Source organism: Melopsittacus undulatus, chromosome 14 (assembly GCF_012275295.1).
Source record: "Melopsittacus undulatus isolate bMelUnd1 chromosome 14, bMelUnd1.mat.Z, whole genome shotgun sequence".
NCBI lineage: Eukaryota > Metazoa > Chordata > Aves > Psittaciformes > Psittaculidae > Melopsittacus > Melopsittacus undulatus.
This window is the reverse complement of record NC_047540.1, coordinates 4,249,877-4,321,685: the sequence shown is the minus strand read 5'-3', so window position 1 is coordinate 4,321,685 and position 71,809 is coordinate 4,249,877. Positions and strand designations below refer to the sequence as shown.

At 45.2% G+C, this 71,809-nt stretch overlaps 1 protein-coding gene across 1 annotated transcript; it reads left to right on the top strand.

Annotated features, from left to right (window-relative positions):
• Window positions 1-50,631: 50,631 nt before the first annotated feature.
• On the top strand, window positions 50,632-70,510 carry LAPTM5 (lysosomal protein transmembrane 5). Its single transcript, XM_005143171.3, has 8 exons — window positions 50,632-50,797; window positions 57,656-57,749; window positions 64,526-64,602; window positions 65,286-65,414; window positions 65,923-66,048; window positions 66,594-66,689; window positions 69,318-69,410; window positions 69,722-70,510. The coding sequence occupies exons 1-8, from the start codon at window positions 50,711-50,713 to the stop codon at window positions 69,794-69,796; spliced, it is 777 nt and encodes a 258-aa protein (XP_005143228.2). The 5' UTR covers window positions 50,632-50,710; the 3' UTR covers window positions 69,797-70,510.
• Window positions 70,511-71,809: the final 1,299 nt, after the last annotated feature.

Sequence of the window (71,809 nt, the reverse complement as noted above, 5' to 3'; positions counted from 1 at the left end):
CTCTGGACGGCCTTGTCTGCTTGTTTGCCATAGATTTATGACTGTTTGTATTTTGTGTGATTAATAAATTCTGCTGTGATTTATGCTTCGGGAGGCTTTCATGATCCTGCTTCATTTCCCGTTGCACAGGCTCTCTGGGATCAGCAGTTTTGCACTATTGGAAGTGATTAGGTGTCTAACTGTCACTCCATGAGAGTTCATCAGCTTTAATCCTTCAGTTAGGCACATTTTGCTTTTGCATGATTTATTGCTTAAAAGAAAGGAACTGATGTGTTTTGTGTGTGCATGTGCATGAAGGTGGCTTTCTGCAGGGGTCATTGGAGTCTATGGAAAACCAAGAAAACCCTTTCCCACCCAGAACCTGATCCTCAACCCGGGTACTGATTTATTTGATGCTTGCTAAGGGCTGGAGTGCTTTGGTAGGCAGCAAGATCCCTCCTGCCTCTGTCTGTGCTATATGCGGGCAGGCATAAGGGCTCTCCAAGGTGACTACCAGTGGTGTGCAGTCATGCTGCAGCCCAGCCTGCATCTGCCAGGATTTTCAGGAACATCTTGCACTGAAAAGGTCTGATTTTCCCACTGTCCAACACGTTGTGCAGTTATTTATATCCCCCCATAAAGGGGCAGTGCTGCATCCCAGCTGCAGGTCCGACTGGTGACATCTTCCCATCCACTTTGCCTTGCTACAGACGATGGCACAAAGGTCCAGGCAAAGGCAATTCAGGCACAATTGAATTACGTCTGTATTCTAATATCTTGTTGTTGCTTGGCAAGTCAGACCTGAGAGAAGATCTTTGCAGCTTTGTGGCTCTCACAGTTGTTAATCAACAAGCCACTCACTTGCCACAGAGCCACTGTCCTCCAAATTGCATATGAACATACATGAGAAAAGCATCTCCCTTGCTTCCCCCCCACCCATGACAGCCACATAGCTTTGACTAAAAAGCAAACAGCAGGATGAAACCTCATTTCCTGGGTTACCCAATTAATGCCTATAGCAAGACTATTATCATGTCAGGTTTTCTGTCTCCATGGTGGAGATGTTGCAGTCCCCAGAGGAGGTGGCTTAGATCAGATCCTAGGATGTGGGAGAGAAAGGAAGGGATGGGTAGGGAAGGGAAAGGTAAGGAAGGGAAGGGAAGGGAAGGGAAGGGAAGGGAAGGGAAGGGAAGGGAAAGGAAGGGAAGGTATCCTTAATGTGATGACGTAGGTTTACACCATGTAAGAGCATACAGCTACTGCTGCCTCAGAAAATGTCTTTAGTACATTAAAGAAAGGTAGAAAGTTGTTTGCAGAACATAAAGTTTTAGACCAAAACACATTTTTTGTCGTATCTAAAGCAATTTCAGCCCTGGAAGCAATGGTGGGCTTCCCATTGATTGGCAGCCTTCTGCTTACCTTGAAGTCATTTCCCACCTCTGTGAAACAAATGTACTGAACACAGTGTGGGGTTGCTATTTCCTTTACTCCGGTGTAAATCCCATCCCCTTGAGAGCAACGCAGTTATTGTTTTTCACAGCACACCAGGGCTATTCAACCTTGATTTCTTCCCCCAAAACAAAGCTCAATTCAGATGAGCACACAGATCTGGCGCTGATATTGGATTTCCTGAGCTGTAAGGATGCTTTGAGTGGCCTCAGCTGAGATCCAGGACCAGACTGTACAAGGCTTGGCACTAAACCTGTAAGAAGAGCCTGTTGACCATTATTCCTCCTTCCAGCTTGTTTTTCACTCCAGAACAGAGGCACAAATAGGGTTACTGGGTGTCAGGCTGCTTAGTTCTTATGGCCTTCCCTGGAAACACTTGGCATAATTTAGGGGGTAGCAAGGGCCAGAGACTGCTCCAGGTAGATGGAGGCTCTCTGGGGAGCATGGAAGAAGGTTTTTACCTGCACACTTCAGTTAGAGAGATGAACACAAGTGAGACCAGGCTGTGCCCTGGTTACCAAGCTGTGCTCATATTGCCTGGGCAGACACAGTCACAGAATGGTCTAGTTCCCATAAAAGGGACTTTAAAGATCATCTAGTTCCAACCCACTGCCATGGTCCATTCATCAAATCCATGCCTCTTCAATTTAGAGACAAGGATGTCATGCAGGACAGTGTCCAATGCCTTGCACAGTTCCTGGTTTCTCTCACAGGGATAGGGAAGGGACCTGAGGATGAGCTGCTCCAGCATCACCAGGAGGTAGATACCAATGTTTTTTGTTCCCTAATGGATGCAGCTACTGAAATTGAGATGCTGAAGCTGGTGGGCACCTGGCACCCAGCCTGGGAAGCATAGACATACCAGGCTACACGTTAACCAGGCCTCTAAAGCTCTGTTAAAGGTTGGTTTCACCTCAGTTGTCTGAAGGCTGGTAAAGTTATGAGCAATTGAAAGCAATGGGTAGCAATACAGAAGAGAGGCGTGCCCCAGCTGAGGTTGTTTTATGACATTTTCAGGTCTTCCAAGCTTCCCCTCAGTAAAGATGTATAACAACATTGATGCTTGTCCTGCTGGCAATCATTTTTCCCACTCGGAGCTGTGGCCATGGCAGCGAGGAAGGGCTATGATTGAGCTGGGCAGGGGAATTGCAGCTAATCTGAGGGAGTGTTTCTACCACAGCAGGAATGGGTAAGTTCTGTAAATCATGCAAATGTCATCTCCCTGCTTAGCAATCATCCCTGTAACCTGGCCAAGCAAGGAAGTCTAGCAGTCTCCATTACCCTGCTCCGAGAGCTTAAGGTTATGTGATATTCATGGGAAAACCTGCTTAAAACACTAACAAGCCAGTTAGTTATCTGCTACAGCATCAGGTGCAATGAACAGAGGGAAGGGGGAAATGGGGAGAAGGCTCCACAGGGATAGATGAAGTCTTCATTTTTCATCTCTTTTGTTTTAGTAAAGCTTTTGCCTGTGGAGCATCAGTACACACAGCCTGGGTTCATTGCAGAGGTACTTGCTTTGTGGGGTTGCAGTTTGCCTGAACCAGGGAGGACAAGTTTCCCTTTGCTGTATGGCAGATGCAGCCCATACTATGCACCAGCACCTTGTGAGTTTGGAGAGCTGGTTTGGGACTAGCTCCTTGGCAATGCCAGGGCTGTTTGCTTAAGTGTGTGGGGATGTGACTGTGGCTCTGCACAGTGCCTGCCTCAGTAGGACCCTGATGCTGGCTCTGAGCTGCCCACTGCGCTGCGATGGAAACAGTAATCACATCATTACAGCCTGAAAACACATCGGGGCTTGGAAAACTGAGAGTTTCAGGCACCTCCTGCTGTGTGTATCTGCCCTCAAAGGCAGGGTGACGTTAACAAGGGTTAAAGTAAAAGGGGCTGTGATTAATGCATTTGTTTGCACACACACAGCATAGCAATTCATTTGGTTTAGGAGCTGATGAGCCCTTGGGGCGTGAGCAAGCAAAGGGTAGACACCTGTATCACTGGGGCTTTATGGCTAAGTGAGGGCTGCGGGAAGCCCCTCTCTTGTCAGCCAAATCCATTGGTTAATATAATTTGTAGGCATCACCTTGGGGCAGTGTCAAGTGCATTGGAATTACTGCTGTGATTGGTGTTGCTGACTTCAGGTTCCAAATGTTAATGCAACATAGTAAGATATATTTGCCTACAGGCAAAGTCCTGCTTAACCGGTATCTCATTGACTTTGCTCTCTGGAATCTTGGGTTTTAAACCTATTTAGTGACTTGGAGCTCTGGAGGATTTGGAGATGGTATCAGCTGTGCTGGGGAACAACTAAATGGCAAGAGAAGAAGCAGTGTGGTAATAGCTCTTGTCTCCTCTCAAATCCCAGGCAAAGATGCATTGGTCCTGTGCAGGACCAATTTTCCTCCTGCTTCAGTGCCTTTTGGGGTGAAAGCAAATGCTCCTTTTAATTAACTTCCTTCTTCCCTGTCTTTAGAATTCATAGCCCTTTGTGTGCTGCAGGTTGAGAAGCAGTGAAGAGCCATTTAATTCTGCCAGTCTGTGTTCAAGTGGCTAAAACAGCAGCCAGAGAGGCCAAGACTATTGCAGGAACACACTGTGTCTCTACTCCTCCTGGTTTTCCAGGGCTGCTGAATTCTCTGCTGGGATCTGTGAGCAGAGTATGGAATGTCCTGAGCAAGCCCCAGTGGAAATATGCTCAAAAGCCTCTTGAGATGATGCTGGCCACAGCAGTGTGGCCAAAGGACATCAGTAGGCTGTCATCCGGGAATGTAGTGATAGGACAAGGAGTGATGGGTTCAAACTGAAACAGGGGAAGTTCAGTGTACTGCAACTTGAAGCTGAGAAAGCCTCCTTGCTGGAGAAACCCGGTGCTTGACTGCACCAGCAAACACCACAGGAGCAATTTTCCCTTCTCCTTTCTGAATATGTTGAAAGCAGGAAGGCAAAGGGCATGAATTTAAATGAAGGCAAGGAAAATGAACCCACCACTCACTCCGGAGCCTGCCTGGTTCCCGGTTCCTCATCCATCCTGAGCTGTCTGACCAACAGGTACCCAATCTCTTAAATTGCCTAATTTTATCCCAGCAGACACAACACAGCTAAATAAATACAGCAGTGGGATGGTGATAGCTCTTCTGCAGCTTAGCAGTGCTCCAATGCAATTTTAGAGGCTGGCATGTACGGCTTGAACACAGCTTTGATGGGAAGAGGAGGCAAAATCCATTATACAGTGCCTTGTATATATTCCTCAGACTGGAAAGACCTTGATTGTATAGACAGAAAGGCTCTGCTCCTGCAGAGAATGACATGCAGGGGGATTTCTTCCTTCATTGCAGCTCTAAATGTTATCTGTGCTGGCTGGATGATCTATCTAGATAAACTATCACTTTTTCTTCTATAGCTTCAGCATTGTAGCATATGAACATCCATTAACAATGACAATAATCCTTTAATTTTCAATTCTAACAAGCCTACGGTTATGTCAGAGATTGGTGTTTCCAGCACTGTAAGAGGATGGCTGGATAGGCAGATGCAGTGATGGATATTCAATTATGATCAAATCAAGCTGATATGTAATACTTATTTCTCACTGAGCAATTTTATCAGAAGTTGATTGGAAAAGGAAGGAGAGTTTTGGTGCCTGGAAATCACATTCCCTTGCCTTGAAATGCGGAAAGCATTTCTCTTTCTCCCTGCTCAGAAGCAGCCCATCTCATGCCTTTTGGAAGTTGAGTGCACCAAGGTTTGAAAGCTCTGAACCTTTAGGGAAATAGTGCATGTCCTGAAGACGGGAACCCTTAGCTCTAACATCAGCCATGTAGAAGTTAAGCATTTGATCAAAGCCGAGTATTGCTGGAGAAGGAAAAACCACATCCTCAGGACAGATGTGTTCCATACCCCACCTGAACCCCACATCCTTCCATCCTCAGAACAGACTGAACCCCTTGCTGTAGATGCTGGTTGCTCCATGGGTGCGAAGAGAAGTCCAGAGAGGCAATTTGAATAGATGTTTTGAAGACTTCATTAATGTAAAAGCCTGTTGAAAACCTGGCTAATGGAAAAGCTGTGTGTGATGGATCTCCCATCTGTGACAACCTCAAGTGCTGCAGCACAGGGAGGTTTGTGGAGGGGTTAGGGGGCTGCTGCCCCATGTCCTCTGCTGTTCTGCACAGGGATCACAGCTCTGCAGCAGCTCCATCACCTCCTCCTTTGATCCACTCCCCCTCACTGCCACCTGGGCACCAGGAGTGCTCTGCTGAGATTGCGGAGATGGGGTTTGGGTGAGGTTACAAGGACTTCGCTTTTTCACTGTGACATTTAGGAGCTCTCCTTCCTTTTTGTCTGCTGCTCCTTCCCCCTCTGCTGGTGACTGCGCTGTGGACAAACCCTCACCCTACAGGCAGGACCATTCTCCCTAAAGGATGGAAAAGTGCATTCAGCAGAGATCAGACCTTCAGAGGAGTGAACCTGCCCTAAGGAAACCCTCTGTGACCATATCAGCCCTCGGGGGAGGAGGTTGTGGTCCAAGTCAAAGCAAGCACAGTGAAGGAACCTGTTGCTTGCTGGAGCCAAATAGAAGCTGATGGAAATACGTGGTTGGCATCTTTGTCGTTGAATTAACCATCACTTTTAATGGGCTTTTTGTGCCACCACTTGACTTACACAAATTGTTTCATTGACATTACTGTGACTAGCTACAGGGTGTGCTGCTCCTTTTGCAGATCCGGCCTGATCAAATGTGGCTCCAGGCTGTAATTCTTCTTCTGCCTTACAAATACAGGTCCCTGCAGGATTGCCAAGGCTCATTAAGGCCTGTGGATAATGTGGGTATTTTTATCCATGATAATTAAGTAATTATTACATCTAATAGAGAGAGGGGTCAGTTGGACCCAGCCTGCTTCCATTTACATTATAGCAAGGAAAAAGAAACACTTCCATACGGTTTTCTTTTTCTGAGTGACAGATCCATTTAAATCTCATATATTATTTATTGGTCTCTTTGTTGCTTTGGTGCAAAATTCACCTCATTAATATCAAGGTCTCAGCAAAGAAAAACCAAAATCTTGAATGCAATTTTGTTCCTAGGTTGAAGTAAACGCTCTCCTCTCATCAGGAGTGGAGAATTCCCCTCTAACCTTCACCAGAGTGAGTCCTGATGCTCTCCTTTAACTGGGACCGGGATGATGCCCGGAGCTGGGATGCTGTGGAGCGCTGGAGCGTGGCTTCCACCTGCGGGTTCCCACTCCCATCCAAACCTCAGGAGCCTCCAGGGTGCTTTTGGTAGCTTCGATCTCCCTCTTGTGGCTGAACATCGTGGTCATCGGATGTGTGATCCGGACTTGAACCTCAGAGCCTTCGGGGGCCATCGTCAGCTGCTTCCAGCCTAAGCCGCTGGGGGGGAAGCCCTTTAAACCTCAATTATTCCCCTTTTCACCAGTGAAATGAAGCTTAAACAACCATTTTTTTCTCTGTCATCCTCCTGTTGTCAGTTCTGAACCCAGCTGCGTATGACAGCTAGCAGCAAGGATGCAAGGTTTCCATGGATTCAGGTGTGACATTTTAATGAACTTCATGGATTTGGGGAATTCCTGCTTGGGAAAGGCTGTGTTACCCATGTCAGCCCTGGCTGGGCTGATCCAGGGCTGGTCTGCACCCACAGCTTGAAGCTGCTCTTGATGGGTGTTGTATCTCCTCATGCTGGTGCTTAGGAGACCCATACAGGATGGGGATGCTCAAAGGAGGAGTGAAGGAACATGAAGGTGCTGTGGCTGCAAGGGCTGGAGCTGTGCGAGACAGAAGGGGGAATAAAGTCCTTCCAGCATCAGGGTATGCTCCCAAAACACCACATCTCTCTAGTTTGGGATCACAATAAGCAAATGCAATTAGAGATGGAGGATCAGCACTGCCAAAGGATGCCAGGGGTGAGGGTTCGTTTTTTGGTGAAGCAGCATATGTTTTTCCTTGTTAATAACTGTCTCTCTGGGTTTATTGCTAGATATTAGTATAAGCTTTGAGATGCAGAGGGTCTGTGAGCAAGCTTGGGGTTAAAGTCCCCAAAAGGTTCCTATCCTTCCCTTGATAACCTTGCAGCATGGGCACACGCCCCAGGAGGGACAGCTGGACACGTTCTGTGAGACACATCATTGTACAACATCTGCTCACACATTGCTGCCTATACATCCACAAAAGGACTTGTGTGAGGGTTGCATCGTGCACCAGGGAAAAGGGGCTTTCTGCAGGCTCCAGCACATAGAGACATGGGAGTCTTAAGAGAGCTCCTTGACCCATCTCCTTGGAAGCTGTTTAGTGCCTCCTTGCATTGATCAGGCTGAATCTGGGGCTGAAATTCCTAAACCTTCAGTGCTGCAAAGCCCAAATGCCTTAGGATATGCTGTCATTCCCTCCTTGCTCCCCAGGAGCCATCCTTGTCCTGCCTCTTTGCATGGGCTGCTCTCCAGTGGCTCTGGGGAAGATTTCAGTTCCCAGCACCCCATACAAAGCATCCAGGGTCCCAAACGGGGCCTTTTTTGCACGGCTGTGATACAAATGGCCATTTAAGACCCCATTTCCAGGGTCATTCTTGGCAGAATAAAGGTCTGCTGGGGATCATCAAAGAGCAGAGCTGGGAGGGAAAGTTTCCACTGCAGAGAAATGAAGAACACAGCAAAGAGAAAGGGAAAAGAAAGAAAACCAAAGCAGCAAAAAACCCCAGGGAATGGGAAAGAACTCCTAAGTTTGAGGTGTTAAAACATCAATCCATGTCCACTAAGAAGGATTGGATAAATGCCTGAAGACATCTGAAGCAGCCCCATTACACACACCCCGTTTGAAATCTTTGCCTTTTGCAAAGAAATGGCCTATGTGGGCTGTGTTTGTAGAGATACAGAGTTAGTGGAATATAACTGGAGTTTTCCAGGAGCATCTCTGGGTGTTTCATCTTTGTAGGCTTGGCTTTGGCTAAGAGAAAAAGAGATGTTGAAGCTAGAAATGGGATGGAAAATCAGTGAAAACCATCCTTTCTTCCTTGAGTTCTGTCACTCATTCAGTTATTTATGGTTGTGCCTTGCTCTTTTGGACCACTCGAGCTGACCTGCCCAGCTTGTTTCATAAAGCACACAATCACTTGATGAAATGGCATTTCTGGGAAGGGAAAGTGTAGTCCTTCAGCTGATCTATATGAACTGGATTAAATCACTGATAGTCTTCAACATGAAGGGAAGAAAACATAACTTACAAATTCCTTCACCCCACTGAGAGCATGTGGGGAAGTATTTCACTGGGATTTGTGAATGCGAAGCCCCACTTCATCGCAAGCTGTTTGTATTTATGCATGAAAGCTTTCAGACATGCTATAAGAAGTAAATAACTTCCCTGGCATTATGTGCTCTTTTCATAGACACAAAGAGAAAAAATAGGTTCTTGCAAACCATCTCTTTACTGCCTAGGAGAGCTTTTATTTCAGTTACAGGAAACACACAGAAGTGAAATGTCCATGGAGGGAGCAAGTCTGTATGACAGTAAGCCTGAGAGGGGATGTGCCTGGCTTGTCATGGGGCTTGGGGTGTAACATCCTCACCCGAAGGGTAGGATTTTCAATGCTTAACTTAGGAAAAAGACATTTCAGTGTCTGTATCATCTGAGCTTTATCTCCCTCAGCTCCTTGAATAGGGAGCAGAGAGAAACAGGCAGCTCCAGAGAGTGATTCATCACATCCCAAGGCAGGTGTTCTTGCAGCGCCTTTTTCATGCTTATTGACAAGATGACACTGAGAGCCATGTAAGATGCCCACATTAGGGTGAATGAATCCTATGGGTAGCAAAGGCAGAGGGTTTTAGTGCAAACAAAACAACCACTATGCACGTTTGGGGCTGCAGGATACAGAAATGAGGATGGCAACTTCAGCTTTCCATTCAGTACAGTCACTGCTTTTGGGTTCACTCAGTATTAAGCGGCCGACAGAGCTCTTTCTTTTAGCCTTTTCCAGCAGTTGCAGACCCCAGCACTTTGTTCAGCAGAATAGGGGTCTGTTATAATGAACTTACACCTTCTGCTAACAGGCTTTTTATCTCCTCATTGCAGAGCATTGTGTCATTTTTCACAGTAGAGCTTAAGTGCCAAACCTACCCCAAGCACAAGCAAATATCCAGGCTCCCATGCAATTCTTTCCCCATAAATGAAACAAAGAGATTGTAAATAGGTGTTAGCCCTAGCCAGTGAGCTATTTCCACACCTCCTGTTGTTTGGATTCTGGTGGCTACTGGGAAGTCCAGCAGGGTTTGCTGCAGATGATGCACAGTCAGGACTGGTTTGTCCTTTAGCTGCAAAGACACCTCCTCACTCAGACAGACTGTTCCTGTCTCCAGGGGTGTTTAGCAGCTTGGCTCTGCTGGGTTCTCTGCAAACATTCAATGAGACAGCTCTTGCCCCAGAAAGCTTCCATTTGACATGGAAACACAGACACAAAGCCTTGTTCTTGAGCTTGCAGCATGGGTTTATACCAGGGTGGGCACCAGCCCCCCATGAGTACTGCCAGGAGGACAGAAGCACAGGATCACCCTACATTCCTGTCTTTCCATCTGGTACATGAATCAACTCCTTCCCATCAACAACCTCAACACTGCATCCTTGAGAAGCCTTTTGGCCTCTTTGCTGGCAGAGCTGGGGTCCCCTGACCCCCCATCCTCAGAGCTGCTTTCCACCTCTGTTGGGATGCAGATCCTGGTGCTTTCAGGTCTAATGTGTGTCATTTCAGCACCTGACTTCATTTTAGGGTGTTCCAAGATGCTTGAGTTGCCCTGCAGTTAATGAATACCCTTACACCAAAGGAGCCCTGTTCTGATTTAGGCACAGCTGCTGCTCTGCTCATCAGCAGTGCTGGCTGCAGAGGCACTCAGGGCATTAGCAGCAGCTTAATGCCCTCAGTGTGGGCTCTTGGAGCTCTCTCTAGCACAGCCTAAACTTGACAGCTCCCAGGGGAAGGTAAACAAGTGCTATATAACAAAGATCAGCTGAGTCTTGCTGAGATTGAATGAGTATATAAGAAGCCCAGAAGGAGCCAAGGACTGTGGCTGTAACCCCTCCTGTTGGGTATGGGCTCTCTGGCTTACCTGCAGCAGGACCATGCTCAGTGGTGGTGTAAAGGCCTTACTGGGAGGACTTGGGCAGCTGTGCTTGCATCTGCAAGAGCTGAATTTGCCCCATGGGCAGCAATTTCCTGCGATGAGTGAGTCTTGGTGCTTTTGTTTCCTCTGTGCCACTGCTGACCTCTGCCTCTCTGCAGGAAACAATGCTCCAGAGACACAGGTACAGTCATCATTCTGCCATCTCTCTCTATAACAGCCTTGAACAGGTCTCATGCTGCTTCCTCTCTGCCTGCCTGGTGCCATTTCCACCTAAGTTGTAAATACAACCTCCCTTATGCACGTTCCTAAGTTCTTGGTGAGTTTTGCCAGCTAGCTGTGCTGCATGTACCTGAAATGATCATGCTAGTTATAAAGCCTTTACAATGTTATAATGGAGATAGAGCAGTGAAATGAGCTCGCTGTGCTCCTGGAGTGCATGCATAGGCTTGTTGCAAGTCACTCCTTGCTCTGAGCATAAGGATAAACAGCAAAGACAGAGATGAGGAGAGTAAACAAGAAGGCAGAGGGATGGATTATCTCATGCAGAGAGCACAGTGTCTGCCCTCCTTTGCAGTCTGGGAGAGGACTGGATGCCTCCAGAGTGCAATTCCTCCTCTAAAAGAGGTCTGGAGTTTGGTCATATGAATATGCAGGAGGCATTGGAGGGATGTGGAACTGACCTGTCTTTGGAGAAGAGATTTCAGAGGAAAGGTGGGAGGTCTCATGGAAGATGCCCTGCCTGTGGAACTGGAGGAGCTTAAACACAACCCATTCTGTGATCTTTCCTCTTTTCCACAGTTTATTTGATTCCCAAAGGCAGGGAATGGGGGAAGAGAGAGGCCAGAAAAAGGCAAATTCTCCAAGGTGACCTCTCATGAGTAAACTTTAGCAGATGAAGAGGGATAAAGCTAATTGAGCGACTGTTTAAGAAGCTTCTGTTGTCCCTCATGCTTGTAAAGAAACTGCATTAAATTGCTAAAGCATCTTTGCCACACAAGATGCTATTAAGATGCATTTTGTTCTGCTGCCTAATCTGCTGCAGAGGCACATGAATGACAATGGGCCCTGCAGCTGCAGTCCTAGGGGGATACAAAGGTGCCAGTGTCAAAGTCCTATCGAGGTGCAGTGGAGAGGGCTCTGAAATGAATCCCATGTGACATTGAAATGCTCTGTGTCCTTTTGATGCTGTCAGGGCTTGCACTTGCTCCCCTGTCAATGGCGTGTGCCAAAACTGACTCATTCCTTTGGGTCCTGTGCTACAGTGATCCTGGGTTTCTTCTCTTTAGACTGTTATTTCAAGCACCATGGTACTATGGGCACAGAGCTATGTATTTCCTTGTAAAGGATGCACAGCTCTTATAGATTCAGAGTATCCAGACGGTCTGAACTCAAATAATTGGTCTCTTTTGATGGGCTCAATTAGAAATGCTGCCTCCTGCTCAGTGATGGAAATCTCATCAGCCTGCACAGATGAAGATGGTGGTGCTTGTAGACAGCCCTGCTTGGTGAGATGATGCCCAGCTTGTCATCTCTTGGCTCAGGCTCTGTACGTGCTCTCTGACAGCAGTGGGTCTTTGCTGTGTCCCAGCTACAAGGAATATCTCCAGATCTCTCCCTTTCTGATTCCCAGGCAGAGGCATGTGTTGGTCCATTTTAATTTCTACGTGTAATTTGCACCTCGAGGGTTTCCATCACACTTGTTTCCAGGTGATGCTTTTCATTATTTCAGTCATGTGCAAGTTATTAGTTTTGAGCAGGTCAGAAATCTGACAGAAGTGAAAATGCCTTTATTTGTGAGCGTGGTGCATGCTATACAACACAAACCCTTCCTTTGATTCCTTTCCCATAGCTGTTGTGGGGCTGCTCAGGAGCTCGGAGGATTAGAAGATGGCATCAGAACTCATTCAGATATAAATGACTTTAATATGCTTTGACACGCACCTCGGTAAATAAGCCTGGTGTGTTGCCAAGGTGATGCTCCTTTGTTGCTATGACTATATCAAATAGCCATGGTTACTTCTTACCGGTTCCACTTGGAGAGACCTATTTCTGAAATGTCCTTTTAATAACTTGTGACACTAATGGGGTGATAGGAATTCTGGACATGAATAGGATTTGCGAGACATACACTGGGAGCAGTTGCCATTAACATATGCTGAAGGCTTTGCAGTAGGAGAAACTACTCCAGACTCAGCATTGCTCTGCCTGTTACCTCTGCTGACTGCTCTTGAGTCCCACCGGTGATGGATTTGGCCTATCTACTGCTTCTTTTCAACCATATCCAGACAAGACATATCTTGGTTATTCTTTTACTTAATTCTAAACCTAGTTGTACAATGGGAGGGGACTTTATTTCTCAGAGCTATAAGCATGCAGAGAAATCAAAGCAATTATTTTGCATTTAAAGGCACTCCTTTTCCTATGTCAGCAGGCAGAGGTGTGATATCCCCAGGATTTGGAAGCTGATAAAGCTTTATTGACTTCAAAATGTGGTTTTATCTCTGACTCTTTTTGCCTGAACTTTGCAGCTCTGAAATGTGTGGTCAGAAAGCAGTTGACATGATTTATTTCTCTACAGTTGTGCCTAGCACATGATTGTAACTTAATTATCTTGTTCAAGTTAGCCCTGACTTCTATATTCTAATGCTGATGGGGTATTGATATGGTACACCAGAACATACAATGAGAAGCTGTTCCACATGCTTGCATTAAGCTGACAGTTCTGAGCTTGGGAATAGCATTTTCCCAGGAAACCCTGATGCTGTGGCTCTGGATTGCCCTCAGAATGGGATTTAGTTTAGAAATGTTGGAATTTTCTGGAACAAATCCCATTTTTTTATAACTAGCCTCTCTAATCAGCAAACAGATCAGAGATCAGGACTTGTGTTACCAACCCTGCTGTTGATTTGCTGTGCAAAGAGCAATTTATCATCTGGGCATATTACCTTCCCATCTGTGAAACAGGTAACGAGTCGATGCCATCCAGTGATGTCCCCAGACGTAGTTACTTGGCCATAATCAAGCTATTTGTGACTGTGGATGCAGGATGTTGAAGAATTCATTCATCATTCCCCAGACTGAACAACCCTCCACCCCACACCAAATGCATTGTTTTCCTGAGGAGGTCTGGCCATGGCCTCAAATCTGTACAGCTTTTACTCATATTCCCTTATCCATCCTAGAATCACACCAGCATTTCTCATTACCTTTTCCAAACCAGTATCTCAGAGCCACCTCTGGGATTTTCCTCCTTGCTCAGCTCTAGCCTAGGGTAGAAATTCCAGTTCTCAGCCTCCTGAATGCATGGACTTTATGCTATGGAATTTCACCTTATTTCTATTACTGTATTTTTCAAAGCCATCCAATGCATTTGTAATTCCAAGAAGTGGCAGTGGGATTCACTTTCTTGCTGTCCAGGGGTCTGAATTAGACCTATTGATGGAACCAGTTCTGTAACACAGCTGGATAAGATCAGTTGAATCTGGTGCTGTCACCGTGATCTCTTTACAGCATAAATGATGACACATGCATGTTGGAATCAGGGCATGTGAATCTGTCTATGCTCCACAGCATTATGGCATATGGCTATGCTGGAATAAGCCAGTTTCTGTCTGTAAAAGATTGATTTAGAATTGATTCACTTCTATCACAATACTGTTTTTCTCTTTCAAATGTAGAAGAGCCCTTGTGTGTCTAACAGTCCCTGAGCTGCAATGGCTACAGGGATTGTGTTCAAATCAGCCCTAAAAGCAATCTCCTGGCAGAGCCCAACCATGAAAAATTCAGTCCAAAAGATGAAAGGTTCAGGAAATGTTAGGAGTTCATGGAAAGAAGGGATTTATAAGGGTTTGCAACCTATACTAGAGCTGCCATAAGCAATATGCACCTTAACACATATAGGGCCAAAGCTCCCATCAGCTTTAAAGGAAACTGGATTAAAGCTTTAAGCCTAAAGCCTCATGACTAATCATCCATGCAAGTAACCCAAACTGCTACAGGATCCTTCAAGTGGCTGTTTTACTTCAGAGATAGCTGGAAATTCACTGGGTTAATTCCTTAGCTCGGGTGACAGAAATGGGAGTCCTGAATGGGAAACTTGATATTCAATCCTCACTGAAAATCCAGATGGAAGAGCGATGCCTTTCTCCCTTCATGGGAGTGAGCAGTGCTCTGGAAGATGCTGTACATGACTTTAAGCCGCATCCGTAGTGCAGAGGTGCTTATGGATGGCAGGAACAAGGGTGGAGAGCTGCCATCATGAAACAAAAGGAGGTTACAACAATTAATGAGTGTTATTTATAAAGCACTTCCTGCACCAAGAGCCTTTTGGGAGCAGCAGGAGCCATTAGAATAAAATCCAATTATAAAACCCAATCACAATTAAGTTGTTCCTATCCCTCCGCGGGAGCCCTGTCTCACTCAGCTACTCCGTCTCTCCTATGGCCACGCTGCAGAGGAGCTTCAACCCATTTGTTTGTGGCACCAACAAGAGAACCCTCATTATCTGCTTATTATTAAGCTGTATGGGCTAAAGCATTGAGATTAATACGAAATAATTAGCTCTGATGGAAGTTGCACCTCACTCAGAACAGCTGGGACTTGAATAGGATGCAACTGAGACTTGATTACTGTGTCATTACAGTATTAGTGCTGTGTACAGTCATTGTCATACAACTCCAAAACGCCTTTGATATGATTATGTTTTAATTGAACACTAGCCACACTAGGGTTTGATGGCACTGCAGCACTGGGGGTGGTAACTTCAGTGTGTAATGACTTTTAGTTCGGGTTTTTGAGGAAAGCAAGCTCCTTAGCATTTTAAAAGCAATCCTCCAAGGGTATTTTCCTCCTAGGAAAGCTCTAAAATGTGTATCAGTGGTGTTTCTGCTTGCATTTACACCAGAATATGGCAAAATCAGGACTATCAAGGGTTTGTACCCCATGAGGACTTCATACCTGTCATTGGGCTGTTTGCTGTAGTCACATGGAAAGTCACAGTGATGGGTAGGACAGAGACAAGGTCCTCCTGTGGCCATTCCAGAATCTTGGAGGCTTGTCCCAAAGGGGAATCTCCATCAGACCCAGGCTGTTCCCATGCACCCCACAGACAGCAGAGATGTACATACCCCAATCCCTTCTGTGTTATGGGGATGCTTTGCTGTACCATCCACAGGTCAAAATACTTTCAGAGTTACTAACAGAAAAGGAGACCTTAAAGTCATTAAAATCAGATTTCCATTTTATAACAATTAATGTCACATGGTTGGAAAAATACCTTAATTAGGAATTACCCTTCTTAACATCTGACTGACCAAGGCCTGAAGGTTTAAGGTTAACTCTGAGTTGCATATATTTCATCCCCTAGTGCTGTTTGGAGGACAATGGTTAAGGTTATGTTCTCACTGATGTATGCACTGAGCTGTGATTTGCATATAGAAGTCAAATATAACTTTCTGTTTTCATAGCATTTTCTAGCAGAAGGGAATTGTAGACACATCACTTAAAGACTTGGGGAGGGGGAGAGAAAAGTTAAAAGCAGAACTGAGGGAGGTGGACCTACTTCAGTATCTCCCATCATTATTAACTCTCCAACGCACACATATCCAGAGTTAGGGGGTGTGTGGATTTACAAGGGTATGTTAAGAACTGATGGGCTGCCTTAACAAATGAAGTGCAAACTTGCCTTGTTGTATGATAGAAGCTGACTGTGGCTGTAGCTCTGGAGCTAACTGCCCTAGAACCTGGGGGCTTTTGGTTCTGGATCTGAATTTGGATTAGAGAGCTGGCCCTATGTAATAAATCAGCCTGAACTCCTGTTTCAGACCCCCATAAAAGGTGGGGGTGTTTTACACAGTGCTCCAAAGATTTAACTTCGCTTGTTCTTTCAATATGAGTCATCAGAAAGCATAACTACCGTGTAAAATGACATTGTTTTGTTCCAAGTGGAGCCAGGAATAGAGCTGTTCCTGTAAGAATGGCTGGGCCTTTCCACAGAGGGAGCAAACCATGACATAACCAACCCAATTTTCTAGATCAAATAATTTAATTTGAGCTCAAATTAATCTTAAAACAGGCATAGCTGCTTCTGCCAAAGAGCTGGATAATGTAATCCAGCCACAGCCCTGTTCTCCTGCCTCTCGCTTGCCCAGAATGTGAGAGCATGACCCCATTTTACATGGTCTAAACTCACTCATGCAGCAAAGGTCCATACATGTATGTGTGCCCCATAACACACGTGATGGAAAGAATCACATCATGAGGCTCTGCTATTAAACCACCTCATCCCTTGGTCACAGTAAAGCTGCTCTCAAACCTCATTGCTTTGAGGGTTTTATTGCTTTCCATTCTGCATTTCCATTTCCTTTTCGTTGCTGCTTTCCCCCCATTTCTTGTACCAGTGTTGGCCTTTCATTTGAGCAGCTTCTCCTTCCCTGGAATCCAACCTCCATCAGTCTTCATTTATCCAACTCAAGCAAAGCCCATGCTCCTCCTTGGTAAGGAGTTCTCTCCCCATTGCCACCTCTCCCTGTCCCAGTTTGATGCTACCTCAGGGTGAGCAAGACTTTAGACCTTTCCTGGAGGTTTAGGGCTTTCTTAACTCCATTCTTTTGCCAGATAAACACGTGAGGTATAACAATGCTAGAGTGAGGGCATAGTGAATTTTAAACCATCCTTATCCCTCATGCAGACAGGTCCCCTCACCTTCTCTTGTGCAGTTATTGATACGTGGGGCAGGCATTGCTTTTATCTTCAACATTTGGGTGATGGAGAAGTAAATCTTACTTAAAACACAATGAAGAATACCCTTCCCCTTCAAAAATCCAAAGCAGCTTGCTCATAGTGCCTTATTCAAGAATTCAGTTGGTCAATAGCATTACTAGTTTTGGAACTTAGTCAAAATATGGATTGTATATGTATGTAGACAGATAACAACTCGGGAATGAACAATTGGGTCTTCCAGAAGCAAACACGAGTTATGAGTAAAATGTACTGCTTTGCTGGTACACTTCTGAATGCCAACAGTACTACACAGCCAGACCAGGCAGTCCACATATGCTGCTTTATTAGCTTAAAAATGAATATCTAGGTTTTCTGCACTCATTAAACACAGCCCAGAGGAAGATCAAGCTCTTAAGCTTTCTAAACATAACTCCATTGGTAGCTGGGTACAAGCCCATAGGAATAACTTGCCCCACACTTTATTTAGCTCATCTGTCCCTAGGTATATTGGCTTTGGTGATTTGACTGCAGACTTAGCAAATGATTCTTTATCTTACCAGAAATAAAGAGAATGATTCTCTGGCGCATCAATAAAGAGTTCCTTGGTACAGTCAGCAGAGGGAATACTTTACTCAGCAGTAATAAAGCACAGAGGCCAGTAGGAGAGAGGGATGATGGGCTCATGGAAAGGGAGGGAGAGCGACAGGCCTGAGTTAGCTCTTGCAGCTCTGAAGCTTTCCTCTTTGAGCTCTGTCATTGGGTGCACTGGAGACCACTGGGCCTGGAGGAGGCAGTTTCAAAGGCTGGGAGCAAGGCTGGCAGGGCTTCTAATAGATTTCCTGCTCATAAATGGCTCTAGAAATCATCCACAGGGATTTATCCTCCCTCCTGCATATGAGCAAAGGATGCTCACTCCTATGGTTAAACCCATCTGGTGGAGCTGGGCTGTGCTCTTTAGGAAACAGAAGTTTGGGGGGATTATAGTTACTATTTTGTCTATTTCTCTTGGCTTTTCCAAAGTCAGTCCCATTTAACGAACACAAGTTCTGCAAGATCCGGCTTCAAAGGCAGATGAATGGAAAGGGAAGGGGAAAGGAACTGAGTAAAGTAAAAGTTGCAGGCTCCAAGGTTTCTGCATTGATTGCAAGGTGTTAACCATTGCCTGGCCAGCAGCAGTCTTTGCAAGGGAGCAAACCAGCCTGGAATAATAGGGCAAGTACCGAGTTCAGCTTCACATTTGACAACAGAACTGGAAACCTGCAGCTGTAGAACTGAAACTGTGTTTTCTGTGAGACTTTGAATGGTTTTATATGGAGTCCAAAAGAAATTATACAACAAAAAATGTTTATCCCATAAGAGAAAGACACACTCATTCTCTGCTTAGTTAACACACTCATTAATCATTTTTGCATAGCATTTTAGGGAAACATATGCGCTACTTCTCTTAGGATACATGGGATGCCATGAGCTGTTTAGCCTGGATCTAGCTCAACAGATGCAGCCCCGTGCTCTTCTTGCTGTGCAAATTACACCTCAAGAAGCATTCTGAAGGTTTCTGTGTCTTCAGCTCTGAGATTTCAGCTCATGGAGTGAATTCGCATGAGACCAGATGCTGCAAGATTTATAATTGGAAGTGCACAGAGGCACCGTGGCCCTCGTGGTACAAGGGGGAGCTAAGCCCACAGAAAAGCTGCAAGCCTGTTGAAATGACTGCAGTGATGCCTTGAGGCATCCCTTTCCCCAAGGTTTTAGGAAAGGGGAGGTTGGAAACCTGCTCCTCGGCTAGAAGCTGTCACCATGGGGTCAGAGATTTGAAAGGGACAAGAAATGCCCATCTACACAGAGGGATGAAGAGAATCAGCTTACCCCATGGGACTCGTTTGCTTGGATAAGGTTTATCTGCAGATTAAGGTGATTTAATATACATGGCTCTGTATGTGCTAGGTGCCTATCCTCCCATCAGAGTCAATGGAGGTCTTGTGTGCAATTCAGTTACTTAAGCATTTGTTTCACTTGGAACATCCTGAGGGCATCCAAGATGTGTACAGTGGCCTGGAAAATGTGACACAAGATCTCAGGAGAACAGCTCTCTTCTGGAAGGACATGAGGGCAACCTTAGGGCAATAAGGTTGCAGTAGATACCTATACATGAGCAACCACATTGAGCCGCTTGCCAGTAGCCAGTGGAGATCTGGTGACCTTTCTGCTCACCAAAGTGGACCTTGAGCCTCTGCTTTGCCTGGCTATGTCCTTGTGAGCAGAGCACTGAGAGTGGAGATGAGCTTGGATGTGGGCTTGGCGACAGATCGGATCATTGGTGCCTCCCAGGGGTGTTCTGTAGGGCAGCAGTGGAGGAGTTTATGGATCTGCAGCCACCACAAACCAGTCCTAATGATGGAGTGGCACCGGGCAGCCCCTGGTCTTTGCATGGAGACACACAAACCCCTTTGCTGTGTCTCACAGGGTTTGCATGATGGGATCCTCCACAGCTTCCAGTGCTCTGGTGGATGTGCCAATGTGAGTTCTGGTTTAAGTTCTTATGAATTACACTTTCTTTCCCCTCTCCCCTCTTAGTGGAGTCCCTCCTTTTCCTTGCTTTTCTCGTGCTGCTGCCTACCTTCTGATTCTCCCCATACAGAGTAAACCTCTTCTAACTCAGAGCCCTGGGACACAGACCGCTGACCCCCCAGCCCACCTCTGTGCTGAGCCAGTTTAATGATGCAGACATCACAAGCACCAAAATGGTTTGCAGCATCAGAGAGCAGCACCGCTTGCAGGTTGCTGCTCTGCCTGTAGATGTTGCTGTGGGCTGCAGCTTGCTCCTGCCATGGCCTGCTCCTGGTTAATAAGGTGTACAAAGCTGGAGCTTGAAGGCTGGGGGGAGCAAACTGCCTGTGTCTTTACAGGGGATGTGGGTGTCTTAAATCAAGGCTTGCTTTTTAAGGCTTTTCCTGACTTTAAGCAGAACAACAGACACCCTTCTAGCATGTCCAGAAAGTCTTAGGAGCATCTACAGTTATTGGTTGCAATGGGAATCTCTTTTTCACAGTTTTATTCACCCTCATCTAGGGTCTCGGTGTAGATCCCTAAATATCCTCCATGGGAGAAGTGAATGTATATCAGCCCAGGTGCCAGGGCACTGCTGGGGCTTTATAAAGGTATTGAGCTCTTCTCAGTGGGAAACCGCAGCAGGATGAACACTTTATCCCAAAGGGGAAGCTCAACAGATGCTTGGGACCAGCTGGGGAGGAACAAGGAGTCATTTGTCCAGTGTCAGATAAGGAACGATGTGGGAATGAACTGACACAATTCCCTCTGAAGTGCCAAACCCAAATGCCACCCCTCCTGCATCTTCTCAGACCATGCAGTGTTCCATAGCCACAAACCTGAGAGGAGTTTGGCTCTTCAGAGGCAAATCCAGATGCAGCTGGAACCAAAATCCCCCAGTTTGGGTGCAGGACACACTGAACAAGAGATGCTTCCTTCCAAGCCAAACAGTTGGATGATCTCTGCATTCGTTACCTTGGAGGGATGGTTCACTTAGGACTTTGATTTTTCCCTGTGATGGAAAGACAAGACAGGTCCCGTATCTGTTATAAGCTCCACATTGCCTAATGAAGGGATATTATGAAAGCACACACTTGGGGAAGGAGATGGGTGCTCGCCAGTACTCTTCCTCCTAAAGATTTTGCTTCAAACCATGAAAAAAGGCTCCCAGAGACAGTTTGTCCTGATCAGAATCCAGGTGCCATATTTACATTTTGTCTGAAATTAATTCAGTCCCATCTTTCAAATGCAAATAACGGGGAAAGAAATAGCCCTGGATTATTGGGGAAAGCACACACACACACACACACATATATCTATTATCTCTTAATGAAATAAAGCAGGCGATTGTTTGTGTGCTGTTTGTACACAAGCAAAAGCATTACATTCACATCTTAATGAGAGGTAGAAATGCTCTTTCTTCTCATCTTTAATATGTATTGAGTGCTGCCATTGACCCGAGCTACTAATTCTGCTATTAAAAGCAGGTGCTTACTCTCATTTCTGTTTTTCCTGGTTAGCTTCTCATTAAAAATATGCTTGAGACAGAATTAATCAAGTATAAGCAGCGTGCTTGGAAAACATGCCCAAAACAGAGCAGAATCTGCTTATTAGTGCATTATGCACAGCCCTGCAAGAGAGTCATCAATTGTAGGCACTTGGCTCTTTCCATGGAAGCTCACCTGGGACACTTGGAGGCACAACAGGATGTGTGCTTTCACATGGATGTGGTGTTCAGTAAAATCTACTAATACAGTCAGCAGCAGCTTGGCATGCTTTGGGAAGCAAGTCATCATGTTCCCATTTTGTGGAAACTGAGGCAAAGGAAAGGGAATTGATCTGCCCTCAGCCACCAGGTTAGGAAGCATCTCCTGCCTGCTGCCTCCTTAAAGAAGGATCCGTTTTGCCTCCTTTGATCACTTAGAAGCACAGCAGGTTGGGTCTGGATGGATGTGCTTTGCTAAGCAGATGCCTTTTAGTACAATGCACCTGTAATCTTTGGCAACCAAACAAGTCCCAGGTTCCTTGGTGTAACCAGATCATTACTGGGAACGGGTGCCTTGTACCTGGCCACTCTGGGGAGGTTTCAGGGCATATAAAGTTCCTTGTATTTAGGAATACCTGGGGTATTTGGCAGAGAAACAGACACATTTTACCTTGCAATGACAGGGAAATGTGGGAGCAAATAATGTTCTGCTGACTTGAGATGGTATCAGAGGAAAAAGTGGTAAAAATACAGTGGGTTTGGCACCTGGATTTCCTTGGAGCTGCAAAGCAGGATTCAGCAGTCTTGGCACAGTGGCATCAGTGCTTAGCTTTGGTCAATCCAGGTGCTCTGGCTGCTTCTGGCTTCCCAACAGCCATGGTAAGCTCAAACACCCTATGCTCCTTTGGGTACCTCTAATGTGTAATGCTCAGAGTGCTGCCATGGGTGTTCTCATGGATACCCAGGTGCTGAGCAGGAGCAGTGGGGGTTCCTGGGCTTTGTCCTGGAGGATATGGTGGGAGAAGTGGCAACCAGCATGATGCAACATGTAATGACACAAAGGCATGGCAGTTTGTTGGCAGTGGTGTCTCACCGCATGGGGACCAAAATAGCCACTAAAAGGCTCAAAGATGATGAGCAGCCCTTAGTTTGACTCAGCTCAGCCATGCAGACTGCCGGAGCCTGGGCAATGTGAACATGCTGAGGTGTTCAGGTGCAGAAATATTGGCATATGTTTTCTCTCAGCTACTGGTTATTATCATCAGCAAAGAAGTTCATCGCATGAGCTCATTTGCCAAGTCCATGTGGGAATCCTGACTCGCCTGTTGCTTCTGTCCCCATGGTTAATAGCAGCCAAGAGAATGTGCCCTGATTTTCAGTCGAAGGGTAATAGGATATTAATGTCACCACAGCTTAAGGTGAAACCAATGCATTTAATTTGTCTTGGAATGGGGCTAGCAAGGAAAAGGAAAACCTGAATCCCACCAGGGACTTTGTGATTTCACTCTGTGCCAGCGAGGACCTGGATTCCTCAGTGTCACTCACCTCATCATTAATACCTAGTGGCAAATGAGAAGTCCCAGGAGTGCAGGATTATTCCTATAAAGGAAGTTTCTGTGGAAGAGGTTGGCAACCCCAGAGCATTGGCTCACTCATCCTGCAGGTTCACCGCAGGGCAGGGGGAGTGCAGGGCTGGGGTTGGCCAACAGATGAGCCTTTAAATAAGGTATTACAAGAAAAAAATGAGTCAATTTGGTTGGTAGACAAGAAATAAACATTTTGGTGTAGCCAGAGGCTCAGTGATGTCTCTATCAGATCTGTCCTAGGCTGGAAGTATATGGTGGGGACCATGGTCTTTCTCCTCATTTAAATCAGTAGCAATTAGGCACATCCAGTCATTGAAGGTGTCCTTCACATGTGTGTGCTCTGCTTGGATATTTTGGCTATCCCAGAGCTTTCCCAGTGGTACTTGGTGCCTCTCCTGAGGCAATTCAGCAGGGCACTCATTGACATTGATGGGGTCATGGATGCCAGGGCCAGTTCAGTAGCCCACACAGTGTCTGCTGCCACTAGAGATAGCTTAGGGTCATCCTGCTCCCATGGTATATGAGTGCTCTGTGTCACATCTGTCATCCCCATGAAGATACCTGAGCATCTGAAATGGACTCAGACACCTCTGGTTCAGAGGAGGTGTTGATCTTTAATAGGAACTCAAACACTGACCTGTGTTTAACACATACATTTATGATCCTTTGGAGACAAATTTCAGCCACTCTAAAACATGCAAGGGGATGCTATGGGATCCAGGAAATGCATTTGTATTTTGGGATCTCACAGTGCACCCTGATGCACCCAGCCAGCCTAACTGGGAAACCACCCTCCAGCATGCCTGAGCCATGTTGTGTGGCACTGTCTGATTGCAGGCATAACTAAACCTTCATCACCTCCCTTCTTTATGCTTACAGCCCCCCCACACAGAAAGAAGATATTCAGCTCCACAGTGGGGCTGGTTCATCATCTGTTGCAATCCAGGTTGCTAAGACCCTTCCTCAGAGAACATGCAGGAAGAAGCAAAAGTGAGATCTGTTGGTCTACCTCTACCAGGACCTTTCCCACAAGTAGATGAACAGAAAACCATATGGTCACAACACAGCTGCATGCTCTCTGCAGGCACAGGGCACTTTCTCTACTGAGCATTGCCTTGCTTCGATATACTTTGTGCTGCAGGAGCAGTTTGTACTCCTGCAGTCCAAGGACAGAGCTGCCAAACACTTCAGCTGCCCACAGGGTGAGCTGGGGTGAAGAATGCTTGATCTGAGCTGACCTTGATGGGAGTGATTTGACTGACCCAAAGAAATAGAACTCAGTCCAGCAGTGGGAAGAAAAACGTCCTGGGAGAGGAGCCAGGAGCTTTGCAGCAGGCTCATCACTCAGGCCTCACTGAAAACGGGTTTTCTTCTTGTGATGCTGTGTGGAACGCCTGCCCTTGGAACCTGCGAACCAGAATGTTTCCTAATATTGGTTTTTCTGCTGCAAGGACAGGCAGTGCTGTTCCTGTTCCAGGTCTGGACTTAGATCCACGCTGGGAAGCTGCTAAGTAACTTGCTAAAGTTCACAGGCTGTTCTCCTTTGTGGTGTTGGTGTAGTCTGAAATCAGTGCCTTAGCACTGGGCTTACAGTGAGGGAACAGCAGTTTTAGTGAGTCAGGCCAAAAGGAACATTTGTGTTATGTGTGTCCAGGATATGATGCCTGCCTTAGAACAAGCATCAATCTTTTAGGTTAAATAAGGTGAGATGAATCCCATAAGTAACATTTCCTAATGGGATCCTTTAGGATCAAGATATGAGTCTTTATGATCTCTTTATGACTGTTGCTCCCTTTCCGGTATCGTTTTGGCATCTTTGGCTTCAGACAATGTTTTATGCTTGTAAAAATCTTTTCATGATTGGATCATTTTACAGATACTGAGAGTGTGTGGCCTCACACCATGTCTCAACCTTTTAATCAGCTATACTTCACTGGCTTCCAAGCAAAATCAGGCACCCTGCTAATTTCATAATGACTCTGAGAGAGCTGAATGCTGTAGGGCCCTCTCTGCTGTCAGGGCTAATTAGGAAGGGATTGGACTATGTCAGGTCTGAAACTGCAGTGAAAAGCCTGAGGCTTCCAAACCTGAGCTATGTTGTAATATTCAGAGTAACCATCTAAATCTAACAGCTGCTGAGACTGTTGCACAGACAGAAGAGGCAGCCTGCAACCTAAGGATGCTAAAATCCAGGGATTTCGAGTGAATCTGATATGGTGCTGATGTAAGTCTGGTTCTTTGCAAAAAAACATGGAGGATTTAAACCCTCCCCACATGACTTCAAGCACTGCTTGACATCTTGAAAATAGATCTTCAGCAGCCTTCCCACATTTGGGTGTGGGTATGACCTTCAAAGCTTGCTCTCCCACCACTGTAGCTGTCTCCACTCCTCAAAGTGATGGAAATCTTGGTCTAAATCTGAAGTTTATGGCTTCGCCCTGTAGTCATAGAACCATAGAGTAGTTAGGGTTGGAAAGGACCATAAGATCACCCAGTTCCAAACCTCCTGCACATCACAGTCAGCTCCATACAGGGTACTTTGGTTTTCTTCAGCATTCAGTTTGCAACTGCGTGGTGTGAGGAGGAGGGTAAGAGATGAAGCAGATCAAAACAGGTACCAAAATACTCCTATGAGCTCATGGGAAAAGAAGCCATCAAGTTACTCAAGCTCTTGATTACTACTTCTTCTGAGGACAGAACTAAAACACAGCAGAGTGCTTCAAATATCTCTCCTACTCTAGGTTGTGTTCCTTCTTTTCAGCCAAGTGCAGTAAAGAGAGATGTGGCCAAAAAAAAGCCCCTATCTGAGGATAGTTCAAGGGAAGGGCTTCACCTGTGCATTGCAGTTCTCTCTTCCATGATAATCAAGACAAATACAATGGAGGTTGATGGACTCGTGCATAGTAACAAGTTCACCATATCCTGACTCCTTCCAGGGCAGCAAAATAGCTGATGGCCTGATGTAAAGGGGGCTCTGACATGTGCCAACAGTGTGATCATGGCTTCTTCCTGGCAATGCTACATAATTCTAGCAGTAGAATAATGTTCTGATTAGAATACTAGAGGGTTTAGGGATCAGCATAGATTCTTAGAGAAGCAGGGTTGAAGAGACATTCTATAATGCATGCAGTTGTGGACAGACCAGCAAGAATGTGTTCCTCTTGCATGCAGGCAGGTGTGAGGAGGTGATAATTCTTTCTGTAAACAGGTTTATTATGAAAACAAGATGTCCAAAAGCCCCTTCCAAGCATACACAGTGACTGATACAAATTCCCCTTTGTGTGAGTGTGGGTTGGTTTGCAAAAAAACATCTTCCTCCTGCACGTAAGGAGACCATATCCCCAAGAGATGTGTGTTCTTGGACCAGTGTTTGCGTTTCTAGGACATTTTTCTCTTCCCACTAATCCCCCTGGAGCACAGATGTGATCAGTTGGGATCTGCACAGTCTAGCGTGTTAGAGACACCAGTCCTATGAAGGAAAAACCAAGCAGCCCTTCTCTGAGGTTTCATTCATCCCTCTCAGAACGCCTGTGAATATGCAAGCAGATTGGAGAGCAGGGCTGTTGTTTTCCTTTGAGTGTGCCCAGAGAGGCTGTTGATAAACATTGGCAGCTACTCTCCAGGTCTGAGCTGGAAAACAGTTTGTACCTATGGACATGATGCATTAAGCCTTTGGGATCTAAAGCTTACAGGAAAGCGCTGCACCATTTCTCAGGTGCTTGGAAAGCCAGGGTGACTTCCAAACTGCGCTCACTCTGATGCAAAGAGGCAGAAGAGCAGGAATCCCAGGTCAATACAATACTTAATGCAATACTTAATACATACTGGGAGATTTTAGGGTTCAGTTTCTTGTTGCTTTGGGTTTGCATCACCTCATGTATTTTAATGCAAGGAGTAAATGGGAGCGAACACGATGTGCTTTATGACCCCATAGAAGTACAAAGTTACTTAACCTGTAAGTAGATTTCTTATTTCATCATACCAAATGGCCACACACTTCAAAAGTAAGGAGCAAAATGCAGTTATTAGCACTCCATAACAGAATCTCTAAATTCAGTGTAAAGCAGGAGGACAGAATGTGTTTGTTCACTGGTGTGTATATATAGCCTGGAAGAAACATTCTAAACCCAGAAACCTCATTCTAAAACTAACAAAGATAATGATTCTAAACCTAAAAACCTATTCCAAGAAAAATACTAGATCAAAAATAGTTATTAATGGGCAAAAGTTTTTATTAGCAATATCCAGGGTGTGTAAAATTATTGAGAGCCATGTTTTGCCTTACAGGGACATGACATAGGAAAGGGAGGGAGAAGTCTCTGAGGTGTTTCTGGTTGCAAAATGGGTTCAACAGCATTAGAGAAACTGGATTGCTTCTAGTGTCTTCCACAGAGAATGCAGCTATGGGGCCTTGCCAGGTCAAACATGTAATCCAGCAAAGTTCTCTCTCTGCACATTAGGTAGTAGAGCTCAGACTGTGCCACGTAACTTACCTCTCATGCAGGTATTGAATGATGTTCAGGAAAGTGCTGTCTATGGGACCAGCAGACCAAGCTTTGCACATTGCCAGAAGCATTGGAGTTCTAGCCTTCTCTTTGGGAATCCACTGAAATGCACGAACACCTCTCCATCCCTTTGAACTGGCACAAAACACATAAATAATTCAGCAGCTGGCAGGAAGGCAGAGCCTGCAGGGAAACAAAAATGGGCAATGGCTCCTCTGAAGAGTCACAGAGGTGGAAAACAGCCTAATCCATGTTAATTTATTGTAAGGACACTTAAACCACTAAGCTAACATCTCACTGATAAACATGTCCACTGACTGAGGTGTTGGGTGAAATGCTCTGGTGCTGCTTATGCTGTGCTGTGCAGGGCAGTGCCCATGGGATGTGGTCAGTCCAGCCTGGCAGAGAGCTGCAATTTGCCAGCCTTCAGGTTGAGACCACTTATTTTGTGGAGGGTTATTTGGGGTGACTTAGGAGCATGCCAACTACCAGGAGCCATGTAATATAATGGACATGGGTGCTATCCATTGCATGTGCCCCAGGGAGACATATCAGGGTTCCAACTTAAGGACCTGAAGCTTTGGAGATGGTACAGATAGAGAGCTAAGAACTCTGCTCCTGTTCATATTGAAAGCCAGTTGTAGTCCATGCTTTTCCCTCCATTCCAAAAGTGGGGAATAACAGCGCACAGTGTGGGGAGTGCTGGGCTGCAGACCACAGTCACTGGAGCACCAGACTTGCACTTCCCAGTCAGGCCACACAACAGCTTGGAACTAGTGAAGATAATATGATTGCTTTATCTGTATCATTATAATACGTGATAGCCTCCACTCCAGTAAGAGGATGTCATTCTGTCTGGCACCAACATCAATCAATCTGGCACTCTTAATCAAAAAGCTGGTATGTTAAAGCAATACCTAATTTACAGCTTGACCACAGCTTGCATTTGATGATGATTCCTGAGCCCTTGTCTAATACTTAAAGCTTTTTCTCTAGAAATTATGTACATTTCTCTCTCTCACTTCCATCCTACCTGTTTACTTTAGTTGTTATCCTTTTCTATAGTTAATGCTCAGGGGAGAAAAGAAGTTAATTCAAAATGGGCAGATTTTTTCACACTATTTCCATCCCTGTGAAATAACACAATTCACAGATAATGTTTTACCTTAGTGGTTTTGAACACAAAATATGAGGTGTTATAAGCCAATTCTAGGTTATTCCAAGGGACCAAACAAACCCTGAAGTCTTCCTGAAGTAGAGAGAGATCCCTTTGTGACCAGTAGTGCCTTGTGGGCTCCTGAAAAGCATAGAACACTAACTCCAAATGCATCCAAACTACATCATATTTAAAACATACCCAGGTCCCCTGTGCCTGAATTACTGAATCAGAAAATCTCTGCTTTGCATCACAGGAGATGGTAGAACGTCTAATCATACAGACCATTGCTTGCCAGCAAGTACAGGAACCTCCGGTAAGAACTGCTGTAAATTTGGCTGTTAAAGTCGGTGGGGTAGTTCCAGCACAAGTCAAATCCCAATATTTCTGTGTCAGCCTAAATCTCTGTTTGCACAGAGTCCTGTTTTGATCAGGGATGTTGATGCCAGTGGAATGAATCGCGATCTAAGCCAAAGTGAGTGAGATCAGGAGTAAAAGGCAAGGCAAAAACAAACACTTGAGTCAGTTCAGGACTATCTGCCTCAATTCTGATCATGTTTTGCCCACAAACAGACTCCTGCAAAGTTCTTGTTCAGTCAGTGCTGTATCTATTCACACAGAGTTAACTCTCCTGTTGACTTAGGGTTGTTGCATTCCGGGAATGCAAGCTGAACTTTCAGCTAGAGATACAGAAGCAATAAAAGCTGTGAGAATTCACAGCAAGGCCAAGAGCTGATTTTAAAACCTCAATACTCCAACCCCTGTCAGTCGTTCAGGGGCGTCTGCAGCCAGAGCTCTCACCTCTCCTACTTGCAAAGCATAATTTAAGCATGGAAATGAGATGGCTTTGGTGTCTGTAAACCTGCGCACTGTGCTGTAAACCAAGTGCTTTGCTTCTCCCTTTGCACTGCATTAAACATGTTTTGCCCAGCATGGAAGTGTCGCATTCCCGTGGGATGCCAAGTCACATGAACGTGGAGGTGCATAGAAGGGAATGTGAGGGGAGAACAAGGAGATAAACTCAGCAGCCCTCCAAAAGACAGTATCTAAATTTAAGATTCCTGCAATTGGAAGGAATCAACAGCCTGGAAATGGATGAGGAAGGAGCCCTTGGGAGAAGTGTCTGTAGATCTCCAATCTCTGCATGAGTAAATGGGAGAAGCCTTTAGGTAGCATCAGAAAATAGAGCAAAGAAGGAAAGATGGTCGTAGCTGATGACAACAGTACCAAAGATGCTGGGGAGATGGCACAGATGATGGGATCATTGGTGGACAGTCAGGGGTCAGTGACAAGGAAAACTGGAGACCTTACTAAAACTGCCTCTGAAACATCTTTGCTTCTGTCCACAGGTGGAACAACACTGCAAACATACACCTGCTTTCTCTGTATTATTCCCAAGATCTAGAACCTAAGGAAGTCCTGGTAATGGCTGGATACAAAAGTGGGTACAAAGATCATATTATTCCTATTTCTTCACACTCTGATATGATTGTGCACCTTTGTTTTATCAGGATAAACCCTTACTTGGTATGTTGCCCACCTGAAAGAAAGGTTCAGCATCTTGGACTGTTTCAGAAGTAGTCTCAAGAAGTACTACAAACCTATGACAACCATGAATCCAAATAGGGTGCCAAAATGTTTTCTTCAGGTTCCCAGCTTCCTTCAAACCATTGTACCAGGCAACTGTTCTACATCAGTCCTGCTTCTCAGGCTTAACTCCAGTAGCGTGATGAGCTTGGAAGTTTGTTTTCACTGCATTGCACTCCTGAAGCTTCATTAAGCAATCTCCATGGCTCCCTCTGCCAAAAACACTTCCCCTGGCTTGCTACACATGATCTCCCATTCGTGAATCCAGGCTGTTCTCTTTAATTAAATCAAAACTTACCTTTTTTCCCTCACCCTTGTTCCCTAGAATCTTCCCCGTTGGCAATGTCAATCTTTAGAGGTCTGGAGCTTTGCTCTGCTGTTCCCTACAGCAATTTCCTTTGGCAGGTGTTGAGTGAGCATCACTTCTGTCCACTGTTCATTTTCCATTTGCCAAGGAAGCTTCTGATGCACCTTCTTGCTGGTTTTAGCAGCTCCCTTTGCTCCTTTGACATTTTGCCTGGAGTTCAGAGATTTGACCATCTGGTCTTTTTGAATCCTGAATTCACCTCTGCTGACCAGCTTTTTGTCACAAACCCCTTCACAGATTTCTGCCACTTTTGTCCAGAATCCTTGTATCTTACCCAAAGACATGAAAGTTCTCAGGTCCAGCCTGGTCAGTGTTACACATCTAAATACGTCTCATATGTGCATGTTTCAATGGGTTTGTTCTGGACTCTCAAAATACATTTAACCCTGTATGGTTCGAAAGCTCTGCAGAACACAGCTCTGATAAAGTAAAGCAGCAAAACGTGACCAAAGTTATTGTATAAAACATTTGGCAGAGTCACCATAGGTGGTTTTCTGTCAGTATTAAGCATCTGTTTTTCATTCTCATCTCAACTGGTTAAGATCTGAACACATAAATATGTAAATGAATCCCAAGTCTGTACCATAGAGCTGAGAACTGACTAGTCCTGTACTAGCTCAAACATTATTTGATGGTTTGATGCATTTCTACGCTCCCTTCTCAACCACAGAAAAACATAGCTAAATAAATATTGACACATACAGAAAGATGTTTAGGGAATACAGAACTGGAGACACATGAACAGAGAGATGTTTTCTTACTCTGAAACCTTCTTACCAGGCCAAAACCTTGGTGACCTTGATGTGTAGATCTGAATCCTACTCCTTCAACACAGCTGCTGATAAAGGAGCTTTGAAGATACAGCCCAGGCACAGAAAGCTTTCACGTGCAGCTGATGGCCATGGTGGCATTATCAGAGCATCCACCTGTATCATATTTTAATGGTCTTTACTTCATTTAATAATGAAAGATAGCATGTATCTGGAGAAAAGTCCAAGCACTGTGTTCTACAGTTTGTGATCTGATATTCATAGGGAGGACACTTTGCTAGGTGTTCTGCAAATGTAGGATGAGCATGACCTCTAATCTCCAGGCATGTCTGTAGTGAATGTAGTGAATATAAGTGAATGATGGGTAGTCACCAAAATGGTCTCTCATGGGGAGAGAATCCATCCTCAATGCTGAGATGCTGACAGCCAGCCCTTGAAACTCATCTCTTCCTAAATAAAACAATGTCATAGGTGGGATTGCCAGGAGGTATCTGTTCCTCTCCAGTGGTGATGAAGAAATACATCAGTGATTAGCTCAGACTTCTATATTTAACTTGCATCCATCTAAAGATCCAGGTCCACAATAAGACACCTACATACAGATGTCTGTACATAACCTAGGAATCTAAGGATTTTCTTATAGTTTGTGAAGATCCAAGACTCTTTCAGTAGCTGACAGATAGTTACTTACTACAAATTCAGATGCCCTAGAGCATCTAAGGCATCTACATGGGACTGACAAGTATGATTCAACACTTATGATTCAGCCTTTCTGAGCAGCAGAAACAAACTGGGAAACAGTTGGAAAACAAATGTGATTTCCTTGGGAACGACTTGGTGACTATGCCCCTGGAGAACTATATGTGAGCAACTCTATCCACCCCAGCACAGATACAGCCCTTGGAGCCTGAAGGACCGAATGTAAGTGATTTGATTCACGAGCTCAAATGTAGCAGAGACTGTGTTCCTAGCTATCTCAAGGGCCCCGAATTGGCCCTGTTGTTGGGACCATTGGCACATCAATGGATGTATCTATGCTGCTTCTGGAGAGTGAATTTCCACATGGCCAGCTGGCATTCACATCACTGGAATGCCCTTTCATGAACACAGCATCCTGAAATATGCCTAACACAACAGCATGTCCATGGCAGTGCTGCAGAGAGATCTGTGGCCAGCAATATGAAGCATGTGAGGATGATGTAGAGAAGATGGAGCACATGCTCTGCTTCCAGCTGCTTTCAGCATGGGATAGCTTGTGCTGCCAGAAATACACTCACTTCAACTACCTGGAAATCAGGTTGTTGGGTTTTCATCTCTTTGGGATCCATTTCACAGCTTACACAGACATTTAGCCTGTTTTCCTCTTAGCAATGAGCAAGTTTGGGAGTGCAGGATTTGTAGGTGGGGATATTTTCAAATCCAACCCATGAAGCCTTTGTTCCAGAGTAGTTTTCCTGCACTCTCTATCAGCCATTGCAGCAATAAACACAGCATGAAGGCCTGGACACAGGCAGCATTATGGAGTTGCTATTTATGGAGCAGATGCAGTTTGGGTTTCAGAGTAGACGAAAGCCCTTTTGTGCTTGGCACTGCCCCCATTGAGGGAACAGAGTTCCTAATCTGGAGAGCAATAGCTTCCCTGGATATTTTTAATACTGGTTCATTTAAACAAACACATATCCACATGGAGGGATGTGAAGGTTTAAGTGATTAGAATCTACTGAATAGTCATGAAAGCTATATCCAGACACAGCAGCTCCTCAGAGTGCAAATTGCATGAATATATATGAAGTGACATATTTAAAAACACTAGCCTTTAATGCTGCTGCTTTCAGTTCATTTCATGCTGAAATAAAGAGGAGTTTGAAGGGGAAAATCTATTCTCTTTTATGCTGCCATAAAACAAAATCGTTCATTCCAAGAAAGTGTCAAAGTCAGCCCCTCAGGTTGTGCCTCACCTGGGTTCTGCTGCACAGCATGAAAGGAAGCGTGAGAATAAAGAGTCAGGACCTTAGAATGGGAGAGCTGGATTGTTCAAACTGCTCAATGAAAACAGAGTGCTCCTTTTCTAGAAGGAGCTGGGTAACATTATCCACTGAAAATGTGCTCCTGTCCCTTAAAAAATCCTATACCAAGCAAAGAAAACCACAAAATAGCTGGAGAAGGATGTGAAATCTTTTGTTTCAAGATGAATGGTACGCTTCGCTCTGATAAAACCTGTGCGAGATGAATCATTTCGGATGTGATTATAGCCTGAGATGTCTGACTTGTTTTCACCTTTCACTTAATTGCTTTTTATTTCTTTTTTCATGTAAATCTCTTGTCATCTAACTTGAGGAAAAAATGATGTTTGTTGGTCACACAGAAATTCAGAGTGGAAGTAATGAAACCATTCAGTACCTGCTGCCCAGATCCCTTCATTCCCTTGTGGAAGTTTCATGCCTGGCAAAAAACCTCTGCAAAGCCATCTGAAATTGGGAAACAGAGGTGCAGAGGGAACCAGAACCTCCTCAGCCATCCAGAGGCCTGAGAAATCAATGTTCTGAGGCAGAACATCACAGCCTGCCCCAGGGCAAAAGTCCCCATTGTGCTTCAGGGTATGGGCAATCTGTGCTATGGGGGCAGCATCAAATCATAACCAGTCGGATGTTCTGAGCTGTTTCCACCCTCAAAACATTTCTCTCCCCTTCCTCTGATAGAGAAGAAACATCCAGTCATTGGTCCAGGAAAATAAGGAAAGTAATGAATGAAAAGCCTTGAAAGCCAGTACACAAACATGCCTTATGAGGGGGTCTTTGGGTGGGCTGGGTTAAAGGGGTTGGAATCACTTCTTGAGGATGAAGAACTCACCAGGGAAGCTGCCATAAAGTCTCATAGGGGTCCCCAGCACAACACTGGTGTCTGTGCTACACAACCCATGGGAGCATCTCCAAAAACCCCCAAAACCCCCTGTTTTTATAAAGGCGTGTGGTGGGATTTATGGAATTCCAGCATTTATCCTGGTATGAAACAGATCCTGTTTTTTTACAGTTAAACTGCTGGAGGCTGAGGGTGACAGACACACTGTGCTCATGAGGATTGTTGCAAGAGACTTTAATTTCTAGACAAAAACACAGTCGTGGAACTTGGCAATTGGGTACCAAAAGCTGGTTTGTCATTACAGGGATGCACAAGCACACACAGTGCTCCCAAGATTCTGTTTCAGCCTGTTGGTTTGACATTCAGGTGCTACGATACCATTTGAAATGCAGCCAGATACACTACAATAAATGTGTACATTTAATAGGATTAAAAGCAACAGTCTATTGAAGAGGAGGAAGAGGAGGAGTATTCTGAGAGAAAGAGAATGTAAGATGCCCCAAAAAGTTGAACATTACCCTTTGCATTACTCTACCTTTGACTATATCTTGTTTTACAAATGCTCCATCACAAGTAAAGCAGGTTTTCAATGAACTAAATATGCTTTTCCTAGAGAACCATTGCTTTCCTGCATTCTGCAGCTGAGTTTATAGGTTCCTTGAATCACCCCCATGCAAACCCCAAGATGTATGACCTCCATCTTTTAGGGAAAAGCATTGTGAGGCATTGCAGGCATTTGAGTCCAATAAGATGCCCAGTAAAGAGAATGAAAATCTGAGTTATGCAACAGAGTCATGCAGGCATTTTCAAAGCCCAATATTAAATCTTAGATGAGCTGTAAGGTCCCTTCCAACCCAAACCATTGCACAGTTCTATGATTGCAGAGCATGGTTAGAGATAAAAGTAGAGCAAACAAGAAAGCTCATGAGCTGATTATTTTTTCAGTTAGATCTCTGGTTTCCTTAGTCTGGAGAGAAGAACATCTCTCCTCATTCACACATGGCAGTTTGCTCACCCACACACTGTCTGTGTCTCCAGGGCCTGACTGAGGTAAGTGTAACATGGACAGCATCTCAGCAGTGCCTCCAGGCAGGAGATGTGTTTGGAGTTAATGAAAACCAGCACCTCAAACACTGATTTTTATTTACACTGCAAAGCTTGTTCCCATCACCCTACAAACTCCCAGAGTCTCTCCACAGGGATAAATGTGTGAAGTGAGAAACAGCACCTACTGCTCAGTGCATCTCCATCATCACTTGCTGGACATTTTGGATTGAGTGCTGGTACAGTAAGCAGTTTGGTTGCAGCATTTGCCATTGCATGCTGCTTGCCCACAACCAGCTGCATCATTCCTGCTGCTGCAGCTCCTAATTCCTAAATCCCCCTGTCGTTTCAGGATAGTGCAATTAGGAAACATTTACTGATGGGGACAATGCACACTGGGGCAGTGCTTGTTTTGGCTTGTGCTGTCAGGGTTATGATGTCCAGCATACTCATTGTGGGTGGCTCTGTAGCCACTTGTGCTGCAGATCTAAGTCCTGAGTTGAAAGCTAGTGCTGGCACATAAGAATGACAGTGATTCCCACTGTTTGCTTGTTGGAGATGTGAATAAGAGTAAAAGAGCAGAAGAGATGAAGACAGATTGAGAGATGACAGGGAACAGAAGGTGAGGAAGGAGCCATCATGCCGCTGGCTGGCTCGTTACCTTCGCAGCCAAAGAAACTTTGGAGTTAAAGCTCTGCACCTCTCCTCCATGGTCTGGATTTTGGGAGGCAGACTGCCTGGAGCTGCAGTGGTGCAAACGGGATGTAACTCCATCCAAACCAGCAGGATGGCCTCATGCGTGCAGCAGTGTAAGGCTGGTTTTAGTGTGAACACAACCACACTTTGGTCCCAGACGCTGTCTATCATAGATGTACAACCTCTATATTCAGTCTTTCCAAACTTGCCAATGCTCTGATGTAACTGGTTATGAAAATGAAGTGTGTCTGGCACAGCTGGAGTTGAAGAGCTGAATTATCATCTGGCGCCTTGCAGCAAAGATCCAGTGCCTTGAAAGCAGCCAGGTTTCTGCTATGCTGTCAAACATAGAGAAGAGCCTGTGCTCTGCCTGCCTTACACTGCCTCCTCCAACTCCCACCTCTCAGCCTCACTGTAAAGAAACTCCCTATATCCCAGCATAGATCATGGAATTGTGGCATTGTCTGTACCTGTTTAGATGAAGTCTTTTAAAAGCAAGGGTGACAAAGGAAGATGCATTAAACAAGGAAAATCTTAATTGACCTACCCAAACCATTTGCTAAATTCCTTAGAAAATAGAGTTGAAATAAGTATGTTATGTTTACTGTAACATCAGAAAATGAATATAGTGGAATAATGAAAGCAATTAATCTTGTATTATACTAGCCAGTAAATTTAGAGTGTGTGTGGAGAGGAGATAACACGCTATTTTAGCATCAAGTGTCCTTATGAGACATTAGTGAAGTGAGGCTGTGATGAACCAAGCATTTTGTGATATATTTGTGAATTCTGAAAGTGATGCATTAGGTGGTCTTAACGCTGCTGTCAAGGTCGAAGTGATAGGAATGTAATCTTAGCCAGTAGAATGAGGTCTCGCTAAGTGTGTCATATGGGACGCAAGACTGCATAAGTAATAAATTAGTATGTAAATTGGGGTAGTTTTAGGACATAAAAGGGCATATTCACGGGGTGTACTTCAAGAGCTGCTCTCCCAAGATAAGGTCACCGACAACCACCATGGTCCTCTTGCTGTCAAATCAGCGTGTAAGAGAAGTTACTGTTAGAATACTCACACGCTCCAAGTACAGCAGGTACCGAACTTCCCTCCTGTCTGCCCTTTCCTTACTGCTTTTATTACAATAGATTGAATAATTTTCATGTGTCTGTTGATAAGAACTGGTATTTAACAGGCCTATGTTTCCTTGCAGCCAACAATGGGACAGGTTACACTGAGCCATGCACTTGGATTAAGGATTTTCCTGAAGTCAAAAAAAATGCTATAGCAATAAATATCCCCACCCTTCTTCCTAAACAAAGGACCTGGCTTACCGCATCTCCTTTGTTTGGCTCTCCTGCACAATGAGTTGTCTGCAAATGGAACTCCAGACTAGCTGCAGTGATGAGATTTCCAGCTTTGTGCAATCAAAAGGCACAAATCTCATTTGCAGGCTGTCAGTTACAAAGCCCAAATCTTTCCAAGGCCACACATCAGTGCTAACAAGTGGAGGTGGGCAAACTAGAAAAAGCAGTATTTTCTTGTGAAAAAGGAATCCCAAATATCTGCCTATATGGAGCAATTTGAGCCAGCGCTTCCAGGGTAGGGAACCTATTTATGGTCGCTCCCTAGAGCATTTAATGTTGCCTTTGATCCTTTCTACATCCTGGTGCAGTTAGAAATCAGCACTAACAAAAAGGCAAGATAAAGTTGAAAATGACTAATGAAACTACAGAAAGTTGGGGGGATTTAATAAGAATTGGACCTTTTTCATCTGATGTAAGGTCAAACCTATGGCAGTTGCCCCATCACTGGTCAAACTTGAGCTCTGTGCTGCTGGGACAGATGACTTGCTGTTAAAACACCTCCATGCCTTTCCCCAGCACTTAAGTGATTGCTAGGATGAACTCTATGATTGTCTTTTAAGAGCTAGGACAGCTGAATCCCATTCTCTGCAGGTATAATTAATTTCACCTAATGAAGCTGTTTCTGATCATCCAGAACATCAAAGATTCTCTACAGGTTACATACTTTAACTTTCTTTTTCCCTCCCAACACATCTGTTAAGTGAAGTAAAGGGGAATAACAGCAATTCTGCAAAACATCAAGGATTCAGTATGGTAAGATTATTCTTTACTGCTTTATTTGGGGATTTCCTTTGTAGACCCCTACCTGTAATTAGGAAGGCTGATTGGAAACAAATCCTGTGTCTTTTTATCAGCATATGCAAATAAGCTTTATTAATTTCCCAACTTTCTACCAGGTTAATTTAGATTTGGAGGAAGTTCAGGTTCCTTCTCTGTGTTAGTATAGAAAGAGTGCCAGTCTTTAATTCCTTCACTTTAAATTCTAACATTGTGTAGCCAATATCACTGGTACCTTGAAGTAGGTTTTTCTGTTATTCCCCACAGCTGCAGAAGAACATCACAGATATGAAATTGTTCTGGGCAAGAGCTGGGAAAGTCAAGCTGGCCAGGAATACAAATGACTTTTTCTTGCATTCATATTGAGTTTGCAGTTATTCTGGCATAAAACAAGAGTAAAACAACTCTTAGTGGAGGATTTACACCATTGACTTAATGAGGTTGCTTTGTGTTCACAATCCTGGATTTAATGGAGGTAGAATAACTCCAATAAAAGCACCATAAGCACATCAATTAGAAATAAGCAGAATCTGGCCCTTCAAAAGCACCTCTTAGACAAGTTTGAGGTATAAATCATGGCTGTGTGGAGCAAGCAAGGTAAACCTGAGGCCAGCAAGGACAGCAAAGGTGGTAGTGTCTTCCTTGCTAGGAGCTGTTGCTCATGTTTCATGGGAAACCACTGCTCTGGGTGAGGCCAAGGCTTCTCCCTGAGTACATATAATGTGGTTTTCTAATCCTCCCACTGAGGTGTCAGTGGGACTTCTCAGGAGTGTCCTCTTGAGCAGCTTCGAGATGGGTGGCCCCTTGAGCAGGAAGAGGTAAGGATTCCCTGTGCTCACACACCAGCTCTTTGACTTGGCAGAGGTGGAGCTCACAGAGCAGATGCTCCTCTGACTCATACAGGTGTAAACAAGGATTTCCTCCAAGGAATGTTGCAAGTTACATCTACCCCCTTGCTGGAGCTGCTGCTGATTCATGATGATCTCAGCCACTGGACCACACAGCTCACTCCATCATTCATAGACAGTAACACACTTGGAAGGATGATATATGCTTTCAGCAGGTATTCTCCAAGCTGGTATGATGAATATGAATCCTGGGTATTGCACTACATAACCAGTGCCGGCAGAATGATGGTCTGGTGGGACCAGATCTCCAAGGGTTGTTGCATGCAGACAAGAAAAACCCATTCTTTTGGGATCTTGAGGCACTATCCAAAACAGAGGGGGTCAGATGCGTAAATGGTGGCAGGAGAATCATTTTAGGGAGTTTTCTCTGATCTGGAATAGTCCAAACCAGGAAATAATAAAAGTCCCATTTTTACATGACACAGCTGGTTTAGAGGGAAAAATCTTTTTCCCTACAACAATTTTTATCCAAAGTTTAAGGAGAAGTTTGCCAAACTTTTCTTTTCCCGTCATTCCGTGTATCCAGCAGGGAAGGGAGCAGACGTAGAGGCTGGGCTGTGATGCCAAGTGTTGGTTAAATCCAGACCCCTCTTCAGATCCAAAGGGGACCTGAAGGAGCATGTATGGCCAGAATGGAATTCTTCTGAGGCTTCTGGGCTGACTTTCAAAGACATGAAAGGAAACTTGGAAGTAAATGTAATGTGTTGGACAGCTACCAGGATCAAAAGAAACTCCCAGCTGATAGAGTTCCTCTATAGATACCATCAAACATATGTAGCTGCTACCCACATAGTGCTTTTAAAATCCGTGGGAACAGCCAATGAATATGTAAAGAATGCATCTTTTTATTTGTCGTAGAAATTTCCCCATTGAGACCTATCACAAGGCCATCCAAACGGTATCTGTATAAAATAGATGAAGTCATCAGTGAATTTAATGGAATCTCTGCTCTTTTCTCCTACTGGGTTATATAAAACTCTGCTTAGATAATTTTTCTTGGAGTGTAGAAAGGAGAGGAAGTGGTTGCCTTGTAGTTTGTACTGTTCTAAGGCTTGAGAAGAATGGTTCAGTAATTGCTAAACATTTTCAGCTATTTTTCTCCTTCTCCTCCTCTGAAATCTTAAAAAATATCCAATCAACTGAATAGTTCAACAGCTCCATTGGGAAACCATCGCAGAAAATTGTTGCACAGTTTAAAGAACTTTTGATCAAAAGTTTAAGGACCTTAAGAGCATCCAGTTCCAACCCCTGCCATGAGCAGGGACCCCTTCCACTGGAGCAGCTGCTCCAAGCCCCTGTGTCCAACCTGGCCTTGAACACTGCCAGGGATGGGGCAGCCACAGCTTCTCTGGGCACCCTGTGCCAGCGCCTCAGCACCCTCACAGGGAACAGTTTCTGCCTTACATATCACCTGAACTTCCCCTGTTTCAATTTGAACCCATCACCCCTTGTCCTATCCCTACAGTCCCTGATGCAGAGCCCCTCTCCAGCATCCTTGTAGCCCCCTTCAGACACTGGAAGCTGCTCTGAGGTCTCCACACAGCTTCTCCAGGCTGAACACCCCAGTGTTCTCAGCCTGTCTTCATACAGGATGTGCTCCAGCCTCTGATCATCCTTATGGCCTCCTCTGAACTTGCTCCAACAGCATCCCTTGTCTAGCTGAGATCTCTATCTAAGCTGATATGCTCACTTTGCCTGGCTCCAGCTGCAGTTTGTCTGAACAGGGCCTGTCCCAAGATTCACCATCAAATTGTATTTTCCTCATACTCATCTTGCTGTCTTAGGTGAATGAACTAAAACCGCATGGATAAAGATGCTGATGTGATTACTGAATGTTTAAGAGCAGTATCATACAGTTATTGACTCTGCTGGAAACTTCCTATTATTGGAGTAAAATTGCTCAGCTGCTGGGTCAGATAATTTCACCCAAGAGTTAGCAAAGCCTCTCAAAATGAGTGCCAGAATGGCCTTTATCTTTCTAATTGATGTGGAATGAGCCAGTAGAGTCGGTGCCCTCCAGCCCAAGGAAGGGTGACACTTTCAGCCAGTTCACTAAATGTGAGTTTCCTTGCAGGGTTTTGCAGTGGGACATTAGTGTCAGGGTTACAGAGTGGCAGATGGGTGCAATTCAAGGTGAGGGTCTTCTGCAAGGAGGACAAAGAAGGGCTCTTTGTGCAAACCACAGAACTCCAAACACATTCATAAGGAACTCAAAATCCCATTCAAAGACCTCATTAACTCAGTGGGAGCCTGGTCTGGACAAGAATTCCAAGCTTAGACCCTTAATAAAGACAGTCACAAGGGGACAGAGACAACAGGATGTATTCCATTTTTTTTCTAACCAAGATGAAATTAATCTGCTTGCAGAAAATCAGCTTAAGGACTCTACCCTACTTAAATTCCTGCAAGGCCTCTGTAGTTCACTTGAGTAATCACTGATCGGATTCTTAAGAGATACAGAGAAGCTCTGGCTAATTACAGTACATCTGTGAATAACTGTGGGTTTGGTCCTTAGGCAGTTGGAAAAGTTGGAAGATAAAAACACAATCAGTCTGAAAAGGAAGTATTCAAAATGTGGTGTCTTGAAGCATCAGACTGTCCATATCTGGTCAAGTGAAATGATTTGATTGCTACAGGTTCTTTTTTACCACCCATAATACTGAACTGTATTTTGAGGCTGAATGTTTGCTCAACCTGAGAAGGTGAAATGTTTCCTTTTGAAAATGGCAAAAGAAAATGCTCCTGGTTTTAGACTTGTGGGTGGAGGATATTGTTTAAAACTCTGCCAAGTTTTAATAGTTCTGTGTAAGGTTCCAGCTGATGCCCAGATGTGTTGTGGGGTTCAAAAGCATCTCAGACTTCACCTTTCTGTCCCCATGACAAAGGATCCTTTTCCTGTGTTAAAGCTACAGATGAAGCACCTGGACAAGAGGGTCTGTCTCTGTAGGGAGTTCTGTCTCTATAGATAGTTCAGTCTCTATGGATATAGTGGACATGTATGGAGAAAATGGATTGTTCTCATTTTGACAGAAAAGATGAATGTTTGTGTGATTTATGCACACAAACTGCAGTGATATTTTAAGATCAATGATACTGAGCACAGTCACATTTGCAGCACTGTAAGATGGATGCTTCCTTTCAGGAATGGGGGGAAAAACACTGGGAAGATTTCTCACCACTGCCTTAAAAATGCTCCCAGCCTGATCCAAAGCCATCCGAGCCAGCAAACTGATCACTTGTATTATGGTGACATCAAGAGGCCACTGCTGTGCTGAAGACACAACTGCTCTGCAGAGCTCATCTCTCAGGAGGAGGCAGGAGATTGAGGAGAGCAGTGATTTGCTCAAGGACGTATCTGTGGTCAGAGCACAGCTGAGATATGACCCAGACATGGCCAACCCCAACCGTGAACTGCTCAGCACTTGCTGCTTTGTCTGCATCACAGGCAGATTTGGGAGGCTTAAGGAACAAACTGCAGGGCTGTGATGGGATTTTGCTGCAAAAACTCACCCAGAAGCTGCATTTACTGGGTCCTACAGAGGATGGGTCATGGTCTGCTGGGGGGAATCTGAGAGCAGCCTGCAAGGCTGGAGTTAGTGGGGTCTGGAGTCAGGCGTGCCTGGACCAAGTGAAGCAGAGCAGGGGTCTCACAACCTTGGGGAAATGCCTTCACAGGGGCTTTCTGAGAGAAACAGGAAGGTGTTGCTGCTGCAGACAGCACAATAGCACCAGATTGTTCTTCTTTCTGTTTCCTGGGAGATGAGAGCAGTGATAGTGCAAGGACTGATTGGAAAGGTCTGCTCCTCTCAGCCCCACTCCCTCCACCCCACCATCCCTCTCTGCCACCTCTTCATCTCCCAGAGCTTTTTGCACAGCATGAAAATATGCTCTTTAGTTGTAGCATTGCTAAACTTCTCATGCCAAAGCACTGTGGCCTCTGTCTTCCTCTGTGTCCTGAGATGCAAGAGGGGGTCTGGCTCTCAGTCCTCATGATCCCTACCTGGCAACAGCTAAAATCCTTCTCTGCTTTAGTGATGGTTTTAACCTGCCCGAGGGGAGACTGAGCTGAGCTCTTAGGCAGAAGCTGTTCCCTGTGAGGGTGCTGAGGCGCTGGCACAGGGTGCCCAGAGAAGCTGTGGCTGCCCCATCCCTGGCAGTGCTCAAGGCCAGGTTGGACACAGGGGTTTGGAGCAAGCTGCTCTATGGAAGGTGTTGGAGCTGGATGAGCTTTAAGATCCCTTCCAATCCAAACCAGGCTGGGATTCTATGATATGATTCTCTTATACCTGATCATTTTGACAGGACAGCTTTCTCCCACTCTCCCTGTGCTTCAGAGAGGACCAGCTTGGGTTGAATGCTCAATATCTAGGTTTGAGACCGCCTGGTGCCTCTCACATCCATGTATGCTTAAAGGGAAGGAATAGCTTTGCACATCTTTCCTTGCCAAGCAAAGGCTTCATCTTACAGCTAAAGAATAGAAAGGATACCAGAAGCCAAGAATGCCACAATAAATTCCTGTGAGGTTGCTTATTTGAGAGGTAATTTAATTTTAATCATAATTGTATCCATGATAATGAATGAAGGAGTCAAAATAAGGAAATCCCTTGAAGTGGTGACATTTCCAGAGCTGGGATTTGCAGTTCATCAACAATGGCTACGTGCACTTCCTCCCTATCCTGCTTTTTGCAAGGTAGTTTTGGGTACAGGCCACCTATCTTGAGGACAGCATTAGTACAGCAACGCACTGCTCCTGACTGAGGCTCATCCCTTCTGGCAGGCTCCCCCAAGAGATTCCCTTGGACAGCCTTTATACTGACTTTAGAATGTGCATATTCTGCTATAGAGCAACAGTCCCTGAAACTGGGAGTCTGAGCAGTGAGGTTTTACTACAAAGCTTGTGTTCAACATGCAAACGTTCCTTTCCAATCAAGACAATGGGAGCCTTATGGTCCAAATTTGCCCTTGTCCCTACAGCTCCTTCATCAGGAGTGATGAACAATCCTTCATCAGCGTCACTGCCTCCTTACCTTTCCTAAGCTCCATTATCCTTCAGTTGACTTTCATGGTGCTGAAGGAGGCTCCCCTCTGCTGTGCAAATTGTCCATGTTTTCCTACATTTCTTGACTATTATTGTTGGCCATGGCTGGTTTGTTATAAAAACCCATATTCAGCATTTCTCTACCTGCTGCAAGTCAGTTTGGGTGGAAAGCTTGAGAGTGGGTGAAGGAGCAGAAGCAGCCTCCATCCAGGCTCCTATGTACATGTAAATATTTGAAAGGTCATTCAGTTCCTCATACAGTGTGTTCTGCCAGGCTTTGTGCAGAAAACACCTTTTTTGGGTGTCTCCTAGTAAATCTGTTGGGTTTGCACATGTAGCAGCTGGCAGCCCTTTTGCAGCTAAAGAATCTATTGTTTGCTTGGGGGTTTTGTTGTTTCCTGAGTAAATCAGGCCTAGGGACAAAAATGTAACTGCAGATGCTCACAAGGAGCAGGTTCTGAACAAAGCTGGGGATGGAAAATGTGAAAGGGGCAAGATATGGTGACTAAGTTGCACAAATACGCTGTTGTGCCAAGCAGCTACCCACTAACAGGGCAAATCTCCCATGCTTTGCAATGGGCAGGGTCCAGGTCTGAACTGTGGGATAGGGCTCTCATTTGCCCTCAAATAAGGTGAATTTGGCTCTGGATGTGAACTGCTCTTGTGGAGTGTGCCTCTCTCTCCTGGCCTGACCTGGTCCTGGTCAGGCCTCTGTGTTGGAAGAGGACCAGCACTTACCAGCTCCTTCATCCTTTGGAGTCCAATGGACATTCACAAATACATGTGCTGATGATGCAGGAGTCTGGAGACATGTTGTTCCAGTAGCACATTGTACCTGGTGCTTGTACCTGCACATAAGGTGGATCCCCCATGTCTCAGCCCCCTCTCAAGCATAACCCCCCAAAGCTGCAGGAGCTCTAAGGCAAAAGGCTTTGTAGGACTCAAGCTCTTTGTAGGACCTCAGAGTTCTTGTGTACCCCGCTTTGGAGGCCATGTGGGTCATGGTTTCCTCAGTGATGTGGAGGCAGCTCCAACTGCCTCGCTAGAAGGATTCCTCTCTGGTAAGAAGCTCTGGTATGAGCAAGGTACCTAGTTCAAGTTGCTTATCCAGGCCCCTCCATTCAGGAGATGGAATCACCTCACATATCTCAGACTGGATGCCCAGGATGGGATCTAGATCTAGGTTAGAGAGCAGCACTTTAATGTTAGATGGGGATATCTCGGGGCTCTGATGGTGGAAGTTGTTAGGAGGAGCAATGGAGCTGTGGCCCTCGGAGCCAAGAGGGGGATGGAGGTGGTCCTTTACGAGTGTCTGCTCTAAGGTGACCTAAACAGCTTCCAGATTCCATTGGTGGGCCAGATCTCCAGGAAATGTATTGGCAAGTTAGATACCGGGCACACAAGTAGACACCTAAATTTAAGTGTCCTAATGGGAAGTTTAATCCCATGTTTAATTTTCCAAGGCTAGGTCAAAGTGGGACCATTAACCATTTTATCCATTAACCATTCATATGAATAAAATTAAACAGAAGCAATGGTTTATGAATTTATCGTTGTTGGATGACTATTTAGATTAAAATGCTGCCTTATTTTACACCAAAGCCTTGTTCTTGCTTAGCTTTGTGAGTAAAAGCTAACACAGCATCTTCCTCTACCCAGCTGAATGAAAACAACAGTCTTTTACCTTTGTGAGCACTTAAATATACTCCAGATTATCATTTTTTATGTCTGAGTAAAGCAGCAGGCATGTAAAGTAATGTATAAAATACAGTAAAGTGAGGCTGTATGGACATCAAGCATAGCAAGACTGATATAAAATATAATGAAGGAATAAAGCAGGTAACAGGGCAGATATAAATCCCAGTGCAATGAATAAAGCACATCACATAATGGCAATAAAAGAAGTAGCAAATGGCAAAACACATATCAGCATAGACATAAAGCATAATGAACTGATGGTCAAAACTCACATTAATGAATAGATTGCTCTTGTCACTCAGAATAAGCAAAACAATCATTTTCTCTTCTGAGCCCTTAGAGAGTTTCTGACTGCACAGGGCTATGGGGAGGGGATTTTTAGTTTTCTTACTCAGAAAATAATCATTTCTGACACTTTTCACTGTTATCATCAAATCTAAGATGCTGGCGGGTTGAAGACTGTCCTTGTTGGGCTTAGTGAGGGTTTGCACAGAGCAGGCATAGGCTGGAGACACAGCAGAAAGACCATTCAGCATGGCCCTCAGATCCTGGGTGAGTGAGGCTGGGAGCAGCACAAAACCCAGCTATGCTGTTATTGCAGTAACCCCATCCACAGCCACGTCCCCTTGGAACTCACTTGCACTTGTTCCCCAGAATATCCCTGATGAAACTGTCAGCTCAAGAAGGTAAAAGTAGAGAGCATCATGGGCTGACTTTCTCTGGAATATTGATTTTTACCTTTGTTTGAAGCCATATTTGAAAGGGTTTTTTTTACTCATGGTGATGTGATTCCCATGCTCTACTGTGACTGTTTCTGAATTCAAGGTTTCACCTTTTCACTGCTGTTTGGAGACAACAGGCTTTACAGGGGGAACAGAGGAACCCAAGTGATTGCCTCTGGAAAGCACAAAACAGACCCCTTGTGAGACTCATAGAATGGTTTGTTTTGGAAGGGACCTTAAAGCTTATCCAGTTCCAATCCCCTGCCACAGTGAGCTCAGTGGGGCTGCAGTGGGGTTCAGCTGAATGGACTGGGGCAGAGATGATAACAAAGTACTGGCCTGTAAAGCTCCCTGATTGAGGAGCTCTTTGGCTTGCGAGGACCCTTCACCCTAACCCAAGGCAGGACCCCATGATGCAGAGCTCTCATCACAGCTCACAAATGTCCATGACCCACTGACTTCTGGAGAAAGCCCTGTGTGGGCTTTCATCTGTGATCTGGCACGAGGCAGTGAGGATTCAATGAGTGCACATGTTCTCGCTTTGGTTGCATCCTTTGGTAGCTGCATCTTTACAAACCTCCTTTTGTATATACATTTGACAGGCAACTGCATTCAGTTTAATTAGGAGACTGCAGAAGCTGAAGCCATTTGTCAACCACTTCACCAAACTCTCCCTCTTTCCTGGCTGCAGCCGATGCCTGAGCCCAACTGGTTTGCAAGAGGCATCTGCGGTAGCAGCCCCAATGCCAGCCTCTGCCAGAGATTTATTGCTCTGCTGGCATGCAGCGCTTCTCTCATTAAGGCTCTCACATTGTTGTTTGGCTTCTTCTGAAGTGCAAATACATGAAGCAATGCTTTGGAGGAAGCCAATTAGGAAGGACAGAAGCAACATTTCCCACTGGTGGGGGCCAGACCTAGGACTAAGCAGGATCAGGGCTGCATGGAAACTGGAAGCCTGTTACAAGGAGGGTGTTAGAAGTTTGTGTGCAGGAAGCTTAAGCACAAGTCAGCTCTGTTGCAGGCTGGTTGTTTCTCTGGGGAAAGCTCCTTAATTCCCTTGTACTTTGTTTCTTCATCTGTGAAGTCAGCACAGGCTTTCCGGACTAAAAGCTTTGTCTTCCTAACCCAACCTCTTCCATTATCGTCCTTCTATAGAACAGCGCATGCCTGAAACGATGCTGGAATTAGGCATAAAGGTTTAGACAGGGAGCATACGGCTGTGTTAATACACTTCTGAGCAACGCAGGCAATTTGGTAGCTCTGATTTATTCACAGTGGCTGTCCCACGCTCCCATTCAACTCTGCTTTCATCAAGGAGCAGCACACCCAAACCCAGGAAGCATTTTGCTGCTGCGGATGCAAAGGAGAGCAGCACATGGCTCATTCCAGCCTCTCCTTGTGCTTTCTCTGAAGGAGATGTCTTGATGGGAGATGCTTTCCAATGGCAGCACGCTGTGAATCAAGCTGAAGGACCAACAGCCCTCAAACACCATGGGTCCCACATGGGATTGCTTCCAGGAAGGAATCAGGGGCAAGGCTCTGCATATAAAATACATGCCCATAGCTCCATGAAAAAGCCCAGGCTGTGTTCCTTAGAGCAGACCAACTTCCTACAACGCTGATCTTTCAGCAACGGTCTGGGTGTCTGAAGAGGCTGGTATGCAGACCACTGAAAGGAGCCACTCAGGATAATGCTGTCGGCCAAATATGCAGTGGCATTCAGGCAGCACAGGTCTATTTGAAGCCAACAGCCCAGCCTGGGCCACACTTTCTATTTGTTTTTACATGTTGTGAGCTAAGTTTGGGTATGGTATGCTCGCACAAGCAAGCTTCTGTCTGCCTCTAAAACGACAGGGGGGATTGCAAAGGGAAAGTACACTTTCCAAGCAAATCGGGTTCAAATTATAAACCAGCTTTTCATATTAGCAGGAAATACTTGATCCCCCTGCACCTTCATTGGGCTGGGTCTACAACATGGCTTTGAGGGGAAGCAAACCCCAAAGAAAGCACATTTCATGTGGAGAAGGTAAAGCAAAACCTGTATTTGCAACAGATTTGTAAATGAAAGATGCTTAAACTGATCAGTTTCTAAAACCATATGTTATTTTTAACCCTGTTTCAAAAAGATGCTCCAGACTTAGAGTGTTCAAGACTGGGTTGAACAGGGCCTTGAGCAACCTGGTCTAGTGGGAGGCATCCCTGACTGTGCAGGGGGTTGGAACTGGATGATCTTAGTGTCCTTTCCAACCCAAACCAGTCTGAGAGTCTATGGTTATTGTGGTGTGATGTAGCTCTAGCTGCCCCAGGGGTCCTGATAGATGCAGGGCTTATCACTTGTGCTGCCTTTAGTCCTCATCTATGGCTTTGTGCTTTTCCCTGCTTGAGAAGAGATTTCAATTCCATGTTTTACTATATTTTCACCAGTGAATTTTTGCAGCTGGCTTATGGTTTTTAACAGTAGCTAGAGGCTATGTTGAATAATGTGCTGACCCCACCTCATTTTCAGCCTGAAAAGCATATGCCATAAAGGTGGCAACCAACAGTGATGTCACAATTTTACCAGTCATAAGCCATGAGTGATTTGCTTCAGAAGTGACCTGACTTGGTTCAGAAGTGACCCCAATCTGGTAGGATTTAGCCTAAACCTAGTCTGAAGTCCACTAAAACTTACAGCAACTGTTAATCATTTATATCCCATTCCTTCCTCAAGCTGTTTTCAGCCTCCTGCTCACCACAGGAATTTGAGTCCATCTTCTTCGTTATCTTGTTATGAGATTGGCTAAAATGCAGTGAAATCACCGAACAGTGCAATAAAAAAGGAGAGAATCCCTTATCTTCTTCTGTTCAGCTCACTTTGCTCTTATTTGCAAACAGTTTCCCATAAATCCAAGACTGAAAAACACAAAGGCATCCTTAAAGGGAATAAAAATAAGGAGAGAGAACCATGTGACTCCAAAACTTGGGACTTCAGTAATAAACTGTCAGATTTGGTGAGATTCCAAAGAAAACCATGGGAACACACAACAGGACCCAACTGCACTGACCCTGCCCCGCTGCGGAACGGCTGTGCTGCAGATCCCTGGCTCTCAAGGGCATCCTGAACATAAAGGCATGGCCAATCTCTTGTGGACCATCTGATTTAAATCACAGGTTGACTCTGTCTTGGCTGCAGTGTCTCCAGGGGCATTCAGCTACTTCTCTTTCCTACCATCGCTGCCCAGAACTCCTGACTTTCTCTCAAAGCACATCCCTGTGGAAGTTCAGTGGCATTTGGGAACATCCACTCAGCCAGACTGAAGCTTTCCAGCACACTCCCATAACATAGCTGGACGTGGAGTGCTCAGTACAGATTTGGAGGGCTACAGAACAGTCAGTTCCTGGCATTGATGTAGAACTCATGCATTTAGTTTGATTAGGACAACCAAGAAAACTCTCTGCCTAAACACTGCAGGGCTCTGATGTTGGCTGGGAACAGTCCTGGAAGCATGAAACAACTCAGTGAGTCCATCTGAAAGGCTGGGACCAGCTATGCTGGCACACTGGGAGCTTGTTTGAGTGTGCCCAACTCTCTCATCCCATTTACCAGGCTGCTGGAGCGCTGTCACCCTGCTGTGGCATCCCAGGAATATGGGGTTTATGAGATTGGCCATAAATATGTAGGAAGGGGCAGATTTCAGGGAGTTCAAGCAGGGGTGGGCAGTCTGACACCCTGCACAGTGGCCGAGTCACCAGGCTCAGATCTCTCTGGTGTGTTTCTTTTCCAGGAGCTGACAGACATAAATCACATCAGGAACCAGAAGCAAATCTGCACATGTCTCAGCCAATAACCCTGCACCATTCTTCCAGTCCCAGAGTCCAGAGCTGCTCAAGCAGCAGCTCCCAGGAGCAATTCCAAGGAATGGTGACTCTGCTGGCAAGAAACAAGCTGCTTCAAGCTGAGGCACTTGGATGCAAACACAGCGGGTCAAGTTGAAGGTGAAATTCTTGGCCCCCTGCTTTTGTTTCTGATGGTTTTTGTAGGACAAAGCTGTGTCCTGCTTCAGATCCCTCCTCTTCCCCCTATACCTCACTTGCTGGACACCACCTGCCCACAGCAGCATCGTGCTTGTGTTTGCCATCTGGACTATGCAAGCGGTTAAAGATCTGTTAGAAAAGCAACATGATTTTGCTTGCTTTATTATTGAGAAATCAAAGCCCTCATGTGACTTTGTAGATGACTTAACACATTTATAGACCAGGAAGGAAGTGGAGCTGAACTACTCACTTCGCTTCTCTGTGGGGCGGTTGCTGCGGGTTCAGCCTCCTTAACTCACAGCTGTGCAGAGGGAGCAGAGAATGAGCACCCAAACGACCACCGAGCCCCCCAGATGTTGCTTCTTCAACATCAAGACAGCAACGGTGGCTCTAGGGATCTTCCACATGGTGAGTTATAGGACTGAAAGAGGGGCATAGGAAGAGGGAGGCAAGAAAGGAGAGGCGGAGGTGTGAGCTTTGCAGAAGGTGTCATCCTTGCAGAGTACAGGGTTTCCTGACTGTTGACTTCTCTGTGCTCCCAAAAGAGAACACAACGATTCCAGAGGGATGGGAGGAAGAGGGGCAGGAAAGGGGGGACAGGAAGAACTTTATTGTACTGGGAGGGCTTTTCCACTGCTTTTCCCCTGGCTCTACCAACTGGAGCTCATGGAAATTCACTCTGCTTCCTGTTTTTCCCTCGCAGCTAAATGCAAGAGCTCTTACCCATGCAGGGCTGTGCAGCTTGGCCAGGGCTCAGCGTGACTCCCTGGACCTGTTGTTTCAAAACTGGGCAGCACATTGGCAATGGGAGAACCGAAACCAGGAATCACTGCAGGGAGGAGGGACTGGGACTCCAGGCAAGCAAAGGGGGGGTCGACAAAGCTGCCTCGTTTCCCTCTCTATATCCAATTGGACACTATATGCACCGTTTCAGTTTGGGTTTGGAGCTGTGGCTGTGTTCAGCAGCCAGGCAGCTGGTGTAACCGCTCTGGGGTGGGCACAGATGGCATCAAGCAGAGGCAGAGGAGCATGAGGAACGTTTTTTCCACACCGCCTGGCTGCTTTCAGGTGGCTTGAAGTCACACTGAGGATGTGGTTTCTTTCATAGCAGAGGCACTTAAAATAACCCCATGTGTTGCACTCAGTGTGCAGAGTCATGGGTTGGGAGGCTGCAGGGTGATAATGTTAAGTGGGGCTCCCAATCCACTCCTTGTATGGGAGAAGTAGAGCCATAGCCTGCAGATACACACTGAGCTTGGCAGCCGTAACAGCCATGCCATGCATGGGAAGGATATGCCATAGTCTCCCTGCAGCACCAGTCTGAATCCTGGGGCAGTGGGAGCAATCCGAGCTGCTGGAGAAAATCCTTGTTTGCACCATAGCCCCCATCTTACTCACACAAAGCCGAGGCAGCAATCTGACCCCCTGGTTTAATGGGATTGGGTTCCATGATGCCATGCCTGCATGCATTGGTAGAGGATTCAGCTCATGAAACGAAGGGCAAAGAAATCTGGAGAGCAGCTTGTTGCTTTTGGGGGGTTAGTAAGAGAAAAGGAAAGCATTCCATGAATGACAATATTTCATGAACACACCAGGAATCAGCAGCACTGTGAGCTGCTGGAGGCAGTGACCCAGGCAGGTGGCTGTGCTTGGGTGCAATGCAGCCTCTCTGTACTGCCATAGGAAATGGTCCCATGCCAGTCCAGAGAAGGAGAGCAGTGAAACTGCATCTTCATGCAATGTAACCACCACCATCTTTGCCCTGGCATTACCTGAAAGCCAGGCCCTGCAGTAGCATTCCCATGCCATATTTCAATCATTTGGGGACCTCAAAAGTATTATAAGGTTGGTTTAAAGAATCATGCAATCTTACAGCCTATTTTGCCTTCTGCTTTTTGAGCATCTAGATTACACCCCAGGCAGGCTAGACCTCTTTTGCCACAAGCTCAAATCTTACCCTCTCACTGCTGCATTTCTTATGTGTTCTTATGACCCCAAGACACAAAAAATCAATCGGATCAAAGCTGATTTCTGCACAAGCAATTCCTGACAACCAATTAAACATACAGCTGCCACTGAGGGATGCTCATGAACTGTTTAGAAATGGAACCCTGGGAGGAATTATTGCCAAGATCTGAAGAGGTGCTGGCAAAATTAAAGGGCTGTGCAAAGGTGGGAAGCACAAGAGATGGAACTACAACGTGGTGTCTCCAGGGAGCTATGAGCGTGCCATGAGATGTGACAGATGTGTTATCAGTGGTGAAACAGAAGGACAGAAAATGAGTATGTTTTTCCTGGATCATAAAACAACCTCTTTTGTCTTTCACAGAAGTCAGTAAACACTTTAAATTGAGGCACGTTTTTCTTCCACCATGATGCCACTAACACCAGGGTGTGATGGAGGAGGGTGAGACACCTCCATTCAGTGCTGGTGGCCAGCAGGGAATGCTTCATTACCAGTGACATCACATGAAGGATGTCTTATGCAAGGGTTTGTGGGGCTGTGGAAGGCAGCAGGTGAGTGTTGAACAGCAAAAGGCAGTGAGTCTTGGAGTGAGCCTTCACATGCCCACAGGAAAGAGAGGTTCAAAGGTCCACTGAGGGGAGCAAGAGAAGCTGCTTGTCTCTGCACAATGGCAAAGGCAGAAGTCATAGGACAGATGTCCTGAGTCAGCCCCAATGTCCAGCAGGCCCCCAGCCTGCCTCCAACAGCAGCCAGCAGCAGGTGCTCAGAGAAGAAGGTACTGGAAGCAGGACAGGTACTAAATGATCCCTGCCCTGTGCATCCTCTGCAGTCAGAACTTCTTGAGCCTGAGGTTGCATGAAAACTCTTGTGTTCGTTGTGTTTAATAACCTCCAGCTCTGCTCTGCTCACATTTCCTTCTTAAACCTTTCTTTCCATGTTTGGCAAATTCTAGTTTAATGTCTCTGAGGGTTTCTTTTACACAGAACCCCTTGGAAAACAGGTTAATTTTTGGAGAAGGTTGTCTTGTCTTCTGTAAGAGATGACACAGAACAGCAACCACTTTTTTCCCTACCTCTTCTCCACCTTTTTGATGGTGTAGCCACAGCTGGGCAGGGGGAGGGAAAAGTAAAGGGGATTTATAACTTGGCAGTGACTTGGGTGATTTGTTATATCAATACTGCTGGTTTGTATCAGTATAAGTTATTGCTGTGGGTCCTGGGGATGAATCATAGTGATGCTGGGTGATAGTAATGCCATCAAACAGAAGCTCTCGGGCTTTGTTGCAATGTCTTGTCCTCCTATAAATTATGTTTGTCTCACTGCTGATCTCTCCATAGACAGTTGAAGTAAATCGTGGGCACTCTCATATTGGGAAGGCGAAGGAGGTGAATGAGCAGGAGATAGAGTTGGGTGCTTAGCAAAGCTTCACTGGGTGTTGTGAGGTGGCTTTAAAGAAAGCATAGAGGAACTTGTCTTTCTGCTTATCACCTCCTCCCAGGCACGGACAGAGCTCAAGTTATTTGACATTAGCTTCAAGAAATAGGCTGGAAAGTTGCTTCTGTGCATACAGAATGGGTGGAAAGCCTGCAATTCATTTGCTACCAGTCCTTGATTAGAGCCAGAGGAGGTCTGAGAAAGCAGTTTCATCTCTGCAACGCTCCTCAGGTCCAGTCCTCACCTGTGAACGTGACTTGTATTGTTACAGAGCTGCAATACATTGCACTTTCAGCAGGCTGTGACTGGCCCAAGATGTTCAGAAGACCCTTGTGCTGCTCCCTCATCCTGGAGCATCTCTGTGGCACAAACAAGATGCACAGAAGGAGGCAGCGAGCAGGAAAAGATAAAGTGTTTTGAAAGGAAACCAACAGGGAGCTAAAAGTGCTCCTCACTTTATCCTCCCCTGCCACAGCAACCACTTGTGCATTAAAACAAGCTCTTGAAGTACCAGCATTCATAGGTGGTGCCATTTGCCCTCAGAGTGCTGGATGTTACCTGTCAGTGTGGACCGCTGTCAGAAACCACAGCACCCCAATGCACTGCCAGAGCAGTGTGTCACTGTCCCGAATGACCCCTGCTCCTTGTGGCTTCAAGCTCTTCTTGCAGAGGAAAAAGAAAGAAGCTCCAAGGCCATGTGCATAAAGAGCAATGATTTGGGTTAGCCAAGCTGCACATATTTCAGAGAGCAAAAAGCACATGAGAAGCACTAAGAGCAGCTTAACCCTACTGCAGCTGCAGCAGTTATTCACCAGGGAACAGGGGCTGCATGCATCATGCTGGTAAGATTCTGCTTTGCAAGGCACCTGTAGTGTAGCAGCCTTGATTTAATGACTACCTCAGTCCACACTATTTTCTGGTGTTACAGATCTTTTACCAATAAATGTGAAGCACTCGTTTTACATAGAGGCAGCAACAAGATGAGAGGTGTCCTCCAACAGCTGTGGCTGTAGGAGATAAAATAAGGGCTGGCTGGTGGAGGGGCACATTGAGGGCTGGGAGGTAGAATTTCCTATTCTAAGCCTGCCTCTCCCCTGTCGTGACATAGCAGTAAGAAAGGGAACTGGATGCTTGTCTGAGCAGTCCTGTCCCTGACATGGGAACTTCCCAGTTTCTTGTGGAGCTTAGGGGTGAATCTTGAGTGAGAATTTACACAGCCTTGCAGAGCAAGGAGTGCTGAGCAGACAGCACATCAATCTTCCTCTACCTTTCTCTCAAATTGAGGTGAGCAGCCCACCGCAGAGGTTTCATCACCTTGCATGTCTATTCTCTGCAGGAATAAATGAGATTGTCACATGCCAGGCAGCAGAATGTCAAAGGTAAAGGCAAGTGATGGAGATGTCCCCACGTGGCACTTGTGATGGAGAGCCAAGGGAAAGGCTGAGAGATCATTGCCTGTTTTATCTTGTTGCAGTTCAGTGGCTCATTCTTTCTATGCAAAAACTCTTTTAAACGGAACATTTAAAACCCAGCTATCACTTTAAAAGCCTTCTCCTTAAATTTCAGTTTGGGCTTGGGTTTTCTATCTGACGTGTATTTATTTTATGTGACTGCAGGGGGTCCGGGTGTGTGGCTCATTTCAACACCTGCAAGGAAATCACAGCCTCTTTTACGCTACTGTTCACCTCTTTGATAAGACATTAGAGATGGTTCTCAATACTGAAGTTTAGCCTCTGGCTGTAAACCTGGGATGGGAGTATCTGGGATCTGATACCCTGCTTTATCTCACTTGTCTTTCAGGAGTGAAACTGATATTTAGTGCTCATATCATCCATTTGGCTCAGGCCTCCATTTAAAAGAAACCTGAAAAAGGAATTTCTTCCTGCATTTCCCATGTTGCCAATTGAGGGATTTGACCAACAACGGCCACAGGGAAGTGGAATCTCTTTGGGAGCCTGAACATTAAATCTTTCAGATGAGTTAGAGCACTTGAAGTCAGCATGTGATCTCCATGTGTAGTTAGAGATCCTTTGCATCCTGGAGGGGGTCCATCAGGTGTAAGGAAACTTCAGATCAATACAATTTCATCCTTGACAAGTTTCAGTGCTTCCATGGGACTTTAAATGCTGTTACATTAAACTGCATCCTCTTTAAGTTTCTTGTGTCCCTATGTAATGAGATCTAGAGATTGCCAAGTTCATTTACTGCATGGTGAAGAAATGAAAACCAAAAGCTGTGTGTGTCATGTAGCTGTTGAACAACCTGGTACCAGAGAGGCCAGGAGAAAGCCTGACTTAAAGCTCAAAGGGAAGGCTCATGGTGGGACACAGGGTCCCATTTGCCATTGCAGCAAGAGTGTGGTTTGGTGGATGATCACTCTAGAAGCAAAGGGCTCTGAGGGGTGTGCTACAGCTCTTTTGGAAGCTGTACTTGCAGCTCATGGCACAGAAAGTTCATCAATTTGGTGTCAAAAACAGTTTCTAGGTCTTCTGCAGCTAATACAGAGGCAGTGGGAGAGTCTGCATTCAGTTCCTGTCTTTGCTGCAGTCCCAGCCATGCTTCCCCATTTCTGGGGCAATGCAAAGCCTTCCTTTCCATGCCTCTGTTTTTTGTTTGCATGCAATGTCAGCCTTAGCACATCTGACTATACATTACTCCTGCCCAAGCTCTGTCTGGCTCTCTCATGGCATCTCCATCCAGAGACAAAAGCCATTCTCCTGCTCCCTTCTCAGTCAGGTTTGCCTCATCTCCCTGCAGATGTTGGTTTTGTGCTGTTTCCCATAGAGAAAGAGTGCAAACACAAGCACAGACCACAACAGTTCCAGTTCCTGCTTGCCTGCATCACTTCTTTAAGTGGTTGTTGAAATGGAAAGCTGGTGTAGCTGTTGTGGGAAAGTTGCTTCAGCTCTATGGTAGCTGAGCTTGTGTTGATCTTAGTGGCAGATACAAACTTGCTTCCTGCATCAGTGTGGGGTTCAGATGACTCACAAACAGAGGTTGCACAGTCCAGATAAAATGGCTTCTTGCATCCATCTCTTCACAACAACCTCCTGTTTGTTGATGGTACTTCTGTTGATGGCTCCTATCCCTGGTAATGTACAGAAAGGGTTCTCCTGGTGCTGGACCTGATGTTGGTGAAGGCATGGAGCTGTTGGAGTGAGTTCAGAGGAGGCCATGGAGCTGCTGTGAGGGCTGGAGCAGCTCTGCTCTGGAGCCAGGCTGAGAGAGCTGGGCTGGGGCAGCCTGGACAAGAGAAGGGGAGACCTGAGAGCAGCTCCAGTGCTAGGACTGAGACCGCAGCTCTATCTCACTCCATCTCACAGCTTGCTAAACTCAGCAAGGAATGAACTGGGTCTGGGGTTTGATTGTCCAAATCAGAAACTTGGAGGAAATCATTGTGGATCAATGTGAAAAACAAAAAAAGCACATTTGGAGAATTTTCTCAAAGAAAGAAAAGAAGGAGAATGATATTTTTGTCAATGCGTCGCTAACCTTGGAGAGATCTTCATTCTTTTTGTTTCTTTTTACACTTTAAAATACTAATGTTACATTTAGCTCAATTCTGAAGCAAAATGCTTGTTCAAAATGTAAATCCAGGACTTTCTGGATATGAAATGTTGAAGCAAAAGTCATTAACTCTGTATTTTCTCCTCCAGAAGCTGGCAGAAAAAGACAGTTAAACCAAACCATCCTACTTTTGCCTCAACATTTTCTTGTACAGGATTTGAAACCCTTCATGTCTGCCTTGCTTGGAAACCCATCCTGCGTTTAGGACTGTGGCCACTGCGTGCTCCCTGCAAACAAACCTGATGATAGGAAGTTGGCCCAAGGCCACTGAATTGTGTCTTTTGCTTTTGTCCTCCTAGGTTATGAGTGTTTTGCTGCTGATTGAGTACTCCCTGGAGGTGGCAAGTGGAAAAGGCTTCTGCAAAGACCTGGACAAGGATTACTACAGAATTGGTAGGTCACCGGGATGCTGGAAAGCAGCAAGAGTTCTTGGGGTTGAGAGGGAGGCCAAGGTCCTGCATTGGTCCCCCTTTGTTTTTCATCAAAGAAAATTGGAAACTGCTATTCACAACAGATGGGCAAAAGCTCAGACCCAGAGACAAAATTTAGGCTCTAAAGATCTGGATTTTGTTTTAGGCTTTGGCTGTGCTGGCTTTTTGGAGACCAGTGTGGAGCCCCGAGAAGGTGTCTTTCATTCAGTGGGTCAGGTCCCGATGCCAAACTCTCCAATATCCTCATACTCCTTTGGTTTCCCACTCTCTCTGCAATGCACTTTGCATTAACCTGACAATCTTTATTTTCCCTTCTCTTTTCACCACTGTAGATCATTTAAGCCTTGCACACACTGATGGTTTCCTTCACATATTGGGTGTTTTCCAGCAAAACACTGAAGTTTCTGACCAGCTCCTCAATGGACTGAGTCTGACCAGTGGCCCAAGAGCCCTGGAGTGAGGAGAAATCACAGCCCCACACTACATCCCATAGGTGAATGGGGTACCTGACATTGCCATTGCCCTGTCCTATATGCCATAGAGTCATCCTCTTATCCATCCTGCCATGCAGGGGTCTCCCACCTCACAGCTGAAGGCACTTCAGAGAACCCCACCAATGCACCTCCTTATCCCCCTTGTCCCTTCGGCTCCCATCCCAGATTTTCCCAACCCCTGGTGTTTTTGCAGAGTGTTGCTTGTCTGAATGAAGCAGCCAGGCTGTTTCACAGCCCATAAACAGTCACAGGCATCGCATTCTTCATGGCTGATTGAATTCCTATGGCTTGAGCTTGGAAGGATCTAGCTTAGCTTTCATAGACCTGGCGGATATCTCACGTGGGGTGCCAGTTAAAATAACATAACTCCCCAAACCTCAAGTATTACTTAACCAGGCTCAATCTGCATGAAGCTGTTTGGAAGCAACAAACGCAGGGTACTTTTCCCTTTTCTGAGTCACTTTTCGATATAAAACCACAAGTTGAGACAACCCTTTTCTGCTGCGTGCAGAAAGGCGGAAACCAGGCTCCCACACCCTGCATTGTCTCTGCCTTGCAGAGAAGGTTCATAGAGAAAAACACAACTCACAGCAGCAAGGACTTGCCTTGTTCCCTGCTTTCTCAGTGTGTCCTTCCCCAGGCTTTCAGGATGCACAAAGAGACCTGTAAGGAAAAGGGAGCCAAGTCCAGCAGATCTCACTTGTCCGCAGGGCAGGAGTTAGACACAGTAGAAAGAACCAAACCAGGCACTGTCTGGGTGGTGTTATTGCTAACAGATGGCTTCAAAAAGAGCCCAGCTGGATTTTAGGAGGCACCACCGTGATCCAACAAGGGTGTTTCAAAAGGCATCAACAGTGAGCAGGAAATGGAGATCTGGGTGAGTCCTCCTAATAGGACACCAAGCAAGGATCTGCCATCATCTTTCACATGGGGCATGACTTCCAAGTATTCCAGTCTGGGTGGGTTGGAGGCTTAGGTGTGGTCCATAGAGGTCCATCTGCAGCTGTGGCTCAACTCAGCAGCCATGATGACTGCTTTGGAAAAGGCTTTCTATGGAGCATTCCCATTAGGGCAACATGCAAAACACCAACAAGCTCTAGAACATGGCTGTTTTCTGTGTGTCTGGAATCATCACAACATAGGAGAATCCACTTTTCCATTTCTAGTTTGAGTTTTACAGATGAAAACTGAAGAACATGATTCAAATGTGTCCTTGAGGTCTTCCTCCCTTCTTTTGGGGTTGTTTTTTTGTTGGCACCTGACTGGTCCATGGGCATAGCTGGAAATAGTTTTTCCTGATGGTGGAATCTGCACATGCATTCTGACTAATGCACACCAATCTGAACTGCTGACAACCAACCATTACATTTGCAAATCAGCCTACTTGCCTACAGAAGCAGTTATGTAAAACATGACAATTGTTTTTCATTATTTTTCTGCAGAAAGATCATCCAAGGGCAATAATTTTTACTTTTCTTCAAGTATCTGAGTAAAATCTTCTTTAAACTAAAAAGAAACCCAATTGTTGAGACAGATTTCTCAGATCATTTCCATGCAAAGCCATTACACACTTTCTAAGCAAGACGTGTGAATCTGGAAGGTTTTCTTTAAGAATAAAACTATTGGGAATGAAATCGGCCTCATTTTTATCCCCCCCCCCTTCCCACACAATCAAAATGACAGGTCTTCCCCTTCCCCCCTCTTCCATTGCCTCCTACACGACAAGGAACATTTTCTAATGAAATCCCAGCACTTCCACTTGGCTTCTCTTCCCAAGCATTTCAAAAGGCTCTGCTCAGGAGATTGTGTTTTCTGATTATAGCTGGAATAAGCACAGTGCAAACCTTCTATTTCCAGCAAGTAGCAGGGAAGCAATACAGCAAATCAGTAGAAAAAGTTCAATTTGACTTCAAAACCCAGATGGATGAGTTGGAGAACGATTCGGGGAGAGGTTCTGTCGATGCCCTCAGCTTCTGCTGCTCTGTTTGTAGATCCTGCCAGATTAAAGCACCTCTCAGAATATAGAATGCTAACACTGTAATCATGGCCCAAAAGCATAAACAAGACAAGGCTTATGGGAAAATGCTTTGCACGTGATACAGGAGGGAAAAAACACATATGTAGGAGTTCTTTATAAGGGATCAGAGCTCCCTCCAGATTTCCCCGCAGTTAAGTTTTGCTGCCTTAAAAAGAGGGTATGGGATGAGCCTTGACTTCCATGGGTATGGTCAGAGATGGGAAGGAGAATTGGGATAGTAGGTTTTTGTGATTGCTGGGTTAATGGGAAGGGTGACTGGAAGAGCAGAAGAGGGATGCTCTGTCCCTTGCAGCTTGCTACTCCTCACATCATGGCTTACAAGATGCTGTAGGCAGCACAGGACTGAGAGTGCTCCTCTGAAATCTGCTTCTCAATGGAAGTTGACCAAGAAATTAACACAAGGCCTGCTGAAAAAGCTGGATTAATATGGAAGGCAACCCATGTTCTTCTTTGTCTCTGGGAGCCTTGAAGATGATTTATCCACCCCTCGTGGGGTCAATGCCAAGGTGCTGGCTGATCTAAAGTCGATCTAAATTTATTACCTAACAGCTATTTAAGATATAACACAAGTTTAGTTTGGGCAGGCAGAGAGAGCAGGAGGCAGACTCTGCTGCATGGTAATCGGGGGCATTCTGTTGCAATTTGAAAGCATTCAGTTCACATCTCTATGCTGTATCTCATGTACAGCAGGAATTTGGATGAGCATTTGCCATGCAGCCTCCCCCCTTTCCAGTCTATTAGAAATCCCATCCTGAGAAGGTGAAAGTCTTTGTAGCAGAAGCCTTCCTGGCAGTGCTTCATTCCTAAAGCCCATGAGCTTTGACAGACTAGTTTTTCCTGCTGAAAACATAAACCCCCAAAGCAATCCCCTCAAAACCACTTCAAGTAACACCTCCTTACCAGTTCTAAGCTGCTGACATGAATGGGTTTCTGCCTTGAAAACGTTACACCCCACTGCTTGCTGTAGGTCAGATCTTTAGGATGTCTTCAATTCATGCCCATGAACAGTGTTAATCACTTTTATTTTTCATTAATGACTATAAAAATGGAGGCTGTGGACAAAGTACAACTGGAAAAGTTGTTCCAGTTTCTGCCCAGCCAGCCAAGAACAACACCTAAGTTATGCCTGACGACCTGTGTGCACAGCACATACCATATCCTATGCATACCATTGCCTATGCAAAAGATATTGCCTCCTTCTCTGCTGAAAACCAAATCTGGTTGATGGGACTGGGATGCTTCATTCCCTTGCTGGTCCTGCCCATCCTTTGAATGTGGCTGTCCAGAAATAACTCCCTGCAGCTTATCAGCAGCACTGAATCAGACACTGCCATGCTTGACAACCTGTGAATGCAACTGTTATACCGCAGCTTTATGAGCCCTGTTTGTATTTCCCATGCCAGTTTACTGGGATATAAAACAGAAAGGGTTTCTTTGCATTCATGACAAATATTAGGACTCATTCGATGTCCCTCCTGGATACATCCAGGGCAAAAACCCTGGTGTGAAGTTAATGAAAAATAGATATTTGGCGAATAAATGCTCTCTTTTCCTGTTGGATGAGTGGGTTTTTGGGGACTACTTGCTAGCGCTATCTAGTGCAGCTCTGCGGAGTCTCTGTCATATGCCCCTATTCTGGTTACACCACCTCCCCAAGTATTTACTTCCCAGCACATCTATATTCCTGCTCCTTAAATTCCCTGTGTGTTATTTCCTTCTATGTCGAAATTCCTTTATTCTAAAAATTGCCTCTTGTCTTGGAATAACAGCCCTTAGGAGCCCAGACACCTTATACAAGGGCAAACCCCAAATACTCTGGTACTTTTTAAAGTGCTCTAGAAGAAAGAATCCAGAGACAGGCACCCAGGTGGATGTGCAGGAAGAACAGAGGGGAAAACTGTGGAATGATGCCCCTGTGTTTGAGATCATACAGGTGCTCAAGCTTGGTTCCATATTCCTACATTTTGCTCTTATCTGGCGTTTTTTAAGTCCAAAAGAGAAAATAATTCATCCTACAAAGGCCAACTAAGCATGAAGGGAAATACTGAAGAGCCTTAGAAATGAAGTTCTTATATATTTGGACAGAAGATGCTGGGCATGGAAAGAGCCTATTAGTCACAGTAATACAGTCTCTAGGGTCTCACTTCAGGGAACACTGGCTGGTTCTTGAAGCTTTCTTCCCACTCTGCCAGCCCCATGTAACGTGTACTGTATTCCCATAACATGTATTGTATTCCCATAACATGTACTGTATTCCCATCTCATAGAGGCTTGCACAAAGAGCCAGAATGTCCCACTATGGAAGGGGGTCACCCTTCTAGCCCATCTGCTGCCTGTGCTCCCATGAAAGAAGAAGTCATTATGTTTCAGTGAAATCTTTGATTACTGAGATCAAATCCATTGGTACTAAAACATCCCTGGAATGGTGAGATCTGGAGCCAGCAGAAAGGCTGACAGTGATTGCTGTGAACAGAGAGGAGGCAGAGAGAGCATGGAAAGCTGTTTGCTCATGGTTTTCCTGTTCTCCCCATCCCTTTGTGTCTGCAGGGTTGTGGGCTTTTGTTTCTTTGTTAGTTTGATGGGGGGGAGGTTTAATGTAGGTTCTGCTTGGACAGTTCAGCTGGGTCCTGCTGCAATTAGCCTGCAGAAGCAACAGCCAGTTGGCCTATTAATTAGCAAGCCTGCCTAGAGAGATGGAGCAGGATGTAGGAAGAGGCAGAGAGACACAGCTGCCTTGAACTGGAGGAAACACTGTGCTAAAGAGGTCAATCCTCTCATGGGCAAGCTTCTGCTGGTTGGTTCTGGGAGGAAAAGCAGGGAAAATGGGTTTGGGCAGTTTGGGGTTTAATGGGAGTGTCTCCCTTTATAGTGGTTCCTACAAAGGCTGAGTCTGTCTTTGTTAAGCTCTGTTTTTGTTCTGAGTTATTAAACTGTGGGGTTTTGTGAGCCACATCTCAGTCTTGCCTGTACCCTCCTGCTTCTGAAAGGTGAGTTTGGATGTCTGCCTTGAAACAAGCTTTTCCCATGACCCTCATGAGCTGCAAAGCTATGAGCAGCCTCTTCTGCCATAAAGCCCTACCTCTGTTGCTCTCTCTGTTCTCATTCTGGGATTGCTGGATTTAGGATTTCTGTGGCCCAAAAGTTCTTCCACTCCTGCATTTCAATTCTCATTATTTTGTGGTAAATGGATCCTGTATTTGTGGGGGTTATAAGTATGAGCTATTTCCTAGTCTCTTTTTTCCTGATGTAGGTCAAGTGTTGGGTGCTTTTGGTCACTCCCTTAAGTCTTGAATGTCTGACACTTCTGTGTGCATCAACTCATGCTGTGCTGCTCCCTCTCTTGAGATAAGCTGTTCTCTATCCTCTTTGAGGGATGCAGCCTCCTCAAAGGGGTTTTCCCTTGAGCCCCAGAAAGGAAGAGGCTTCTTGTGCTCACTCAAAGCTGGGGAAATGGAGAGGCATTTTCATGGGAACAAATGGGCAATGTGGAGCAGTGAAGGATATCAGAGCAGCTGGCATATATCAGGGACCCAACAGGCTAAAGCACAATTTCTTTATGAAAGCATATGAAAGGGGTAATGGACAACACAGTCACTAGGTTTGTTTAACAGCCAGGGGATAAACTGGCAGGGAGGGAGAGGAAGCCAGTAATCAAATACATCTGGTCCTTAAGAAATGTACCTATGGAAGGCATCAGTTGCCTTAAAAAAATCAGAGAAGCTAAAAACTTGGCTCTTTTCTAATAAAATTATACTTTCTTGAAGCACCTGGGAGTTGGAGACCCCCAAGTTGCTATTTTAAACTCAGGTAAAGCAATAAGAAATAAATTGGAGAGTGAGCTGGAGGAGGCACTGTGACAGACTCTATGTTCTGCAGAGGCAGATAAAGAAAATAGCAGTATTTTGCCTTTGGATTGAGCTGTCCCCTTTTCTTAAGCAGCAAACCAGCTTTACAAAACCCCTCACACTGTCTAGGCCCTTACAATGTGTATGCGTACCACACAGTGCAGCAAGGCTTTGGTAGTCATCATTAGGGCAGGAGGAAGCTCGGGGATTGCCAGAGGGATTGGAACTGGATGAGCTTTAAGGTCCTTTCCAGCTCAAGCCATTCATGATTCTATATGCAATCACACTTTAGCTCTTCCTTAGTGGTATAATTGTCCTAATAAGCTTTTAGTAATGTGGTAATTACTTTTATTACTTTTAGCTGATGTTGTCACCAGTTTCCTGTTGATCATCATGCTGTTCATCATCAGCTTCAACCTCCTCCTCGGTGTGGTGAAGGTATGTTCTCCACAATGGCATCTAGCTGCTGGCTGAGGCTTCTGAGTGAGGAGTGTTAGAGGAGGGGACTAGAGGATGGTCCCTGGAAATGCTGAAGAATGATCAGAAAAGCAGGTAATATATCTGCTCTCTTATAGAGGGGAAGGTGGCTGGTTTGCAGTCTCAAGCTCCTCTATGAGGCTGCTAAATGCCAGATTGACCAACTCTCTGTGGTGCTTCCATCAAGATCATTTTTCACCTGAAGGAATGGAAATGTAATGATTTTGAAGTGATGTTTCCTGTCAAGATCCAAGTTGGATCCTTCAGGATCACTCTAACTCCCCTATTGCATTGGGGATTCATTCCCCATGTCAGGAGAAGAAACAACCCTGCACTGCTGTAGGAACCCAGCCTTCTCTGCCATAGTAAACTTTGGGGCCAGCTGAATGACAGCTGATGGGATCAATTGTTAATGTCACATAGTGAAAATTCACAGAAACTCTCCAAGGGGATTAAAAAATTCAGTGTTTGTGGCCTTCATTTTTTCCTAATCTGTTGCCACCACAGTATGTGGGATTAGATGCAGAATTCCAGGAAACTTTTATATTTGGAGTACCTTAATGTATATGTCCTTTAACTTATTGATAGCTGGTCTCATTCTCCCATTCGGAACAGAAATAACTGGCATTGCTTTTCATTCTCAGAAGAGGGAACGTCTCCTGATCCCATTCCTTGCTCTACAAGTCATGGACTTTCTCCTCAGCCTCCTAACAATGTTCAGTTCCTACATACAAGTCCCTGTGATCATTTCTGTGTCCTCCCTGAGCCATGCGGTAGGTAACAGCTCACTTCTGGGGTGGTTTTCTCTGTCCTCTATCAGATGGAAGCTAATGCATAATGTAAGAATGAAGGACCATTATCTTGGGCCATGGTTCTTCATGGCAAGGTAGTTTCTATACTGGCTGGAGGCAGGATTCAGTCCCTGGGGGCTCCAGGGTGCATAAGGAGAGCTAGTGACAGCTGGGACATTGTTCAGCTTCCCATGTCTGGCGAGCTTCCTGATGGTTTTATTGTCTCATGGCTTTGGGAAGCTCATTCTGGATGTGCCCATGCTAAGAAGGGATTTCTGAAGATAAGCAGGGATTATTACCACCCAGCTAGAGGCCTCTTCTGTGGAGCTTGCATAAATCAGCCCACCAAGATGGTTTGCTCACCATTTTGGGTAAATTAAGTAGCTTAGGCTCAATGTGAACAAGGCACAGGCCCTGTGTAAAACGTGGAGGATCTATAGAAGGGTCACAATCTCGTAGCAATAACCAGATTCCCGTTCCCTTTTTGCAGCAGGGACACTCGAAGATCCCTTTCCTGGCTCTGCAGCTGCTGGACTTCTGCCTGAGTATTCTCACTCTCTGCAGCTCTTACATGGAGGTCCCCACCTATCTCAGCCTCAAGTCTTCAGACAGTGGGGTAGGTTAGGAGCAAGCTCAGCTGGGTTCATGCTGAGAACTCCTATGGAGTTCCTTTCAGTGGCTGTGAAGACAGTAAACTTCCTCTGATCTATACAGTATACCCAGAACTGCTCTGTTTGATGACAAAAGAGGACTTTTCTGTACATTCTCACCAACACCATGTTCTTGACTGACAGCTTGCTTATGCTGGTGTTTCTTAAAAGTACACCTTGTTTTTCTCTTAAGAATCTTATGGATGCAAATTGCAGAGCAAAATGATTCGGACAGAGCCTGCAAGCACACATTGAAAATGCATCAACTTTCCATCTTTATTAAACAGTCTTACTTTGAGTTCTCATTTAAATAGTCTCCTGAAAACCTTTGCCACAGGAGTGTGAACAGCGGGAGATAAAAAATATCTCTGCTTTTTCCAATGAGGAAAAGGAGGTGGCCCTGTCCCACCTTTCTGAAAGGCAGGCTGAGAAACCTGCTGAGATCACCACGTTGTGTAACCCTGGTAGAGGGAGCAAGCATTTATTAGAGTCCCTCTCCTTCTTTTCACAGAGCTTATTGCCAACTGTGGAGAAGTTACCAACTGAGGAATACGCCAAAGTGATGGTCACCTTCACCATTGCGTTCATTGCTGTTCTCTTCCTCAAGGTAAATGGATGCAGGGGCTGATGAGGCTGAAATGAAGCTTTCTTGCCTGGGGGATAGGAAGAACTGGTCTTCTCTCTCAAATCTGCCAGGGCATTGGGAAGCCTTGTCCGTCTCTCCCTGGGTATAATAGGAGCTGTGCCTCAGCATATTATCTGACGTGGGTCTAATATTCAAATCACTGGTTTTATGCCTCTGCAGATGCAAGTTCCCATCCATTCATCTCTAAAAGGATGTTTGAAAATGAATGTAAGAAACTCTCCTGCTATCACGTGCCAAAATAAATTAGATCATTAAGCAGCAGGTTAGATCTTCCCCTTGGATAAGTCGCTGTTTCTGCACTGATGTAAGCAGAGTTATGCACACTGATACCTGAAATTTAATTAAAACCCATGAGCTGCTGACTTCTGCTTACACCTCTGAAAACTCCACTGGTGGAATGGTTTCTATTCTTCTTGCTCCAATGGATCAGAGAATAGGGTTTTCACTGAGGGGTTTCAGACCAGGTAAGAACACCGGATCTCTCCAGGTACTTGAGCAGATTCTGTCACAGTGAAAAATGCTACTTGTTAGTTGGAAAGCAGTTTTATTCAGGCTCTTCCCAGGTGGTCGGACAAGGCAGGGTGAAGTGGAATGTCTTGCATGATTGCACTGCAGAGATTACTTTAGCATCTTTTAATATTTGCATGAACTGCGCAATAGGAGTGGAGATAACCCTGAAACCCAGCTGGCACCATGGGTCCTCAGCACAAATCTCTCTGACCTGGCAAATTGGTTGATTTGAATTTTCCACAGCATTAGCTGCAAGACTGCTTAACTTGTAAAGGCTTCTTGTGCTGGAGTTTGCAGGAGAAGGGATGAGGGGAGGATAATAAAAGAAACAATGGACAAGTGTAAGTACTCCCTGGAACAAGTCATTAGGAACCCCATCCCTTAAAGTCAGTGACAACTCCTCCCCTCTTCCCTGTGCAGCAAAACCATATTCATTGGAAAATTCCTTCGAAGTGATAAAGATCCGATGAGGAATGTGGCAACAACCTAAAACATTTGAGACCTAAAAAGGCCAGTTGGCCAATTTAGGGCACATTGGTTTCAATTCAATGCCCACACCAAGGTGGTATGTAAATATGTTGGACTAGCCCAGGATCTCTTTGCAGAAATTGACTTGCTTAATGACCTATCACGAGCATTTATTGCTCTAACACTAAATTGCTGTTTCTGTGTATCTGGTGCTGTTTGCCTGCCAACTGGCAATTACTGTCCCCAAGCTGTACTCTGCATCCAGCACCATAGCATAATCCAGCTAGAAGGTGGTGTGTCTGATGGAGAAATGATGGGGCACCTGCCTCCCTGAGTGCCCCTGCCAGTGACCTTGTATGAGACCTGCAAGGCTTGGCTGTCCCTTTTAGAAGAAGGTTCTCTGATGATGCTAGAGGGATGGTAATGCTCCTCTTCCCCATTTCTTTCATGTAACACCACCCTTTTTGCAATGTGGAAGTCTCTCCATGCAACTTCACAGCTCCTTACCAGTGTGGTAGCTGGGCGTATATTTACTTGTAGATCCCCAATGGTGATACAATCAGTTGTCCAAGTCTAAGTTCCTTGGAGATGCAAAGTATTCCAGGGGCAGAGAGAGTGATGGACTGATGCTTACATAGCACCTTCAGGGCAGTTTCCCTTTCTGATCTGTTAAAGTAAGGCTTTAACATAATTACTTCTGAAACAGCTTGCTCTCCATATAGGGAGGCTTTTGGAACAGGGAAGGATTCTGCAGTATTCCTTAACAGTGGTCAAAGCTTGGATTTACCTCCTCATCTCTGGAAGTTTGTTTGAGAGACAGATTCCTTCAACTCAGATACTTCATTCCTTGTTCTCATTCTTTATCTTGGCTTTGTGTCAAGACAAACAGTCCTCATTGTTCTAAGAAGTCCTAAGCTATATGGCTTGCTCTCAGGGCATATAACTCCCTATGTTCCTCTGAAAATGCCAACTGTTTTTAAAGCAGGCTCTTAGGCCAATGAAAACAAGAGGCACACGACTCTGCCTCGCTGCACAGAGTAGGGAAAATATTTGTTTAATACGGTGTGTTTCACAGGCCTCGCTTATTTTCTTCTGCCACAATCTGTCAATCGATTCATTTCTCTCAGAAAAGCTCTATTTATTGCATTGGGGAGGTGCAAGGCAACCTTGTCAGGAAGGTGTAACTATTGCAAGGATAAGGTAGGATATATATAGGATTTTGTTGAATGAGCTGACCTTTCACGTCAGTCTTAGTTGACATGGGAGCCTTGGATCTCTGGGAGGTGGATGTTGTGCCCGAGGTGCCTTGCTGAGACATCCAAATAACATGAAAGACATGCTTTCCTTTCCTATGTGATGACATTGCACTCGAGGTCTTAAGCATGTGCTTTATACTTAACGGTATTACCAGTCCTCTTGACTTCCCACATGAGTGTATTGTTCTGAATAGATGGAGTTGTCCCTTGTCTAGTGAAGGATCAAGGTCCTGAGACACACGGTCCCATGCTTCTACCTCCAGAGAAGAGAGCAGGACAATAGCAGGCTGATGGCAAAAGTAGAAATGCTCTTGTTGACGTGCAATGTGATGGCAGAGTTCTCTTTCCTTTTCAGGCCTATATGTTCAAATGTGTCCTGAGCTGCTTTAAGTATATTAAAGCCAGCAAGAGAGAGGAGGTAAAAGTTGACCCACAAGCAATTGAAAAGGTGAGTAAAGACTGCTTCAGATTTACATCATGAAAGGGCATGGTTTAGACTGATGAGATGCATGCTGCTGCTTATTTTTGCTTCTCTACCTGTCTACCTGTTCAGAGCTTCAGATGTGCATTAATAGGTTTCCAAATATAATCCATTTCCAATTGTATTATGTTCCTTTAACTTTTGTATAAAATCCTTCAGTGCCAATGGTATCTGCAAGGAACCTGAAACTCAGGCTTCAGGAAAAGCAGATAAATGGGAATATATAACTTGTTGAATCCCTTCATGTGATGCCCGTAACTAATGGTCTTCTCTTTCAGGCTGTGCTGCCATCGTATGACGAAGTCTTAGAGCTGCCTTCCAAGGAATCCCCACCACCCTACGTAGCAATCTAAGCTTCACTCATGAAGAGAAGATGACATCTGCATTGCTATTGGTGGCTCTTACCCCTTCTGTCAGATAGTCAGTCTCATTGAAAAGCCCTCACTTTATAGCAATATCATGCTTTTTACAGTCCAGCTCTCTTTATGAGCCTACAGAGAGTGATGGTGACCCACTGGAGTTTGGTGACTTGTTCTACACCAGCAGTTTTGACTTGGTACCATCAAGTTGCAGTGCTAATTCTAACTATCTTGGCACCAGGCACCACAGGGGTTCCCATCACTGGCCTCTGACATCTGGCTAATGTGGAGTGTAGGCACTGGCCTGAATCCCTTGTTAGGCTACTTTATGCCAGCAAGATGCTGTTTCTCATCTGTCTCACATCTAAATCAGCAGCGGAGAAATTAAAGATGTGTAATGGGGAGAAACCAAGCAAGAAGCTTTTCACTGAGATAGTCCTACCCTGAAGCTATGCTAACCAGCATCCTTTAACGAGGACCCTATGGGGAACGGATCAGCAAAAGAATGAAGATTTCAAACGAATGACGATGCAGCTCTCATCCTGTCTGCTTATGATGATGATTAATAGTGTGTGCTCCGGAGTACACAACAATGAGCTGGGATTGTCACAGTATTGCTCTGCTATTTTATACCTGAGTGTTTGCCTTTTTTGCTTTTAGTGTGACTTGAAAGAAGAGTTTTCATTAAAAAGAAGTTAATGGCTTCAATGCTTTGCTGTGTGATTTCTGAACGATGCTCTCCTTGCTGCCTTACAATCATAGATAAGTTTGGGTTTGAAGGGACCTTAAACTGCGTCTAGTTCGCTTCTAACCAGAAGAGGGTTACTCAGTGTAAGTCAACTGAATTGTGTTTGAAATTCATTTCCCTCTCTTTTAAATGGTTCAAATTCTACCTCCTATTAAATTCCCATTAATAATGCTCTTGGCTATTTAGTTACTGCAGCAGAGTTAAACATTCCTTAAGCCTCTTGTTTTAATTGACTGTGATAATACAGATAAAGTACTTTCAACACATGGCTTGCAGTGGTGGGGTTTGTTTCAATGCTTATGAGGAGTCAAGCCTTTGGGTACACACCTGATCTTCTAAATGAACCTGATGGTTTGTGTTTCTTAAGCCAGACGATCCTTCTGCTTCGTGCAATGTTTTCTCTCTGGACTCAGGACAGTTTGCTGTGAAGTTTGGCTCAAAAGTCCCTGAAATCTGATAAAATGTATAGATTTATTGTGAGTTTCCAGCCAGGTCAGGGGCCGAGTTCTAGACGGGAAGTGGTTTTGGTTTTTTGCAATGTTAGATGGTTTGGCCAACACAAACTAAGCACAAGCTGTTCCAAGCCTGTTAATAAGTCAGACGATGGTGCTATCAATGCTGGTTTTGAGACTGATAAAAGACTCTTTTAATATGCTACTGTTATTCTGTTTTCTCTTCTCTAAACTGATTTACTGATGTGAGTTTCTCCAATACAGGCTGAGAACCAATTCACACAAATATGCTTAATGCTGGTCCACACATTGCTTTTACCTTTGCAATGCAGATGAGAAATGAGCAGCTATTCTTTGATGAAGGGAAACTGAGGCATGAAGGAAAAGAACACAACTCAAGGAGTATGATGGAACCGGTCAAAGAAGGGAAGGAAATTGCAGAAAAGGTGAGAATGATCCTGATCTTGTCTCAAAACCAGGTAAGAAAAACCTCTAGAGGTCTAAGTAAATCCCTAAGGACTGGCAGGTATTCCTCATACCTGGATGAGATGGAGTTTTGCTCTATGCCATTGCAGAAGTGTTTCATTTTATTGGCACAGGAGAGCCTCCTCGAGGCTCCTTTCCTCAGCCTTGGGCAATGCTACAAACCCCAGTTATGTGCTGGAAGTGCTCCCGTGCACCATTCACAGCCTTGTAGTCAACTGTTAGATAAACCTGTGCACTGATGGGCAGTGATTCCTGGTGGAGGTAACCAGCATGGATTGCTCCAGCAATCCAGGCCACACCTTTTCGTAAGACACTTCTTGA

Excerpts from the sequence above, each read along its gene's own strand:
- LAPTM5 (XM_005143171.3), top strand. The coding sequence starts at position 50,711 with ATGAGCACCCAAACGACCACCGAGCCCCCCAGATGTTGCTTCTTCAAC. Across the intron at positions 64,603-65,285 it reads TCCTCCTCGGTGTGGTGAAG|AAGAGGGAACGTCTCCTGAT; the intron begins GTATGTTCTCCA and ends TTTCATTCTCAG. Across the intron at positions 65,415-65,922 it reads TGTCCTCCCTGAGCCATGCG|CAGGGACACTCGAAGATCCC; the intron begins GTAGGTAACAGC and ends CCCTTTTTGCAG.